Genomic DNA, 64,797 nt, shown 5'->3' on the forward strand with positions numbered 1-64,797 from the left:
GTTAGGGTGGGGTGGGGGCGGTGGTCTCGTGCGGATAAAGTAAATTAGACAAGAATTATGATAGTGGGAGGTTAAGTTGTGTTGTCACAATAAATGTGTAATGCTAACGGTTGCCTCTCGGGGTGGACTCCATGGGAATACTCTGATTTGTATTATTCTACAAGTTTACATGGTTGTGGTTTGTTTCAGGGGGGGGGGGGGGAGATAGGGGTATTGTTGAAGAAGTATTTTGGTTAATGATTTCATGGGGTTTGTTTATGTATCTTTTTGAAAAAACAGCTTTTTTCTTTTGATACATGGAAGCAACTAGGAACTAAATGGTTGGAAACCTACAAGGTATTAATAGAAGAGTCCTTGTACATCTTTATTGCTCTTGTGTCTGAATAGTTTCCCTGCCATAGGAAAGTGGTGCACATTAGTGTATGGAACTTGTAATACACCTATAATTTAAGGCCATGGCGCTTTCAGCTGTTCTGTATACAGCTCAGAATAGGAGAAGACTACATACCTGCCAGGGTTTTCATAGGTACCCTTTAAATGCTCATTACATAAGGATTCTTTTAAAAAAGGAGAACATATGATGCATAGCAAACAAATAGTATACAGATACAGTAAATACTACTAGATATTAAGCACAATATCATACTTAGTAAATTAGTCAACTGGTTCTGAAAGGATCTAGTGTAAGTTATGCTGTGAACTAAAAAATTAGGCAAGTAAATATGAGAAACCTTGTTTGTGTTATGTGTAGAGAGTATTTTTATGGTTACACATTGTTTAATCTTATGTGTGAAAAATATTTATTAGTGTTGAGCTGCTCAATGTTCATGCTTGCAGCTATCAGATTGTTCATAGCATAGTAGATTATAAACTATACAGTGTACAGTGACATCTTGTGGTTATTCTCAAGAATTACATCTCTTCTGAGAAACTTTTTGTTGATGTAAACATTTTAGATAAACCAGAACTCTGGACCAATTTTTTGTTAAAATCGCTTGTATATTAGTTCAAAGGATACAAAAACACATGATTTAAATCATGGGTCTCCAAACTGCGGCCCTCCAGCTGTTGTGAAATCACAACTCCCATCATGCCTGGACAGCTAAAGCTTTGGATTTGGCTGTCCAGGGATCATGGGAAATGTAGTTTTTCAACAGCTGGAGGGCCGCAGTTTAGAGACCCATGATTTAAATCAGCGAATATATTAGATACTTAAAATAGATTGGTTCCAACATATGCCTGTTGAAGGCGCAGGTGTAGGTAGTCCCTGGTGTCCTGTATAGTATGTAAGTGCAGAGGTCCAGAGTTCTTAAGCAGATGAACAAGTTAACTGGCAGGTTTTCTGAAAAGTACAGTAGAGTACGTTTAGAGTAACAAGTTCCCATATAGCGTACTGCATTTGCCAGCGGTACCCCTTAATACTGGTCATTAGAGATTAGCGAGTTTACATTACAAACAAACCAAATCGCTTTGTTTGCTCAGCAGTCGACTTATAGGCCATCTGCCATGGATTTTTGTACTGTTCCCTGCCGCTACACTCCGGGTGCCTGAAAAAGCTGGAAACAGTCCTGGGAAACTTTTCCCAGTTTCTCAGAACTGGATTCAGCTTTTCCAGGCACCTTGCTGTAGCGTCAGGGAACAGCATGGAGAATTTTTTGCTGATGTGACCCTGCTCACCATAGGTGAGCTAGCGTAGGGGCATAGCAAGGCACAGAAGGGACATGGCCTCATCTTGTGCCTGATTTACAATAGCAAAAAAGCTATACCAGCTCAGACCTGCTGTAGATTTCACGGAATACACTGAAAGATGTGTGCCGTGGGCGTGGCCCAAGTATCTAAAACTGATGTTGGGCCTGCTGGTGAGTTCTGGTGTTTTGGAGGCTACTTGTTACGGTGTCCAGGAGTGGTAACACCCACCCCTAGACACACGCAACCGGACCTTGGTTAGAGCTAAGGTAAGGTGCTAGGTGTAGGTGTAACCTGGTTAATAACGCTCAGCGATACACAGGGGCACCTCACACAGCAGGGAGTTAACCCCACACTACCCACTGGCCTATCCCTCCTCAGCTACACTCCACTGCAACCTGTGGGGGGCCGCCCGGGTAGCTGTTGCTGCTGTTACTATGGTGCGGTATTCATACTGGGCTGTGCTGTGACTCCCAGCCCCCGCACACAGGCCGCAGCCTCCTCACTTCTTGGCTCTTGTTGTTGCGGTACAATCTTCAAATAAATTGCCTGGAAGAGAGGTGCTTTTTTGTAGTTTGCCGCTGGCAGCAGAGTGGATACAGATACATCACTACAGATCCCAGCAAATTCCCTATTAAACTGCTGGGGTGTACGCAGGTGCCCACCACCATCTGCACTGCCCCATCACAAGACCTGTGAATCATGGAACCACCATGTATTGTCTGATGATTTTTCCTTATTATAGGTGTTTTTTTTCCTAATAGTATTAATCTGTACATGAGAATATTCTTAAGTAAAAAGCCTAAGGCCGTGTTCACATTTTTTAAAACAGCGGCCGCTGTCTGTGAAGTTCACCCCAGCCGGTACTGCAGTATAATGAACATCACTGCTGGATGAACATCACTTCTCCTTAATTGGAATGCGAGCACATTCAGGTGCTTTTTAGAGCATTCATTTTAGAGCAAAAACAAGACACAGGCAAGTGTTATACAGGTATATATTGAGTGTGCAGCATCCCAGCTTGTGGATGGTGCGGAAACATGCACATAGAGTAGGGGGGTGACAACATGACTTTTAATTACTGCTATTTAAAAATCTGAAGTCTTACAGTATTTATTTGCTGCTGTATGTCCTACAGGAAGTGGTGTATTCTTTCCAGTCTAAGACAGTGCTCTCTGCTGCCACCTCTGTCCATGTCAGGAATTGTCCAGAGCAGTAGCAAATCCCCATAGAAATCCTCTCATGCTTTGGACGGTTGCTGTCAAGATTTTTAAATAGTAGTAGTTCACAGAGACTACTACAGTCTCTTCAATCAGTGATGGCTTCCATGGAACATGGAAAGTTCTTCTCTTCAGTAGACACCAAAGATGCCTACTTACACATCCCGATCAACCCCTCTCATCAGCGCATCCTGCGCTTTACTATTCACTCCGCCCATTACTAGTTTGTGTCCCTGCCATTCGTCCTTTTCCCAGCACCCAGGGTCTTCGCCTAGATCCTTGCCACAGTGATGTACCTGCTACACTCCAGGGGGATTTTGGTTGTTCAGCACCTGGAGGACATCCTGGTAAAGGCAATCTCTAGGGAGAAGAATCTTTCCAGCCTTAACATTCTCCTAGACATCCTCTCCAGGTTCGGGTGGCTAATCAATTGACCCAAATCTTCACTTGTCTCTTCTCAAAGGATCTCCTTTCTAGGAATGATACTGGATACTTCTTCAGCAAGGGTCTTTCTCCTTCTATACAAGCAGTGATCCCTGCAATCAGGAGTCTGTCTTCCAGATGAGGTCCTCAGTGACTCTCCGCACCTACATGAAAGTGCTGGGCTCTTTGGTTGCCTCTTTCGTTCCCTATGCACAGTTCCATACTCATACTCATATTCAAGTAGCAAATCTTGCTTGCTAGGTTGATCCCCAGACTCATTGGAGGGGAGGATCACTCCAATTGGCGCTCACTGATGTAGTGGTCTAAAACTTTCAGATTGCTCCTTTCTGCCCCTACCTTGGCTACTCCTGACAATGTACGCTAGTCTCTGAGGCTGGGGGGCACCTTAGTCAACCAGACTCTGCCAGGACAGTCGTCTCCAGCCAAGTCTCTATTCCCTATCAATATTTTGGAGTTGACAGCAATCCTCACGTGCCTCCTGCATTAGACGCAATGGCTGTCAGGACATCCAGTAAAGGTCCAAACAGACAGTGCCACAGCTGTGGCTTATCTAAACCACCAGGGTGGAGAACGCAGCCGGGCAGTCATGGCAAAAGCAGCTCGGATCCTCAAATGGGCAGAATCTCATGTCCCAAACCTGTCTGCCGTCCACATCCTCAGAGTGGAAAACTGGATTGACGACTATTTCAGTTGAGAGCAGCATGAACTAGGGGGATGGTCTCTTTACCAGGAGGTGTTCAAGCAGATTTGTTCCTGGTGGGGGCACCTGAACATGGACCCATTGGCATTTAGATTCAACAGGAAGGTTCATTGCTTCATCTCCCAAGCTCACGATCCAGAAGCCTACGCAGTGGATGCCCTTGTAGCACCTTAAAACAGCTTTGGTCTCTTTTATGTGTTCCCTCCCCTGCCGCTCTTTCCCGGTCTTCTCAAGTGGATCAAGACGGAGAGGATTTCAACAATTCTGGTGGCCCCAGATTGGCTGTGTCAAGCGTGGTATGCTGACTAAATGCATCTGATGACCGACGCTCTGTGGCGCCTTTTAGTCAGAGAAGACATCCTCTTACAGGGTCCCGCCTGCCACCCAAATTTAAAACTGCTACTTTAACAGTGTGGCTGTTGAGGCCGCCATTCTGAGGAAATGCATTTTTTCAGAGTGCAAGGTCCAAACCATGTTGAAGGCGCAGAAACCATTCTCAGCACGCCTTTTTTACCGGATGTGGAAAACTTCCTTTACCTGGTTCAAGTCCAGGCATCTCCATCCTCTACAGTTTTCCTTTTCTAAGATCCTCACAATTCTTCAGAAGGGTCTGGATTTCTGGTTGAGCTTTAGTTCCCTGTTCCGCACTGTCGGTGCTTTTCCATCACACTTGGGCATCAAACAGGACATTGGTGCTTCCTTCAAGGAGTGGCCCACCACACCTTCGTACCAGCACCCGTGGCGCCATGGGACCTGAACCTTGTCCTTGAAGCCCTCCAATCATCCCCTTTTAAGCCACTTCATGACATACCCATGCGCAACCTAACCTGGAAGTTTGTCCTTCTTGTGGCAGTTACCTCCCTCCCTTCTGATTACGATTCTTTGCTATTCCCACCCAAAGGTGCCTGTGTCCGCCAATGAAACGAACGAGAAAAGTGGATTTTGTGAGTACCGTAAAATCCTTTTCTCGTCTAAGTTCATTGGGGGACACAGCACCCTCCCATAATTCTTTTTGGTGGTTCAGCTTGTTCTGTGTATCCACTAAGGATTCCGCTTGTTTTTTGGAGTTAGATTTATTTCTGTTTATTTTTTGCATTCTGCCGTGCAGGCTTCTCCTACTGCTTCAGTACAAACTGGTTTGACTCTCTGCCTGTAGGAAGGTATACCCACTGTGTCTGTGTCCCCCAATGAACATGGATGAGGAAAGGATTTTACAGTGAGTACTTACAAAATCCACTTTTTGCACCATGCTGATGAAAGAGTTAGAATTTAGGGCAAGCGGCACAAATTGAGAAAGCCTTCTCAGCAGATGTCAACAGCTGTTGAAGGAAATACAACATTGTGGGCAATGTTTTCTTGGCACACCGCGAGTCCTCTGATACCTGTGGATGAACCTTTGGGCAGTAGGGCTTATCTAAAGGCCCTATTCCACGGAACGATTATCGGCCGTATTCGGCCGATATCGCCCGTTACGGCCAATAATCGTCCCGTAGAATTGACAGCAACGATCAGCCGCCATCGTTCATATCGGCTGATTGTTGCAGTTGTTTGTTTTTCAACATATTGAAAAACAAACGACTGATACAGCAACGCTGCTGTATCCTATCGGCTGCCCGGACGATCAGCGATCCCCTGGGCAGCCCCCCCGCGGCCCTGCCCACACTCACCCGCTCGCTGCTGCCACGAGGAATAGCGGCAACAGCGAGCGGGGAACGAGAAGCAAACTAGCGCTAACAGCGCTCGTTTGCTCCCGCCAGTCGGCTCGTGGAATAGGGCCTTAAGTATTCGACTAAACAAGCTCATTCCTTCACGCCAGCTTCATTGCACTTTCACCAGGGCAATAAACTGTACCACAATGGTCGTCGTACAGTTATGGATTTGTGTGACATTTTACTAAGAAAAATTGGTGACTGGAGCCTCCACCGCAGATGTGAACACAGCCTTAAATTATTTTCTTTCTTCTTAGGATAATTACATCAATGTCCCAGAATAAATGCTAAATGAATCTGCTATACAAGTATAAATTTCCCACTGGCATAAAACCTTATATCGCCCCAATTAATTTCTTCTATTTTTATTATAATAAAACTGCTTATAATAATCTACTTACGCCACAAGATCCCTGAAAAATACCGCAGGGATATCTTGGCATACAACTAATTGCTCCTTCACCATTACATTGTGCTTACTCCCACAAAACTAGAACTTGAAGAGCATGAAATGACTTGAATAAATGTAAAAGCCTGGTCCTTGTTACGGCCGTGTAATAGGTAATGTTAAAAGACAACGATCAACGGACATGCGTGACGTCGGCTGGTCATTGTCTTTCTGCTGGCCATCATTCCGCATAATAGGAGTGGTGGCAGCAGACCACCGCTCTCATCAATTGGCCACCCGGACGATATAAAGATCGTCATGCAGCCCCCCATGCAACTTCTCGCGTGTAATAGCACAGACAGTCAGTGGTCTGCGCTTGGTTCCTTCTCATATCATACCGTGTAATATGACCCATACAGTGAAATTCCTTTCACTCAGATCTACCTCATGGAGTAGAATGTTAAACATAGAAGCATAGAAGATTGTCGGCAGAAAAAGACCACTGGGTCCATCTAGTCTGCCCTTTTAGTATTTTCTTTCTTATTATCTTAGGATAGATGTATGTTTATTCCACGCGTGTTTAAATTCTGTTAGGGTACAAACCCACTTGACGTATTTGCTGCGTGACTCAGTCTTAAAAATAAGCAGGCAAAATGCAGGTTGGCTTTATACAATTGTTCTGCGTTAAAATACGCAATTGCGTATTTTTGAAGCGTGAAGCTACATGCGTTTTTCGCACAGGTTGTTAACAACTGATGCTTTGCTAACAACAAGCTTCACGCTTCAAAAATACGCAATTGCGTATTTTAACGCAGAACAATTGTATAAAGCCTACCTGCGTTTTGCCTGCTTATTTTTAAGACTGATTCACGCAGCAAAAACGTCAAGTGGGTTTGCACCCTTAGGGTACAAACCCACACACCGTATACACAGCAGATACGCAACAAATACGCAGCAAATACGCAGCAGGTTTGTTGGTACAGATTTGATGCTGTGTTCAGTTATTTAGATATAATCTGCTGCGTTTTTGCTGCGTATTTGCTGCGTGTTTGCTGCGTATTTGCTGCGTATCGCAGCAGTAAATACGCTGCTTATACGGTGTGTGGGTTTATACCCTAACTGTAGATTTACCAACCACCTCTACTGGAAGTTTGTTCCAGGTATCTACTACTCTTTCAGTAAAATAATACTTTCTCACATTGCTTCTGATCTTTCCCCCAACTAACCTCTCACTGTGTCCTCTTGTTCTTGAGCTCAGTTTTTTACTAAAAACACTCCCCCCTTGAACCTTATTTATTCCTTTAACATAGTTAGGGTTTCAATCATGTCCCCCCTTTCCCTTCTTTCCTCCAGACTATACAGATTCAAATCCTTAAGTCTTCCCTGATATGGTTTATGCCTCACACCCTCCACTATTTTTGTAGCCCGTCTTTGGACCTGTTCTATTTTATCAATGTCCTTTTTTAGGTGAGGTCTCCAGAACTGGACACAGTATTCCAGATGGGGGTCTCACCAGGGCTCTATACAGCGGCATCACAATCTCCCTCTTCCTACTGGTTATACCTCTAGCTGTACACCCCAGCATACGATTTGCTTTCCCCACCGCCTGGTTGCACTGGTGACTCATTTTAAGGCTGTCAGAAATCACTACCCCTAAATCCTTCTCTTCTGAAGTCTTTTCCAACACAGTACTGCCAATGTGATACTCAGATAGAGGATTCCTCCTCCCCAAGTGCATTATTTTACATTTGGAAACGTTGAACTTAAATTTCCACTGTTTGGACCACTTATCTAGCAAAACGAAATCATTTTCCATATTACTGACACCTCCAGAAATATCAACCCTATTGCACACTTTTGTGTCGTTAGCAAACAGACAAACTTTACCTACCAAACCTTCTCCTATGTCACTTACAAGCATATTAAAAAGAATAGGACCCAGAACAGACCCTTGTGGCACACGACTTTTAACCAGTCTCTGCTCGGAATATACACCATTAACAACAACCCTCTTTGCTGAAGTCCAGATAGGCGACATCCACAGCACCACCTTCATCCAACACTTTTGTGACATAATCAAAGTAATCAATGCGATTAGTCTGACATGATCGGCCCTCAGTAAAGCCATGCTGGTTTGGATCCATCAAAATATTGGTTCTTAGGTGATCCATTATCTTCTTTTTTAGAAGAGTTTCCATCATTTTTACTACTACAGATGTTAAGCTCACTGGCCTGTAGTTACTGGGCTCTTCTCTACTCCCCTTCTTGTGGATGGGTATAACATTGGCCGTTCTCCAATCATTGGGGACATCTCCTGTTAGCAGGGATTGGTTATACAGATCTGTCAGGGGGGCAACAATCACAGATCTGCGTTCTTTAAGAACCCTGGGATGGACGCCATCTGGACCCATTGCCTTATTCAGCTTTAAACGGGCAAATTCCTCTGCAACTTCAGGCTCTGAAAATACTGGAGCTGAACCCATATAACTGGAGGCAATGTAAACAGTAACACTTCAGCTTGGGGTTTCTGAATTAAAAAGTAATTTCGTCGCCAAAGCGTGTCCAGTTTTTGTAAATTACATCTGTAACTTGCATTAAACGGCCGCATTTAAGTGCCAAACTGACGGCCGGCCAAAAAAGGGCCCAACATATGGGGAAGTTCTCCTCCCTATGGGATGAGGTCAGGTAGAAATTATAATAGACACCTGAACACTATATACGTTCCCCAAACTCTGCCCCTTTGTGTATTTTAATCTTGATTGTCAGACTGATTGTAAACATTATAGGGAGGGAGCCTTGTGCTGCTGACGAGACAAAGGGCCCTTTTACACTGGCCAATTATCTGCAACAAGCGTTGCAAGAACCACTCATTCGGACGATAATCAGCCTGGGAAAAAAGCCCACTAGTCGGCTAATCGCATCTTTAGTGCAGCCCTTTTATTTACATGGAGTAGTGACATGGCCCCACAAACGATACAGGGATCATTTGAGCTGCCTGCTTGCTCGAGTTTTGAGATAACATTCTACTATTTCTATTTAAAGTTTCAAATTTGAACGAATAAAAAGTTTTAAAATATATTTTTCTGGGAGGCAGGGCCGGGGGAGGAGCATGAGGCGGAACTAGAAAGCGCCTCCGCGTCCGGACCTCCGGATCACGTGCTAGTCGGTATGGCCTCGTAACCTGATGGCGTCTTGCCTATGGATGAACTCAGGGGAAACTGAAAATTAAGAGCCCGGCACAACTACCTGGGGAATCCTCTCCAACGCGGCAGGAGTCGGTGAGAGAGGCTCACCATCTTCAGCTGCAGGAAGTTTCGGAGGCTGGGCCGGTGAGAGCGGCCCTGCTCTCCAGGACTGTGGTGGAAATCGGGATCGGGCCGGTGAGAGAGGCCTGACATTGCAGCTGAGGAAAGCATCGGAGGCTGGGGCTGGTGAGAGCAACCCCTTGTTCCAGGAGTGAGAAGGAAGCGAAGTTCGGGTCGGTGAGAGCGGCGCGGCTTGCTGGAGGGCTGGAGTAGGTGAACCCAACAACTAATAGAGCTCCCGTCGTGCGGACCTTGGATCCCTGACCGTCCATTCCCTGTAAGGTCTCCAGGATGTGGGGGAGAGAGACACTGCAAGCGGAGTGAACGGTACCTGGGGGTCTAGGGGGAGACTGGGTTTTTTTTAACCCCTTGTTCTTTGGTGTCCTGGGGACCTGCTTTCCGTTGGTTGAAGACGTTTGTTTTTGCTTTGTTTTTTTTCCCCTCTTTTTCTCCCTGGCTACTAACATCACTAACTGATAACTAACTTTTTATTGGTATATGGACAGCTCGTCAGCTTGTACACTACCTAGTAAGTTCCCTACCTGGTTTTGGAGCTTGCTATCTACAACTAGAACTGTGTTTTGCTCCTAGTTTCTCATACAGGGTATGACTCAGAGAATTTTCGATTTTCATCTTGTCCCGTTGCCACCTCCCTGTTGGACTTAGGAAAGTAACACCTAGGAACTGTTGTTTCTTATTCGGAAGTGGAGGAAAAAGTCTCTGAGATATAACAAGGACTGTTTAACCAACTAATTCACACTGCCATATTATATATGTCATTTGTTAAACTTGTGGGACACCCTTGAACTAACTTGACTGCTAATCTTCTGGGTGTTCCTATACTCTTCTGGGGGGTATAACTGTGATCACCTCCTCCAGTTTGTGAATTATTTTTGGTTTCTTTTTTAGTTTGACCGTTATTTGTTGACACCTAATAATTGGTGCTGGTTGGGGGAAGGGCTGATCCCACGAGGAAAATACAGAGTTATAGCCCGAGGTCAGGGCCGGCTCCAGGTTTTCGCGGGCCCTTGGGCGAATTAGCCTTAGCGGGCCCCTTTGTGGAGCAAATCATGTGGCCACAGCACTGAAATCTTCTGGCATCTTATCAGCTCTTTCCTTTCTTGATTGGCAGAGCAGAAAGCCAATTACTTTTTGTCCTTTAAATCATAGCACTGAATTTAACTATATGTGTTCCTCAGGAGCACATACAGTAAAAGGCTGACACCGGCAAGGGGTCCACTACAGCCAATGCATATTTATTTTGCAGACAGCATTTACGAGTGCAGTGTTCAGTGGACAACCTGTATGTGTGGGCCTGGGAGTGACTGCCCCCTTGCTCCCCCCTAATTTTGGTACTACCATAGACAGAAAGTTTGTCAGGCTCCCATACTGATGGTTCCCTGCCTCCCCGCTCCGCAGTGTCACTCACCCCAGAGGCTGAAGGCAGATTTCTGGGAGTGGGACTGTCTGGGAGAAGCAGTGTCTACACCGCTCTCCCATTCCCTGTGCAGTTTTGCTCGCGTGGGTTGCCAGCACATAAACCTCACAATATGTCTACAACATACACTATATAATATCTACAACATACACTATATAATATCTACAACATACACTATATGTACATCCTACAATACATACAGCACACATTGCATGAAGTATATGTACACCCCACATTACACACACTATACATATAACATACACCCCACAATACATATACTGTATACACCCCACAATACATACACTATACATACAGTATACGCCCCACAATACATACACTATACAAACAGTATACACCCCACAATATATACATTATACATACAGTATACACCCCACAATATATACACTATACACCCCACAATATATACGCTATACATACAGTATACACCCCACAATACATACACTATATACACCCCACATTACATACACTATACATATAGTATACACCCACAATACACAGACAATGCATACATTACATGCATATGTATTACATGCATCTGTACATCTATACAGAAGAGCATACATTATACTATATACACTACAGTACATATAGCATACACTACACATTATACACACCACTATATGTTTTAGCCCTGGTGCTCCTCAGAGCTTGAATGGTTGAGGACCTGGATCATGTGACTGTGATGTCACAAAAAGTCCTGCACTTTCCTTGTACCCTGTAGTAAGGACCTATGCACACATGCAGTGGCTTTGCTGGATATTTCTACCACACTGACCTGCAGCTGGTGGATGTGAAGCACGCCCGCTCCCCTGCCCCTTCCTCTCTCACAGGTATTGTGATGCAGCCGTCCGGTGCTGCTTCTGTGTGAGCCTTCAGCCCGTGCAGTAGCAGGATCACATACAGGCTGTGGCCTCTGCTTCATGGCAGGATTGCAGGGAAACAGTGTATTAACACCTACAGTCACCATAGGAGAGTGTGACTAACCACACAGGTCCTCTTTAGTCCCTGCAGCCCAGCCAAATCTCCCTCCGGTCGTTCTATCTATATTAGCCAGCAGACTTGCAATACCCCTGCTGGGCCCCTAGAGGCGCTGTGGGCCCCGGCACTCGCCCTAGTCAGCCGGGTGCTGACGCCGGCCCTGCCCAAGGTGTTAAGTAAAATGTCCCAAAAGACGAGTAAAGGAAGTCCAGGTAAAAGCAGCAAAACCGGGAAAAACACTGCTAAAATTGATAAAATTTTCGGGTCTCCGACAGTTAAGGGTAAAGGTGGTGAAAAAGGTGGAGGAGATCTGGCCCAAGAGAGAAGGGAGTCTCTGGGAATTATGGAGGGGGGCAACACAGAGCAGCCAAGCTGGTTGGCAGAGATACTGGGCGCAATAAAAAAGTGTGACACATTTATAAACGGTCTCACTGCACAGGTGGGTGCACTGGGGTCGGAAATAACGACTATGAGATCAGACCTAGATAAAATCAGAGAAAGGTTTCAGGAAGCCGAACAGAGGATTAGTAACCTGGAGGACGAGTTCAAACCATTGAAGAATGGCTGGGAGATATTAGAGGAGGAGAACAAATCTTTAAAAAGGAAATTGGTAGAATTGGAGGACAGATCTAGACGGAACAACGTGAGGATGGTAGGAGTTAGGGCTAGAAGGAAAAGAGATGGTTACTTTTGTTCAAAAATGGCTCATTGAGGAATTTGACAGAGAGATGTTTTCTGAGCAATTTTCAGTGGAAAGAGCTCATAGAGTGCCTTTACGTCCTTTGCCCCAAGAGAGTCTCCCAAGGGCAATACTCCTCCATTTGCTGAGCTCTCAAGACAGAGAAAAGTTGCTGCAGGGAGCCAGAGAGAAAGGGGATATCAGAATTAACAATAGTAGGATTATGTTTTTCCCGGACTATGCTGCAGAAACACAGAAACAGAGAGTGGCCTTCCTCAGTGTTAAAAAAAGACTGCGTGAAAAACAGATAAAATATGCCCTTTTGTTCCCTGCGAAACTCAGGATTGTATATGAAGATAGGGCATGGTTCTTTTCGAGTCCTAAAGAGATAGCGGATTGGTTGGACTGAAAAGGTCTATAGGGTTTTTTTGTGACCATGATGTACTAATACGGGGTTTGGCCATTTAGTTTTTGTTTTTTATATTCCTTGTGCATGTGATCTGGTGGTCTGGAGCGTTAATGCTCCCAGTTAGTGATCTGGGTATTCTCTGCCCGGATTGTTTAGGGGGGGGTGGGGGGTTCCGGGAGGGATGGGGGTCTTGGGAGGGAGGGGGGGTCTTGGGAGGGGGGGTTCTAGGGGGTGAAGGTTTTTTTTTTTTTCTTTCCTTTTCTTCCCTTCTCCTCCCTCGCCCTTCTTTCTCTTCCTTCTCCTCCTGCTTGTCCTGTCTCCTCCTCCATGACACTGTCTTATTCCCGCTCAGGTCTGTGGTTTCTGGGCGCCAGATTCTACTTGTTGTTTTTTTTTTTCTCTTTTATTTTATAGTAAGGGATGGGAGTTAAAATCTTGACTTGGAATATCAGGGGTTTAGGGGATAAGAGGAAGAGGTTGGCAGTAATGAACTATATTAGGAACCACCTTCCATGTATAGTGTGCTTGCTGGAAACTCACCTGACTGAAAATCTGACCCCTAGAACTCAAAAACAATGGTGGGGAGATCAATTCCATTCCTGCTTTCCAGTTATGCCAGGGGGGTCTCTGTCTTGGTGCATAGAAACTTTAAGTGGGAATTACTTAGTTGTAAATCAGATCATGAAGGGAGATATGTGTTTTTACATTGTAGAATTGAGGAAATGGAATGTGTGCTGGCTGTCGTATATATCCCTGCTCCGTTTAAACCCTGGCCACTTATGTGGAGAAGCGTGAAAATTGCCCATTACTGGTAGTGGGCGATTTAAATGCGGTAATGTGTGATCAATTAGACAGATTAAGAATTCATAGCCCTTCGAAGAAACTCGATCAGTCCCCTCTCGCTACCATTGTTGGGGAGATGGGTCTGATCGATATATGGAGAAGGAGGAACCCAATGATTGTTTGAATAAGTCAAAAAACACAATGTCACGTATTGATATGGTGCTGGTAAATAAGAATATGGTAGATAAGGTTACAAATGTTAAATATATGTCTAGGTGTTTATCGGACCACAGCCCTTTGTTGGTGGAGATAGGGGTTCAGAAAGTTGGTAGCATTAGGACACTAAAAATAAATTTGCACTGGTTGAAACTGATAAGTAACTTAATAAGTTTATAAGTAACTTGATAAGTAAGTTGGAAGGGAATTGGCAGAGTTATTCACTATTAATTGGGATACTTCATCCCCTAACACTGTATGGGACACGGTAAAAGCCATTATTAGAGGGAAGTATTATGGGATTATTGGTAAGATGAAGAAGGGTTTTAGGGCTAAGGAGTTAGAATTGAGAAAGAATTTAGAGACACAGGAAAGGGAGTTTAAGGAATCACCTACACTAGAACTTAAAAATAAACTTATTGTCAGACAAGAGGAGTTAGATAGTTACTTGCTGAATAAGGCAAAAAACAAGTTAGCCTTTATTAGTAGGGCAAGATTTGAGGGTTCAGGACTACCGAACAAAGGGCTAATGAATTTAATCAAAAATCAAAGGAGTAGCAGGGAAATATTAGAAATAAAAAGGGCTAGCGGGAACATTGTTAACTCCCCGGAGGAAATAGTAAAACAATTTAAAGAATTTTATGAGGAGTTGTACACATCAGAATATAAACAAAACAATGTGGACCTTAAAGAATTGCTTAGGAAGGCAGCTATTCCAAAATTAAATCGGGAACAGAGGGAGGCACTATACGCCCCAATAACGCTAGAGGAGTTGGAAGGGGTTCTGGCTAAAACAGCAGATAATTCTACACCTGGGAGGGACTGTCTACCTTTTGCCTTATATAAACAGCAAAAGGATATCCTGTTACCCGTGTTAAAAAAGGTGATAGACTTTTCTATGGAGATCGGTTCTCTGCCTAAATCCATGGGGGAAGCGGAAATTATTTTGATCCCCAAACCGGGGAAAGATATCCTGGAGAGGGAATCCTTTAGACCCATATCCCTAATAAATACGGACATTAAAATCATAGCGGGGGTCCTTGCAAAAAGGTTGGGTAAGGTTATAGGGGGAATAATACACCCAGACCAAACGGGATTTATTGCAGGGCGTTTGTCTAAACATAATTTGAGGAGATTGTATAAAAACATGCAGATAGCAGGTGGCCGGGGGTCCCACTCCATCCTGTCACTGGACGCAGTTAAGGCCTTTGACAGGGTGGAGTGGGAGTACCTGTGGGAGGTGATGGAGGAGTGTGGGATTGGAGAACAATTTATTAAATTGGTCAAGTTGATGTATAGAGATGCCAGTGCTTTGGTTAATGTTAATGGTAGGTTCTCGGATCCCTTTCGGTTGGGTAGGGGCACAAGGCAGGGGTGCCCCCTCTCCCCCTTGCTCTTCGCCCTAAGCATAGAACCCCTTGCAAAGAAGTGATCCATCTATTCGGGGGTTTGGGGCGAGGGGTGAGGGGGACAGGGTGTCACTCTATGCAGATGATTTGCTTCTTTACTTACAGGACCCAGCCTTGGCAGTCCCAAGGGTAATTGATCTAATACAAGAGGTGGGGGCCTTTTCGGGGGTTAAGATTAATTGGAGCAAATCTACTCTAATGCCTCTAGATAAAGACTATCAGGGGTCTTTTCCCCGGATAAAAGTTCTGGAAGAGGGGGGTAGCTTTAAATATCTGGGAATTAACGTTTCTAGAGGAATAAATGAATTTAATAGGCTTATTATAACCCCAGTAGTGAGAGAGCTGGAGAAAAAAGTGGCAGTTTGGATTAAGCTTCCGCTAGCTAAAATAGATGGAATTGTATTAATAAGAACAGTTTGTCTTCCAAAACTCCTTTATCTGTTTGGGGCTGCCCCAATTTGGATAGAGAAAAAACTATGCAAAAGGATTATAATCCTGATGAATTCCCTGATTTGGGGATGCAAACGGGTCAGAATGAGATATGACCTGTTGACAGCCCCAAGAATAGAGGTGGATTAGGGCTTCCAGATTTTGAAAGATATTTCATTGCCTCTCAATTGGTATGGTTGTTGAATTGGAAAGACAATACATTTCTTTTACAGATGGGAGCATCAGGGAATGATCTGGGATATGATGTATTTCAAAAACTGGAAGCAGGGATTATAGATGCAGAGGTAGGGGTCGACAGCCCATTGGGAGAGTCTATGGTACAACTCTGGAGGTCACTTAAGAAAAAGGTGGGTGGAAACCTTCTGGAATTTACCCCCCTCTGGAAAAATAAATATTTAGCAGAGGTGGAAAAAATTGGGGTGTTGGGTTCGTTGGTTAACAAAGGTATAAAAACAATTGGCGATGTTATAAATCATGGGAGAGTGAAGAAATGGAGCGAAGTAAAAGAGGAATTTGGTTTGAGCAAAGAGTTATGGTTTGACTATCTTAGATTACAAGACGCCCTGAAGGTGATGGAGCGTTCTAATAACCTAACAGTGGCCGTGATGCCAATCGTGAATAGGATAAAAGAAGGGTTGTTCCGTAAGAAAAGCGTTTCTGGAATGTATAAATACTTAACATCGGATTCCACCCCTACATTCAGGAGCCAATTGGGTTGGGAGAAAGAAGTGGGGAGGATAGATAACTGGCCATGCATCTATCAGAATATTAAAAATGTCCCCCCCTCGGATGGCCACCAGCTTGTTCAATTCCATGTGGTTCATAGACTATATTATACTCCGAGTGTGTTGAGCAAGTTTAAGAAAAGAGGTGATGACAGTTGCCCTAGGTGTAGGGAGAAAGGTGGCAATTTTGAACATATGCTATGGTCATGCAAAAAAATTAGGGGTTACTGGGAGTGGATTCTCCAGAGCATTATAGAGAAATGGGATTTTCAGATTGATAAAGACCTGAGGTTGGTAATTTTGGGAGATACCACCGGATTAAAATGGCCGTGAAAAAGGATCAAACTTCTGCTTAGACTTCTCTTTTATGCCAAATTAGTTATTATTAGAAATTGGCTTGCTGTTAAACCTCCTAGGGCCCAGGAGTGGGAAAGATGTGTAAAGATGTGTAAAGATGTATGAGGAGGAGAGAGGTGAAGAGAGATCCGGCAGTACTGAAGTAGGGGTAGTTGATGAGGGAGAGGAGGGGGTCGAGGTGAGGAGGGTAGGAGAAAGTAGACTCTAGTTGTTGAACTTTTTTTTTTTCTTTTCTTTTCTCAACCACTTAGTTATACGGTTATTTATGTTATTTATTATTATTGTTGTGTTTTTTTTTGGGGGGGGGGAGTTGGGGGGAGGGGGGTTGGGGAGTAAGAGAAACTTGGCGGGGTTTAAGTTGAAAGGTGGGAAGGGAGGTAGGGATCAGGGAGTGAGGGAAACAGAGGAAAAGACCAAGACTCTTTAATTAGCAATGGACTTTGGTGGGCTTTGATGGATTGTGACCAGGGGGTACGCGTTGGGCACCGGATTATTTTATATTAAGATTGGGGATAGTTAAGGTGGGAAGCCGTTTGGGGGGGGGGGCGCCCGTGCCCGTCTGGGCGGGGGTGTGCCCTGGGTCTGGGCGGAGCCAGGCACCGGTGCTTTGATTTTTTTGTTTTGTGTGGTGAGTCTGGAAAAGGTGAGGCATTTGGAATTTTCTGTACTTCGGCCTCGGGTGGCCCCCGCCTAAATATAGTCTCTGTAGTGGCTGTGGGTTAGTTTCTGACCCCCCTCTTAGAATGATATTGTCGGACATAATACATGGTCGACTGGCCATCCGGGTGGGTCGGTGGAAGAGTGACACCGAGGCAGCGTCTTTGAAGAGGTTCTGCACTGGTGCGATTAAATGAGTGGTGATCCCTCCAAGTGCTGTTAGCGATCCAGGAAGGGTGGCTGCATGGTGCAGGGGGTCTGACCGTGAGTGTGCTGGTTTGGAGGGGACTGAGAAGGCTTGGACTGCCGAAGAGAGCCTTGGTACAGCTAGCTGGGTGGTGTTTTGAGGATGCGTTTTTGCTTGGTTTTTGTTTTTTTTTGTTTTCTTTCTTTGGCTTTGCTGTCCGGTTTTGTCTGGTCTGGGGCGCGGGCCTTGCGCGGATGGGCGGGGCGGCGTCCCTGCATGGATAGAGCAAGGTAAATTTCGTTTTGATAGTGATGGGAGGTACACGAAGAAAGAAGTTGGGAAGTAATTAGAAATTGAGTATTGTTATCCGGTGCCTTGCGGGTTTGACTCCAATGGAAAATAGGAGGTTGTAATGACTTATGGGTCTTACTGGGTTGATGTTCCCTGGGAGGGAGGGTAGGGGTTTTGTTGAAGAAATGTAATTGTTAACGATTTTAACTGAGTTGTTTGGAAAAAAATAATAAAGTATAAAGAATATAAAAAAATATATATATATATACAGTATATATATAAATTTTTCTGCTTCCTGCTGGACTATAATACAATTATAATAATTTGACGTCAGAGGTGATGTCAATGAGGTGATGAAATCACAGATGTTAAGATCAACACAACCTTTGATGATGTCATGGGGGGCTGTCAGGATCATGGGCTTGTGAGGCTTCTGTAATATAATGACATCACAAAGGTGACATTGCTTAACCCCTTTGTGCTGCAGCTAGTTTGGGCCCTTATGACCAGGCTAATTTTTCAAAATCTGATCTGTCTCACTTTATGCGCTCATAACTCAGTGATGCTTTAACGTATGCTAGCGATTCTGAGATAGTTTTTTCGTCACATATGGCACTTTATGTTAGTGGCAAAATTTGGTCACTACTTTGTGTGTTTTTTGTGAAAAACATCAAAATATCATGAAAAATTAAAAAAATTATCATTTTATGAACTTTGAAATTCTCATTACCAATATGTCTTCTTTGTTCTGGCATAACTTGGTAAACATATTTTACTTTTTTAGGGTGTTATGGGGCTTAGAAATTTATCAGCAAATTATCACATTTTCGTGAAAGTTTCGTGAAAGGGACCAGTTCTTTTTTTAAATGGATTTAGAAGTCTGGTATCCTGAAAACTCCCATAAGTGACCCCATTTTAGAAACTACACACCCTAAAGAATTCATCTAGGGGTATAATGAGCATTTTAACCCTACAGGGGCTGGAGGAAAGTATTCACAATTAGGCAGTAAAAAAATGGAAAATTAAAATTTTCCAATAATATATACGTTTAGATTAAAGTTTCTCATTTTCAAAAGGAACATGAGAGAAAAAGCACCCCAAAATTTGTAATGCAGGTTCTCTTGAGTACAACGGTACCCCATATTTGGCCGTAAACCACTGTATGGGCACACAGCCGGGCTCAGAAGGAAGGGAGCGCCAATTAGCTTTTCCAAAGCAGATTTTGCTGAAGAAGTTTCTGAGCGCCAGGTGCGTTTGCAGTGCCCCTGTAGTGTCAGCAGAGAGAAAAAACCCCATAAGTCACCCCATTTTGGAAAGTGCACCCCTCAAAGAATTCATCTTGGTGTGTGGTGACCATTTTGACCCCACAGGTATTACAGGAAAGTATCAAAAGAAGACAGTAAAAATGAAAAACCCGAATTCTTCCAATAATATGTTCGTTTAGTTTGAAATTTCTCAATTTCACGAGAAACAAGAGGAAAAAAGTACCCCAAAATTTGTAACGCAGGTTCTCCTGAGTACAATGGTACCCCATATGTGGGCGTAAACCACTGTATGGGCACACAGGAGGGCTCAGAAAGGAAGGAGCGCCAATTAGCTTTTTCAATGCAGATTTTGATGCAGAAGTTTCCGAGCGCCAGGTGCGTTTGCAGTGCCCCTGTAGTGCCAGCGGAGTAAAATCTCGCCATAAGTCACCCCATTTTGGAAAGTGCACCCCTCAAAGAATTCATCTTGGTGTGTGGTGACCATTTTGACCCCACAGGTATTAGAGGAAAGTATTCAAAATTAGACAGTAAAAATGAAAAACTCAAATTTTTCCAATATTATGTTCTTTTAGTTTCAAATTTCTCAATTTTATGAGGAACAAGAGAAAAAAAATACCCCAAAATTTGTAAAGCAGGTTCTCCTGAGTAGAACGGTACCGGATATGTGGGCATAAACCATTGTATGGGCACACAGGAGGGCTCAGAAGGAAAGGAGCGCCAATTAGCTTTTTCAATGCAGATTTTGCTGAAGAAGTTTCCGAGCACCAGGTGCGTTTGCAGCGCCCCTATAGTGTCCGCAGAGTAAAATCTCCCAATAAGTCACTCCATTTTGGAAAGTGCACCCCTCAAAGAATTCATTTTGGGGTGTGTTGAGCATTTTGACCCCACAGGTATTAGAGGAAAGTATTCAAAAGTAGACATTAAAAATGAAAAACTCGAATTTTTCCAATAATATGTTCCTTTAGTTTGAAATTTCTCAATTTCACGAGGAACAGGAGAGAAATGTCACCCCAATATATGTAACGCAGGTTCTCCTGAGTAGAACGGTACCCCATATGTGGGAATAAACCACTACATGGGCACACAGCAGGGCTCAGAAGGGAAGGAGCGCCAATTAGCATTTTCAGTGCAAATTTTTCTGAAGAAGTTTCTGAGTGCCAGGTGCGTTTGCAGAGCCCCTGTAGTGTCAGCAGAATAGATTCCCCCCAAAATTCACCCCATTTTGGAAAGTGCACCCCTCAAAGAATTCATCTTGGGGTGTGGTGACCATTTTTACCCCACAGGTATTAGAGGAAAGTATTCAGAATTGGCCAGTAAAAATGAAAAACTCGAATTTTTCCAATAATATGTTGGTTTAGTTTGAAATTTCTCAATTTGATGAGGAACAGGAGAGAAAACGTACCCCAAAATCTGTAACGCAGGTTCTCCTGAGTAAAACGGTACCTCATATGTGGGCATAAACCACTGTATGGGCACACAGCAGGGCTCAGAAGGGAAGGAGCGCCAATTTACTGGAGCAAAACCGCAGCTAGTAATGGTTATTAGAATAGCGCAGTTACTAAAATAAAATAAAAAATAAAATTACAGGTAATGTGGGGTGGTTATGGACAGTCTGGGGTGGTTATGGGCAACCTGAGGTAGTTACAGGTAATCTGGGGTGGTTACGGACAACATGGGGTGGTCACGGGCAACCTGCTGTGGTTACGGCAACCTGGGGTGGTTACAGGCAACGTGGGGTGGTTACGGGCAACGTGTGGTGGTTACGGGCAACCTGCAGTGCTTACAGACAATCTGGGGTGGTTACGGGCAACGTGGGGTGGTTACGGGCAATGTGGGGTGGTTACGGATAAACTGAAGTGCATATAGGTAATCTCGGGTGGGTACCTGTAATCTGGCATGGTTACCGCAATCTGGAGGGGGTCATTGGCAATTTGGGGTGGTCAGAGGCAACGTGCGGTGGTCAGAGGCAACCTGCGGTGGTCAGAGGCGATGTGGCGTGGTCAGAGGCGACGTGCGGTGGTCACGGGCAACCTGCTGTGGTTATGGCAACGTGGGGTGGTTACAGGCAACGTGGGGTGGTTACAGGCAACAAGGGGTGGTTACAGGCAACGTGGGGTGGTTACGGGCAATGTGGGCTGGTTACGGGCAACCTGCTGTGCTTACAGACAATCTGGGGTGGTTACGGGCAACGTGGGGATCAGGTAACGTATATGGGGAAGGGGGGGTGACTGGGGGTCGGGGGTGACAGGGGGGGTGGGGGCGACTTGGGGGGTGGGGGGACATCACTTTTTATCCCAAGTGCACTTTTATCCAAAAGTGCCAGGATGCACGTGGCACAAGCGATCAGCGGTATATAGTATATACCGCTGATCGCTTGTACCGGGACCCCACACGGGGGTCCCCGATCACTGCCCCATGCTCTCCGCTACCTCCGGTGGCGGAGAGCATGGGGTTTTCATTCATTTTAACTTTTCCATCACTGTGAACAGACATTAGTCTGTTCACAGCGATGGCGGCGGTCATCTTGGAAATGATGGCCGCCGGGGGAGGGGGGTTAGTTATCGGGGCACTAGGGGGGTCTGATCTGGGGTCTGATATACACTTATTTCATCTCCCCCCACCGTAGATTCACGGCAGGGGGAGATGAAAGGGGGCGGCGGCACCGGTAATCCCCTTTACCGACGGCCGCCGCTATAACGTTAATAGCGGCGATCGTCGGTAAGGGGGGGGGGGGGGGTGGGACGGAGTCAGGAACTGTCCTGAGCAGGAGAGGTTTTCTATGGGGATTTGCTACTGCTCTGGACAGTTCCTGACTCGGCCAGAGATGTCAGCAGAGAGCATTGTTTCTGAATGTAAATAAAATAACACTTCCTGCAGGACATACAGCAGTTTATAAGTATTGGAAGACTTGAGATTTTTAAATAGAAGTAATTTACAAATCTATATAACTTTCTGACACCAGTTAATTTGAAAGAATTTTTTTTTTTCCGCTGGACAACCCCTTTAACATTCTTCCTTCAGAACTCCAAAATGTTGATAATGTTAGATATAAGATAGTCAGAAGTTTGTAAGCAGATATTTGCTAAGAGAACACACACTGAATATCCTATACCTGACTGTATACACTGTAGTGGGGGATGGAGTAGATTTGCTATATCGTTATAAAGTGCAATTTATGCCACAGGTGTGTCTTTCTGTCAGTGGACGTCCTACTAACTAGAATGTTGCTTTTTGGGATTTATTTTTCTTTTATCTTATTTCATGTATTTATTGTTTTAAATCAAATGTTTGTTTAAAGATATTTCTATGCCATCCTGGCAGAATATGAAGATGGCAGAGCCTAAGGTACTAATCCAGGGCACAGCATGACATGAAATCATTGTGCCTTGCAGAAATCAAAGCAACACTCAGAATTACAATGTATTTACACACAGCAGATTTGTTAGAGAAGTTTGGGAACTGACCCATTTGTTTAAGTGAGGTATTCAAAAATCCAGGTACTACTGCACATGCTGCAGCAATAGGCTATGTTCACACCACGTATTTTTTATGACAAGAACAGCCGTTGTTTGCAAATTGTTTGGTTCTTATCATAGAAAAATGTGATGCATTGAAGTCAATGCAAATTTTATTGTAACAATGGCCGTTGTTCGACAGTCACTACAACGGCTGTTGTTTTTGAGTGCTGAACAACGGACGTTGTTAGTACAATGTGTACACATAGCCATAGAGTGGATTTTGACAGTATTTTCGTGACAGTATTTTAGTCTGCGTTTTGTATCAGTTTTTGTAAATCAAAATCAGAAGTGTAAGAAAACATAGAAAAAAGTACAAAGTATAAAGCAAAGTCTTGTACCACTCCTGAGGAGGTGCTGATTTAATGGGCAGTTTTAAAAGAGCATTCCTAACTCGCACAGTTAAAACTGCCCATTTAAATCAACATAAGCTGACTGGTGGGGATCAGACTGCTGGGACCTCCACTAATCACTAAACAAAGGAAATCTGATCTTCCATTCATTCTCTATGGGGCTTCTGTATATATAATTTTGGGAAAAAAGTCAATAGAGTCAATTTTCCAATTCAACCTCTGCTTATCCTGGGCTCAGTCCTGCGCAGTGATTGACAGCTGTCATTAGGTCAGCAGATGTGTAGCTAGGAGCTCAAAACAAAGGGGACAAATAAATCCCTAAGACACTGACCTGAGTAAGGCATTCTATACAGTTCAACACAGTCTCTGCAGACCACCAGAGTGATTAAAGTACATTTCTATCCAGTCACCAGGCGGACGGGGGGTGGATGCAGGATCCATGCTGCAATCCGCTATAGGGTATGTCCTATTTTTTCACAATCCGAATCGCGGTGGGGGTCGCAATGAACAATTCCTAAGGTCTTTGATGCAAAGTCTAAAGAAGACATCCACCGATGCTCCCTCCTCTATAAGCTTAAACAGGCATAGTGGAGGACACCGAGGGAGGAGCAAGGTCCCATGCTGGGATATTTTATGGATGTAATTAGTCTTCACAAGTGCTGGAAAAGAAAAGGGTAACAAAACGGGAAGGGGGGTGGGAATCTTATATCTCGCTGTATGTAGGAGCACAAAAAATGGTATTAAAATACACCTAAGTGTCTTATTAGACAGTGCCCAAGCCCTTTAAATCCTTGAGCTGAGGTCCTCATGGATTAGAATTTTTTTTTTTTTTTTTTTTTAACACATACCACAAATGCGTAGCTTGACATCTAAGGAATTAGGAGTCAATGAACAACTTGACCTCTTTGTCACGTTCCTCAAGGAATTGCTGGACAATTTTTGCAACGTGAAAGAAAGAAATTAAAAAAAAAAAACTTTCCAGAAAGGCATTTTAAAATAATGCACAGTTCCTATTTTGTTTATTTGTCATTGGTGAGCTTACATAAATAGGACAATACAGCGAGTCATCTATGGTTATGTTATGCTTTAACAGTGCAAATAAATACATTCTTTGGGTCACACGTTCAAAAACCGCAGCTTAAAACATAAAATCTTCTGTGTAGCAAAATATAATATACAAGTATAGGTTTTTACAACGGCTTCAAAATATTCTTTTTAGTACTAAATATTATAATCTAGAACCAACTAATAACAAAATCCACACATGTAGAAAAACATATATTTTCATTTAAGAAAAAAAAAAAAAAAAAACTATGGCCAATAATTGTTGACAAGTGTGTAGTAGCACTTGACATTACAGCAGTAAGTCCTCATATTAAAGCTCTTGACAAGACTGTTTACTACTATTTCTAGAGCTGGAGTGGTGACAATGGAGTCTCTGTAAGCTCAGGGCGGTGATTTCATTTCTTTCTTATCATCGCTTTCCAAAGGTATTGACACGTCTACTTGTGGTTAATGGAACCAGATTCCCAGCGGTGCTGTTAGTGCTGTTACTGGATGAGCCATTTACTACAATAAAGTCAATTTTATTCTCTAGTTTTCCTAAGCGCAGCAGGATGTCATCCAGGAGAACCGCAATCGTCCTCTTCAGATCAGCTGTTGGCAAATAAAATAAGACACCAGTTAAAAATATCAGGCATGTAAATAGCAAATGTCTACATAGATAGAAAATTAAAGGGGTAGTCCTGCAAAAGTTTTTTTTTCTTTCAAATCAACTGGTGTCAGAAAGTTATACAGATCTATTATTAACTACTATTTAAAGATATAAAACCTTCCAGTACTTATCAGCTGCTTTATGTCCTGCAGGAGGTTTTCTATGTGTCAGACTGGAAAGAACCCGCCCCCCCCCCTTCCTGCAGGACAAATAGCAGCTGATAAGTACTGGAAGACTTGAGATTTTTGAATAGAAGTAAATTGCATATCTATATAATTTTCTGACACCAGCTGATGTGAAATATTTTTTTTGCTAGAGTACTCCTTTAAAGCACCTTTTGACATGATCAGTGGGGATTTTAGGACCCCGAACTGCACCGTGCTGCACTTTCCTACTGTCAATCATGAGACTTAAAATGGAGCTGCCTAGATTGAAAGCGCAGACAGTCAGGAAGTAATGCAGTACCATGCTCTTTTCCTGGCAGTGAAGTGCATTGAGATGAGTTGTAAAACCACATACAATCTGAGGACAGGTGTGGTGCTGTTTTTTTTTTTTTTGTTTTTTTTGCATAAAACTGCTATGTGTTTCCAATCCTGGATAACCCCTTTAAAGGAGTGCTGGGGAGAAGAATGAAAGTAGGAACATGCTCTCACCTCCCCTGCTCCGGTCCTAGCTGCTGCTGTGTCTGAGTAGGGACCTGGGACGTGACGTGTTAGGCTCGCTCAGCCAGTCACCAGCCATAGCAGGGTCCCACCTCGGCCGACTGGCTGTGCGGGCCTAACACGCCTCGTCCCAGGTCCCCACTCAGACACAGAAGCGGCCGGGAGCAGAGCTGTGGGATACTAGGAAAAGAGCCGGGGAGCTAAGAAAACAGCTGGCTGGGGTCCAGGATGCAGTTCTGCGTGGGCACTGGGACAGGAGAATATAACTTCGTTTTTATGTTCCCATACCCCCAGCCCAGAATATTTTTTGGCCTGGTACCGGCCTTCCCCTTTAAAGGCCAGTTCACACAAAGCAAAAACGGCGGAATTCCGCCATGCTCAGTGTCCTGCAGTGGGAGGGCTTGCACGCCTCTGCTTTCTCCCCTCTCCGCGCATGCTTCCTCCCATTCAGACACTGCAGTATACTGAGCATGACGGAATTCCCCAGTTTTTGCTCAGTGTGAACTGGCCCTTACCCCTACCTGGCACTGTAGTTACACTATGTGAAACCATCTGATAGATTCCCCAAAACCAACGAACGATGCTGTACATTTGGTGCATCATAGAAAGTCTTAAGGCCAGAAAATGAAAGCTCTTTGTTTGTTTGTTTTTGCTCAATAACTTCATAAATTTGTTGAACGCTTTGCCGAACCATCCCACCAAACCCTGCTAATCTATAAATATGTGGCATACAGTCAGCTATCTGCCAGGATAAGTCAGGGTATCCACAGATGACTGTCTTTTATTAACTTGGAATTGTATTACATAAAACTAAAACAGAAGAACAAGGCTTGTAAATAATATATTGAGTTGAGCTTCCGTCTATTACGTCTATTAAACGGAGAAAGGAATCATTGCATATTAAACTTGACTAATGGCTTACTCAGCATATCACTACAGAGCGCCGCATTCTAATATAATAATAGATGATGTTTAGCCATGTGGGCATTGCGCTGGTTTGTTTCTTTAAAGCACTATGGAAAATGGGAAATATAAAGGACTTTGGGTCCAGACATACATCCACAATCGCACCAGAGGGGAGTGGACGGAGAAGAAGCAGAAAGGGGGGGGGGGGGGCGCCTTTTGCGTCTGCGAAATTCCAGAAGCCTATTCCAGCTGTGAGCTGGTGTAGGTGTCAGTACGTGCACACAAGGGTGCGCAAGGGATTTATGTAGAGGCACTGCACCTTTACACAAATCTGGGGAGCATTGGCGCTGCAGGGACATTTTTAAGCATAGCGCAAAAAATGGAAGACTTAATAAATGTTCCCCCTAGTGTCCAGGAGATGGTACTTTATGTGCAGTGCCCACAGCTTGTTGCACTGGAGACTTCCTCAGTCCTTCCTCTAGATGGGCAGGGAAGAGCTCTGGGCACTGCACATGAAGAATCCACCTCCTGGACACTAGGATTTTTCATTCATGCACTCTTAGGCTATGATCACACACTGTGAGAGACCGGACGTTCCGTGTCCTGGCCGGGTCACGGAACTGCGGGTCTCTGAAAAAAAACTTTAGTGCCGCAGAGTTCTGATGCGTGCGCGCCCGCTTTAGAACTTCCCACTGCACACTATGGAGCGAGCAGCCAGAGCCACTGGCTCCATAGTGTGCACTGGCAGGGTTTTCTGTGCCCGCTATTCACTGACATGTCAGTTTTCTATGGCGCCGCAAGAGATCCCGGCCAGAGGGTATACTATGTGTATACACTCCGGACGGGATTCCATAAAGGCCAGGTAATGTATATTTTTATATTAAAGGGGTAGTGCGGCGGTAAACAATTATTCACAGAATAACACACATTAAAAAGTTATACAACTTTGTAATGTATGTTATGTCTGTGAATGGTCCCCTTCCCCGTGTCCCACCACCCCCACCCGTGTACCCAGAAGTGTGGTGCGCTATACATACCTGTCACATGCAGACTCATCTCCGATCTTCAGTCAGCGATGTCGTCTTCGGCCAAATCCCTCCGTCCGTCCTGGGTGCCGGCTGCCCCCTGCCGCGTCATCAGCTGCTCAGCCGCGATTGGCTGAGCCAAACTGTGCTCAGCCAATCGCGGCTGAGCATCTGATGACGCTGAAGAGGGCGGCCGGCACTCAGGACGGACGGAGGGATTCGACCCCGCCGTCCGAAGACGACATCGCAGACTGAAGATCGGAGACGAGTCGGCACGTGACAGGTATGTATAGCGCACCACACTTCCGGGTACACGGGTGGGGGTGGTGGGACACGGGGAAGGGGGCCATTCACAGACATAACATACATTACAAAGTTGTATAACTTTGTAATGTGTGTTATTCTGTGAATAATTGTTTACCGCCGCACTACCCCTTTAATCACGGCCGTTGTTGCTGCCATACTTTTACGAGAATATACGTTGTGTGAACATGGTCTTTATGACCATCAACCAAGGTATCCTTACACATACAACCTGCATGACTATTACCCCGGGTATGATCACACTGCTCTCCCTATATGGCACAGTCACAAGTTTTGAGGACTTAAAAGACCATTGACGTAGAAAATGCAGTCCAATGTGCAGGTTCCATGTTTGAGAGCTAAATGAGCAGAAAATATTGATATATATTTTTGTGGGGGGAAAAAATTCAGTAGAACTGGTAAATTATTATTATTATTATGTTAAACCTAATCGTTCCAGGTTTAGGAGCCCAATGGGGGGTCCTACTCAGTGCTTAACAGCCTTCCCATAAGTGCATACCCAGAGATAAGTGTCAGTCACAGAATAGGGCCACCCACTGGACTCCTAAGCCCAGAATGATCTGAGATTTAAATAATTAAAAAATGACTAATCAATTTTTCATTAAAAAAATATTAGGGATGAGTAAAACTAAAGTAAGTTCAGTTTTGTGAAACCCTGAACACTTTGCATTTGACTCCCAGTGGCTGAAGATGTCTGTATCCAATGGAGATGACTGAATCCAGTCCCTAGGGCTGCATTCATCTTCTTCAGCCACCGGGATTAAAAGGCATACTTTTCAGGATTTTGCAAAACTGAATTTTTTGTAGTTTCTCTCATCTCTAGTTGCAGTTCTAATTACAAATGGGGGAAAAACAGCTTTAAATAACAGCGTAATAAGTAAGGGGCGTAATAATGACTGCCTACATAAATGTGAACATTAACCTGAACCGTCTGACACTTCTGCACTTGAAGCATATTCCTAACCCAACACACAGAAAGAGCAGCAGTGTGCTTTACATCACTCAAGCTGAAAATTGGCCTTACACAAGGTGATCTCAGGCCTTTGTGTGGCTGCTTTGCTGTGGAAACCGAATCCATGAAGCTTCCCACAAACTATTCTTGTGCTAATGTTGCTGGCACGGGTAGTATGGAGCAGGATGATGAGCGGCCGCCTTGGACTTTTTCCACTTCAAAGACTAGGCCAGCTCTTCCGGGCACACAGTTGAAAAGTTGACATCCCGTGACAATGCCGTACTAAAAACCAATGAGCATTTGAATAATGTCTCATCTTACGGCTAATGACTGTCTATGGAAACCGAATGCCTCTATATGCTCGGATTGCTGCATCTTTTAGCAATGGGTGTAGGGTGGAACTGGAATTGATGAATTTACTAATTAAAATGTGGACCCAGATTTTATCAATTCCAGTTCAACCCAACACCCATAATTTTGGCCTTGTGACACAAAGTGCTACTACAAAAACCTGCAGTGATCCAGCTATCACTGGTCTGTATAATGCTTCAGTTTCAGTATCCCCCCCCCCCAACCCCAGACATATTTGTATGAAACAATACACGGAAACTCTATGTTGTGCTGGTTCTCTGTTGTTTCTCCTGGAAATTGACGCTTAAAGTGACACTGATGCTTAAAGTGATCTTTTATCATCTGCAGATTTATCTAAGTGGGCGGGGCTTCACAAAAACTGTGCCACTTAGCCCCACCCACAGCGTCAGCTTAGGCCCCGTCCCTCCACAACGTCATTGGCACATAGGCCCATCCCCCTCGCCGACCATTGGAACAGGCTGGCCTAAAGGTCTAGGCCTCCCCCCTCTAGGTTGGTCCATAACTGTGTACAGGAGTCAGAATGCAAAAAGGGAGTGACAGTGTCACTTTAATAGCACATCTGGGCGCACAATCAGATACTGACAAACAATGCTGATGGTTTTGGACTTCTAGAAACAAAGGTATTTATAGAGGGGATTTTTCACATCTAGCTGCAATGTATAAAAAAAATGAAAAACCTTAAAAAATACAGGTAAACACTATGTCAAACTGGCCTTGCACAATATCTTCCTATTCTGGCTTATAAAGGGGTTCATGAGGGAAATTCTCATGTATGGTATCTATATGACCCCTAAGACCACAGAAATATTAAAGGGTACCTGATGCAAAAAGGTTTATCAAGAAATTAACAGGGGTTGTGATCACGAGCAGTTATGCAATACACTCACGTAACGGAATCGCAGCGGATTTCACGCTGAGAGTTTGCAGTGAAATTTGCTGCGATTCCCCTGCTGTTAGTTTCAATAGGATTACATATTGTCATCCCGCTGCAAGTATGTAAGCGGCAGCCCCCTTAAGCCTCCCGCGGCCCGGTACATACATTACTGGTCCGCACTCGAGCTTGCTTTGGGGGTTCCAGGCGTCTGAGCGTCACGCTCAGCCAATCAGTGGCTGCGGCAGGACAGTGCAATGATTGGCTAAGCAAGATGTCTAGATGCCGGGAGCCACAGACTGCAGGCTGCGGGGGCGTTAAGGGGGCTGCCGCTTAGATACTTGCAGCGGGATGACAATTCCACTGCAAATATGTAATCCTATTGAAAGTGACAGGAGGGGAATTGCATCGGATTTTGCGGCAAACTTGCAGCGTTACGTGTGAAGCTACCCTAAATCAGAATTATACATATGGCCAAACGGTGGTCCTTGCTCTCTGTGCCGATATTTGGTCTTTTCTCTATTTAGAAAAAAAAAAAAAAAGACCAAACACAGGAAGTTCCAGTCCTTTGCATGCTCACGCAAGGAAAGACACCTGGTTCATCATGCAGGTTGTATATCAACTAAGGGCAATTAACTTACACTTATTTTATTAATAACTTTCGCTAGATGATAATATTATCAACTGTGCAGCTTGCCTGGAGACAATCAGTCAGTATAAAGTCACTGTGTGTTTACAGAGGTTTTGGTGCTGTGTGACAGGAGAGCTGACCATACAATGTGAGCACCCCCCAAGATTCTCTGCTACTGAATGTGGATGTGCAGCAGCTGTATACCTAATGGTCTTTCCAGACCGAGGAGTAAAAGACTAACTACACGGGAAAGGCGCAGAGGATGATGGTAAGAGCCATACCTTCCTGTGCAATAGGGAGCTATAAACAGGTTAGATTAGTCTAAGCTTCTGATAGTTCTTCTTTAAGCGTTAAAAGGGGTTATCGAGCCTTAGGGTAGGTTCACACTAAGGAATCCGCGCGGATAAGTTTCGGCGGATTCCGTGGCTCGTACCTGTTCGCGAGGGTGCGCATATCCATCCCTGCCATAGACACCATTCTATGGCCGGGTGGATTCTGCGTTCCGCCGAAAGAACTGACATGTCTATTCTTTCAGCGGACAGCAGAATGGGCCCAGTCTAAGAAAGGTGTCTATGGCACGGGCGGATAAGCACGCGGCCGTGAGCAGGTACTAGTGATGGAATCCGCTGGAATTTATCCGCGCGGATTCCGTAGTGTGAACCCTTATAAATCTGATAACCTATCCTCACTACAGGCCATCAATGATCAGCAGTTGCAGGAGCACTTGTGTGAGAGCTGCTGTCTCTTCAGTGTTTACCAGCACTGTACCATTGCTAGTGTCAGTGAAAGATAGTAAAACAGTTCTTTCCCATTTAAGTGAATGGGGCAACGCTGCAATATGTGTAGTTTAAAACTTGCCAAATGAAGTTCACATTTGCGATTGAAGCTCCATCCTGAACCAATGCTGCAAAATCCGTCAGATCTGATGTTAACCACAACAGACCCAAATATAAGCCAAGGAGTCTCTCGTGCTCCAGTGCTCTGTGTCCTATGAAGAATCCAGCAGACTGTTTACAAGTGTTAGTGTGTAATAGTCGTGATCATTTTATCACTGTGTCCTTCTGCTGGATCTACTCCTTCACAAACAGACATTTATGGCTGCTGCTGAAACAGTGTGTGACAATGGGCCATAAGTGTTTACTTATCATTGAGCAGAAGAGGCATTGCAGATACAGCAGTCATTCATCTGTATTGCTGCCCTGCCTCCTCCTACCTCCAGCACACAGCTCCCCCATGTCTCATTCAGTCTTCTCTGCTGGCAGCCTTCATGTCAATATGCTGTTTTTCTATATCTTTAAAGCTATTATTATAGATTACTATGAGAATTATATTCTGGGTTTATATGACTGCTCACAGCAGATCTTCTGAATTCTGTATTCAGCTTCTGTGATACCCCCCAGTGTCAGCTTATCCTTGCCTTGCTGTCCACAAGGATAAGCTAATAGCGATACCCCAGAACTAGTAATAGATACTGGATTCTCTAATGGGGATACCTGTTGCCTATTGCTTTCGTCCTGGAGGGTGTCCCATTACTGGTTCCTCCGCAGGGGACACAAAGCCGCACCACAAATCTCTGTACTGTGCTGTGAATATGAATCCAGATCTGATCATATCAGAGCCAGAAAAACAACACTGTCGGACCACTTGTTTAGAATTCCTCAGAGCAGGGAGTGTCCCTGACTCTCGTCCTTCCGGTCTAGTGGGCACAGCAGGCTCGCTTCCCTCCTTTCTCAACAGTCTCTAATTCACCTATAGTGACCCCACTACTACTAACCACATCCCTAGTAATTGCGCTAGGTTTTCCATTATACTAATTATTCCCCTCCTATTCCCCCTCACAGTCACAGCAAAACATTCCCAAGCCACAGCAGGACTAAAATTAGGGTATGTGCACACTTTGGAAATGTGACGGAAAATCCGTTGCGGAATCCACCGCTCGTGCCCACTTGCAGGCTGTGGCTGCTAGGGAGGATGATGGCAGGGGGACACTGAGCATCCCCCTGCCATCATCCTCTCCAGCAGCCACAGCCCGCAAAGCTCTGGGAGTCGGGTCGTGACATCACCATTTTATCCAGGAAGTGAAGGCAGTAGTAAGTGCAGGGAAAAAAGCACTTTATAAGCATTTCCCATAATAAGTGTATATTGGTGTTTTGTATAACTTTTGGGGGGCAATACAATACTTTATTAAAAGTTTTCGCCGGACTTCTTTAAGTGGCCAAGCCTTGTAAAGGGAATCTATGGGAAATGTAACCTCCTCATAGTGTGAATGACAGCACCTTTATTATGTGAGGTGCAGCACTCTTTTTCTTCCCTGAACAGCACCTTTATTATGCTGTTCTATTGCAATGACCTAATAAAGCTGACATCACAATTTTATACAGGAAGTGAAGCCTTGATGCAGTAGTAAGTGCAGGGAAAAAAGCACTTTATAAGCATTTCCCGTAATATGTGTATATTGGAAATTTGAATACATTTTGGGGGGCAATACAATACTTAAATAAAATGTTTCGCCAGACTTCTCCTGTAAAGGGAAACTATCAGTAGGTTCATGCATACAAGCCTGCTGATATGTGTCTGTAGCCCCTACCTCCTCTTTCCATCGCTGCTCTTGTTATCTTTGTATGACCTGATGTTTTCAAGAAATTCCATCCGAAAGAAATATGTAAATTAGTTTGTTTGGTCCACTGAAGATGTTCCTCGGCCCCCAGTGCACCGTTCAGCCCGTCCGCCCGCCCCTTCCTACTTTCACACCTACTTATGCGTAAGTAGGCCAGTCTTTTATGCCCAAATGCAGTAATGAGGGGGGGGGGGGGGGGAAATCACCTGCTTATGTACACTTGAATATGCATAAGTAGACGTGAACGGCTGGAGGGCTGAATGGTGCACTGGGGAGGGGGGCAAGGAATGCCCTCAGTGCACTGAAGGGGCCTATTTACATATTTTCCTAATCGGGCACAATTTCTTTTAAGCCCCCATGCACATTAGAAAATAAAAGGGTCAGGCATGTTTGATTTTAAATCGCAGGGTTTTTTTCTCAGATAAATGAGCTGTTCACAAAGGATCCTGGCAGCTGCATACCCCTCCTCTCCCCATTTAAAATACATGGTTGTTTGACCGACCATTCATGCGTATGGAGGGATAGTGAGGACACCTATGGTAGTGCATAAATATCCCATAAATAAACATTTATGGACAATTGAAAAGGTGCTAAATATGGCGTTAAAACAAGACAAACAGGTGTCGTGTGACATACGTGGCAAGCACTGAAGCCTACACTTCATGGTATGATGTTCCAGCAAATATTTTACATAAAACTTGCACTGGTCATTTTGTAACTTGTCTTGGTGAAGAAAAAATCCAGCCTCAAGGGCTTTCACTTCTCTTAATATTCTCAAGCTGCTGAACAAACAAAGATAAGAGCAAGTTTCTCCTCATACCCTCCGGACACAATTGTACTGCGCTCGCCGAGAATATCTCTATGAAAATGAATAGTCAATCTTTTTTTTCAAGGCAATGGATAAAACCGAAATATAAACGGCTCATGGCTAGCATATTAAAATAACACCGCTCCCCGAGATCCTCCAGCGCAGTAAACAGCATCCTGCCAGGCTTTGTGTACTGACTCTGGATCTGGAAAATGTATTTCAGTAATTCACTTACATGCTGTGTGTGCAATTGCAATCATGTTTATTGTTCCACTGCATCTATAATAAAAATAAGGAGCAGTCATGGTAAGAAAACCTAGCTATATATATTTTGTCTACAGCTCGTATGTAGAGCTAGGCGTTACCATGGTTACAGACTACACACTAACGCTGTGTAGTCTGTTCCTGCAGTCATGAGTTTCATCAGTCCTCTCTACTAAAACCAAGGGGGCAGATGGACAATGAAAGGTCACTTTTTACTACACAGCTACAATCATAAGGTTTACTTCCCATCTCTATGATAGTCGCCTTAAAATCAAGGCACCAACAAGGTGCGGCACAGGTTTACGGGATTACAAGTCAGCACCCACATTATTTTGACAGCCCAAGGCAGCTGTGTGCACTGACTGCCTACAATACACAACATATTTTAGTTCTTAAAGAGACTAACTTATAGTTAAAATGTATCTTCCTTTTATCCACAGAATAATACAGTGGGATAGCCGATTGTAAGAGAGCATTCCAACCTCAATGTGTAACCTAGATTTTTTTTCTTTACTAGGAGCTAGATACTGAAGCCTGAGCAACTTTTCCGCTCTGTTAACTGCATTTGGAGAAATGTTTTACAACAGTCTGGAGCTGACCCATTGACTTCGGATACTTTTCTTGGAATGCTAGGTGACCTGTGCAGAGGTCATTTTGTGCAGGGAGGGTAAGGAAGTAGCTGTTACCATCACATATTGTAAATGGCGTGAACCTCTATACACAGGTGTCACCACCTTATTGTATTTTCCCCGCATTTGATGACAATGAAGAAACTAATGATAAGTTTTCTCTACATGAAAAGTCAGCTTATGATTAGGCTTAGTGGCCAGACTGAAAACTGAAGATTTTAGCATTGTTTTAAAATATAGATAGTAATATGGAAAATTACAAATTAAAAAAAACTCCTAAAACTAAACATAAAACCCAGATATAAACAACGCACAATTTTGACAAAATTGTGAATTTTTGTCATATGATATATGAGGATCCCTTAGCCCAATTGTGCAGCATAGTCATGATTATTGTTCTTGTTTCTGTGACATATTATGTATTTTAACCTCTTATCATATCCTGGAATTCATGGCTCTCTAAATTACATAATAATGTACTCACATAGTTACACAGATCTGACCAGATGTTTCGCACTTAGCTCCCGCCTAACGTAAGCACCAAATGCATTGTGAAATGGCCTTACAAGGATTTTAGATGTTAATGCTGCAATTGTTTGTCGGGTTTCACAATTCTGTGCAAGATTTGTTTTTAAAGGGGTAGTGCACCAAAAAATTTTTTCTTTTAAATCAACTGCTGCCATGAAGTGCCAGAGATTTGTAATTTACTTCTATTAAAAAAATCTCAAGCCTTCCAGTACTTATCAGCTGCTGTGTGTCCAGCAGGAAGTGGTGTTTTCTTTCCTGTCTGACACAGTGCTCTCTGTTGCTTCCTCTGTCCATGTCAGGAACTGTCCAGAGAAGGAGCAAATCCCCATAGAAAACCTCTCCTGCTCTCCAGACTGGAAATAATACCACTTCCTGCTGGGCATACAGCAGCTGATAAGTACTGGAAGGCTTGAGATTTTTTTATAGAAGTAAATTACAAATCTCTGGCACTTCATGGCAGCAGTTGATTTGAAAGAAAAAAAAATTTGGTGCACTACCCCTTTAAGATTTATATGCGCAGACAGAGATGCCAAAGTCAATCTGCCTCGACTAGAGTGTTTTTAATGGGATGACTGACTCTAGCTTGTCAGATAGACCATGGGCTATAGACTGTGCATGAAGAAGAATGAGGAGTGTCCTGTAAAAACTGTCTGCGGCAGGAGAGAGGTTCTGATGAAAGTGAGGATTCAGCATAATTGATTTCCACTGCTATATGATGGCTGTTGATTATTGTACTATTTACTACATACTGTACATGTCATGAGTTTGTGATAACTTTAAACACTGCCTGCAAGGTATTACCCTGTTCAGTCCACCGTTCACATTTTTGTTATTTTCTGTGACTAAGGAGGGGATCAGGGCGAGGTGTGTGTGCTTAAGATTACTGACGCGCAAAAGAGAGAACCTACAGAGCCAAACGTCAGTCCTGCACCTTCATTAAGGAATGCAAGAGATCAGCTATGTAAAGTTAGCTTGATTTTACTTGTAAAGCCTGTCCACTAGAACTGGTTCACGGTCTTTGCTGTCATCTGGAGAATCAGACACACTATAGGGGCTTCTGAAGGTAGCTGGAAATTGTACTCACCATCATCTATAGCAGGGGTGTCAAAGTCAAATAAATAATGGGCCAACATTAAAAGATTGGACAAAGTTGCGGGCCAACCTTGATATCTATCGAAGCGTGCGTGCGGCATTTTTGACAATGATCACGGAAGCATCTTTGTGCAGCACGGACCAGGCTGTCCACATACCTTGCACTCATATCACATCTATAGTTCATCTTAGGCGCTGCACTTTTATAAACCATCTACCCACTTATACACAAGCTCCCCATTCATAGTCCCCAACATTTAAAAAATGCCCCTTTCTGTAACCCATGCGGTATTAGCGACTTTAATAGTACCACCTAATACTATCCCCTAAAGTAGTTGCCGTTACAAAGTAGTTACCCTATTATTTCCCCCATACAGTAGGTAATGCCATAATAACGCCCCATATAGTAGTCAACCCCCTTCAATAATGCCCCATATAGTAGCAGCCCCATCAATAGTGCCCCATATAGTAGCAGCCCCCCCTCAATAGTGCCCACATAGTAATCATTGGTCACATCATCACAGATGTTGCCTGCACCGGGTGCGTCTTGCAGAAGACAATAATATGGGCGGCCCAGACCATCCATATTATAATTAGCTGTGCTGTTGGGCCAGCTGTAGGAAATCAACAGATTTCCCTTTGCGGGACAAAAATATTGGCACTGTGAGTCAGAGTTTGACATGCCTGATCTATAGTATATGCATTGTGAGCGTGCATCCCTCTGGCCGAATAAAGTTAAAGTTTGTCAGCACCTGGGCTGGCCCCTTGGTGCTAGCAGTGTAGTGTTGTTGTGTATCCCCTGTTGGGTCTGTAACCTTTGTTTTCGCCATCGGTGCTGTAGATGTGTCACAATCTAGCGCAACACAAGTGTCAAAGAGAAGTAGTGGCGAGGCGTTTGTGCCACACTTCGGCACGGCTTACCACTACTTCCTCTGCCCTGTTTTCGTGCATATTTATTTCTGGCCAGCCCCCACGCGCCATTGCTGCCAAGAGCCGAGCGCCTACTTCACAGTTCGTGCCTGCACCCTGGATCAGTCGGGTCCGCATGCTTTTGTGTCTGGATTTTAGACACAGGGCACAGGAGCAAACTGTGGAGTCGGTGCACGGTCCTTGGCAGCAACGGCGCATGCGAGCTTGAAGATAACTTCAGAAGGAAGCAGGGGGCCAGCCAAAAATAAATATGCACGAAAACAGGGAGGAGAAAGTAGTGGTGAGACGTGCTGAAGTACGGCGCAAACGCCTCACCACTACTCATCTTTGGGCAAGATTGTGGCACATCTACTACACCAATGGTGAAAACAAGGGTAACAGACACAACAGGAAACAAACATGACATATTTTCTTTAAGGCTATGTTCCCACTATGGGAATGACGCCTACAAATAATGATCATTGTTTGCGTCCATCATTATCAATAGACGGCCACCTTTTACAATGACAACACAATCCTCTAGTGCACAGGTGTCAAACTCAGGCCCTCCAGCTGTTACAAAACTACAATTCCCATCATACCTGGACAGCCAAAGCTTGTAGGCTTGTAGCAGCTGGAGGGCCTGAGTTTGACACCCCTGCTGTAGTGGGCACATAGCCTCAGAGTGTAAGCAACCAAAGAAAAAGAACCTTTTCCACTTGCCACACAGCTTACCGTATCCTGCCATGGAGCTTCCACTGCCTCCATTTACAATGTCTTTATTCTCGTCAGCCAAGGCTTTCACATATCTTCTGCTCAGGTCTAAGATCTGCTCTCTGAGCTCTGTGCTGCTCTGGTGTCTGGGATACTGAATGGTGTATCGTAGCAACATGAGGCCCCAAATGAATCCAAAGGCAAGTAGTAAAAGGCTCAGTTTCTGAGATACTGACTTTCTGGAGAATGTTAAATACATGTTATTTCACCCTGTGCTCCGCTTCCACTAGAAATGTACTTCTCCTCAAGGTGTCACAGACAGAGAACAGAACCGCAGGGAACGTGGTCACTTGTACAGCTCATTTTAGGAAACATCTCTTCCTCAAAAATCCTCAAGTTGCATCTGAAAAACAGGAGAGAAACGTCGGCCTTAAAATCAGAATGGAGTAAACCCATCCAGTAGACATGAGCAAACTTACAGTAAGGTTGGGTATGTGCATACCTGATCGCTCTGCATTTGATGCCCACAGCCTGGAAAAGATGGATGCAGCCCTAGGGCTGCCTGAAAAAACAATTCAGCCTATGGCCATAGGTTTTCCATTCAGCCCTTGGGCTGCATCAATCTCCACCCAGTAGTCATTAAATAGCAATAGGTCTCTGAATTATGTATAACCACCAGCAATAAACTTTTATGAGGAAGGTGTAATGATACAGCGCTATGTCTCTATGATCCCAGCCATTTAAACTTACATCACACGGGTGGGTTATGGCTGGTGACATATCAGCAAATTTGTCTTGAAAGGGTGCGTTCACACGTACAGGATCCGCAGCAGATTTGATGCTGTGTTCAGTTATTTAGAATAAAATCTGCTGCAATACTGTGTGTGAAGCTAGCCTTAGGGTCCTATTACACAGGCCGATGGGGGCCCAATAATAACTGTAAACAAGCGGCGATCTGCTAGATCGGCACTCGTTTACTAGGCCTATTTCATGGCCCGATAATCCTTTAACAAGGGCTGCATGGACATCGTTGCGCTCTGCTTCTCCGGGGTCTTGCTTTAGAGCAGCCTGTCTAAGCTGACAGGACGCTCAGCCAATCACTGGCCGCAGCGGTCCCGCTGTCTTTCAGCTTAGACAGGCCGCTCTGAAGCTGGAGCGTGCAGGACCCGGGGAGAAGCAAAGCACAAGAGGAGCCCTGCAGCATGGATAGGTAATGTATACAGTTTGTAAATAGTCAGCCGCACACCGCTATTAAACGTAGCAATGCGCGGTTGGTGCCCGACAATTATAGGTCCAAACCTATATCATCGATCAGCCGATGGTTGTTGTCATCGGCAGATCGTTGTGTTTATTAGACGGAGCAATAATCGTCCAGATAGGGCCGATTATCGTTCTGTGTAATAGGGCCCTTAGTCTGTGCTTGAGGCCTTGTGACTGTCGCCCACCGTACCAAACGTTTGCTTAACACTCCCCCATATACACATGCATGCTCTGGTAATTGTGCGTGTGTCCTAAACGGGGAGAGGGAACAAAGCCGCTGCCAGACTCCTTTGATGCCTCAGCTTCTCTCCCTTCAGAAGGATCAGGCATGCTGCATCTCAACTGGCTGATCTTCTTTCCTCCAGACATTTGACACTGGGTAGAATGGGGAGTGGGGAGACGCTAATATACATTAGATTATCAGCTACTCTTGCTGGCAGGTTCAGCCAACATTGATCTAAAGTATCAATTGGGTTCAAGTGCTAAGACTTCTACTAAATCACTAAAACAAATGGGCAAAAGCATTAAGCTGAGCACTAATTCCAATAATTTTCCCCCATCTCTCCTCACAGCACAGAATACAGCTTCATAGATACTCTCCAACAACAGCCTATCGGCAACAAACTGAGCTGCAAAGCTCACACCCAAACTGAAGAAAAGAGAGGGGCTGTTTCTGGAAGAAAGCGGCGATGTGGTATACTTTCCTTCCCCGCTGTCTGATCCTCCGATTTCCACAGTCCTGTTCTCCCTTCTTCAAATGACCATTCACTCCTGCGAGTGCTGCCTGGTCAGCCCAGTAATTGGCTGAGCAAGTTCAAGACATCATCCAAGCAAGACCGCAGTGGGGACCAGAAGTGGGGGCACACCAGGGGAGCAGTGAGGCAAGTATGCAGCTTTTAATAATTTTACTGCAGAAATGAAAATCCCAGATTTGCCCCATCAAAAAACCTTTAAACAATCTCTGACAACTGACGGCTCCGTAGCCCTTGTAGTCCTTGTGCAAAAAACAAATCAGCTGCACAAAGCTCTGTCCACCACGATACATCAGTGTAGGTAAAATATGTCAGCCCGAAGCCATTGTAGCTGTGAGAAGTAGGTAAGGACCGTCTGCTGCCTCTGAATGTAAATGAGAATTTTCCCGCTAGGATCTTGAGGTTAGGAAGTTAAACACAAAGTATGCTGGAAAGTTGCAGAACTTTTCACAATACAGCAACGTTCATAAGACCTGAAGAAGGCTCAGATGTTTTGGATTTTTTACAAGTAAAACCCACAGTGTATTCTAGTTATGTGGAGCTACCGTTAATATTGTTGCTTTAGGACACTCGTAACTAAGTGATATATGGTACTAAGTACTGAGTAAATATCCTTGTAACGGCTTACGGCTTCGGCAAACACCGGTCACGGCCGTACAGCTGAAAACAAACATTTTTTTTTTCTGTGTGCCATGAATAGAATTACAGCATAATCTTGGCAAAATAATCTTTTCTATTATTTCACCTACTGTTGCGTTCTTACGTTTGGCTCCATTCATCGGAACAGCTGGATCTGTGTTGAAAGCAGCAAAGCTTGTTTAATGACTTAAATGCTCGCCGTCTCCGATAATCTCTCTGCGGTGAAACCTTTATTCCTCTCCATTGGCTTCTAAGTCATTTCGTCCTTACACACTTGCGTGTATTGTACAATAACACAACCCTTACCTACCGCGGCTGGATTTTCACCATTTCTGGGAGGAAGCCAACTAGATGCTTCTACATGGTATACTGAGAAACCTTCTGCTTCATGAATGAAGAAATTCACTAAAGCTTACGTCTTTACGAAAGGGACATCTTTATCCACAAAGGCCTCCAAAAGCCGGGGCCACTTATCCACTGGAGAACTGAAATCATACATGCACGTTTTTATGCCGACATTGGAAGTAGTAAATATAAAATATGGACTTATACTTCTTCCCTTATATGTGTGCGTGTGTGTTTCTAAGGAAAGCAAACACTGACGGTTCTCAATTAGTAACAGGAAGCTGAGATGTTGAAAACTATGAGGGACATACACAAAAAGTTTTTAAAAAATGTCCTCATACAATGAATATCATCTATTTGTGAAACCGAAATAATACATAAAAAGGTAGCTTCTATGCAGGCCTGTGTGTCTCCATGGAAACAGACTACAAATAATTGTTATGTAGTCTGATCCTTTATTATTAAAATTTTTTGTTTAATTTTTCATAGGATGCCATACATACCTAATAGTCCATTACTGCTCTGCCTTATTCCAGCCACTCCCAAGGATTCCACTGGGAAGGGCTATGTTCAAGTGCGGCTACCTCTTTATTCAGCTGCAGATACAATAGCTGGTAGCACCCGGGACACTATACTATAATATGGATATGTCATGAGTCCATAAGATCTAAATACTCCTTGTATATTCAGTTTGGTAACTTTAAAAAAAAAAAAACATTTTATCCAAGTCCAAAAAGAAAGAAAAGATTTTCCAAACAAATCAAAGTGTACAATGTACAACGATGAAGAAGAAGTTCTGTATCCTCCACTGAACTCTACAGGCTTGTACAACACAGAACATTCCAAGAAAACAAGTATGAATGAGAGGAGAAGGAAAATACGTCAATGATCTCAGCACTTCTCAGCGGCCATGCATTCATCAAAGAGGCTGATTCTAAATCCCCAAATCACAAAAAAATGTAACCGGTATATGAAGCCAAATCTTCAAGCTCTCTACTAACCTTCTAATATGTAATAAGCACATAGTTATGAACCATCCTGTTTGGTTGCTGTGCCAGTCTGGGGTTGTCTACATAAGTCCTATCACAGCATTGTGACCTATTACAGAGCCTCCAGGAGTCCCTCTAAAGATGCATTTCCGATAAGGTGCAAACAATGATAACTGTTTTCTATCAATACTGTTATTGGCACATGGATCTGACATGTCCTGTATATTATAAGGCCGGGCACTACATGTCCTGTATATTATAAGGCTCAGCACTACATGTCCTGTATATTATAAGGCTCAGCACTACATGTCCTGTATATTATAAGGCTCAGCACTACATGTCCTGTATATTATAAGGCCGGGCACTACATGTCCTGTATATTATATGGCCGGGCACTACATGTCCTGTATATTATAAGGCCGGGCACTACATGTCCTGTATATTATAAGGCTCAGCACTACATGTCCTGTATATTATAAGGCTCAGCACTACATGTCCTGTATATTATAAGGCCGGGCACTACATGTCCTGTATATTATAAGGCTGGGCACTACATGTCCTGAATATTATAAGGCTCACCACTACATGTCCTGTATATTATAAGGCTGAGCACTACATGTCCTGTATATTATAAGGCTCAGCACTACATGTCCTGTATATTATAAGGCTGGGCACTACATGTCCTGTATATTATAAGGCCGGGCACTACATGTCCTGTATATTATAAGGCTGGGCACTACATGTCCTGGATATTATAAGGCTGGGCACTACATGTCCTGTATATTATAAGGCCGGGCACTACATGTCCTGTATATTATAAGGCCGGGCACTACATGTACTCTGTAGCCCTCTATATAGTCACTCCCCATAGACTTCACCTACACTATCACACACAGAGGCTCTGGGGCGGTAGAAGAGACAGCAGATGCGAACAGCTGTAAAGCAAGGGCATAGGATGCCGGCAGCGGCTGCTGTGCGGGCACCAGCCCTATCCCCGATACTAGGCTCTTACCCGGATGAGTGTGTAGAGCGGCGCCTCCCGTCTGTGCCCCCGGGTGTAGCCGTCACACTGGCCCTGGCTGCCCGGGCTGCTCCATCTCTGTCTCCGTGCTCCGATCCAGCCGCTTCAACTACTCGCTAAACAATGACAAGTGCACATCCAGCGAGAGAACAGACTCTTCCTGGGCGCCTGTGAGAGCCGGGCAGCGATTGGCTGATCCGCACGGCCCCTAATCTCTCGCAGCCTGTGATTGGCCAGTGTGCTCGCCCCCTCCCCGTGCCTCCAGTCTTCCTGTCAGTAATTGCTGGGGGGGCTGTCTATGTTGGGATGTATAGGGGGCGGTGGGGCTGTGCATGGCAGGGCTCCTATTGACACTATGGATTTCTTGCTAAGTGCCTGTGGTTTGTAATGTATATAGCTCAGGACCCCTCCTCAGTGACCTCTCATGTTATCTATTATTTACATGCTGGGTCTGAATGCATTTCCTCAGAATAAGTAATAATGTGTTGTGTACTATACACAATGTATCAGCACTTTTACCATTCAGTCATGGTGCAGATCAGCCCCAACTTTACCCATTTGTCTGAGGGGGTAATGTCTCTCCTAGTGAAAAATATGCAAATCACTGCCCCCCTATAAGGAGAGCTACTCTGCATACCATAATGGCAATGATAGAGCCGGAGCGCCCCCATAACAGTGCCAGTGACTACCCCACCTGCAGAACAGGCTGTCAGCTTTGCCGGTCACTAGGGTCTGTTCTGCAGGATGGGGTAGACAGCTTTGCAGGTAGGTTAGCAGGTATTGTATTTCCACAACTCTCTAATATACAATACTATAGTATATGGACGGCATAGTCCCCCCCCCTCCCCCCCCCCCCCCCCCCCCCCCCCGCACTGAGTGCGCCTATTAGAGGCTGATGCTGGGAAACATTTGGCTTGCTGTGGCTTCTGCCTGCACAAACAGCTGTTTTCTTCAGGTCTCAGGGTCCAGGCTTAAGACTATATAAGACCACCCATGTAACATGGAGTTAAAGCCTAATAACAGATCTAATTTTAGCACCAATTGGGGGGGACCTCCTCCCCCATGAGGACCATATGCCCTGTGTCTAGATTCACACAGTGTGTTTCTTTCCACGGTTTTATAGCATTTTGAAGGTCAAGGGAAAAATGCCACCATCCACTGCGTCTTGTTGCCTAGGTGGCAGTGATAATATATTGGTCACTGTATCAGAAAACAATCTTACAAGGGGTAAAATAAAGCAAATAAATCTGCTCTATCATGCCTTAAAGTGTACCTGTTATTATGATCAGTCCAGGTCTGAGTGTTGAGACCTGTACTGATTGGTAGAATGTGCAGGGAGAGGACCGGTAAATTAAGGATTGGCATGGGTAATCGGGTTAGGGTGGAGGGGCTTCTTCTTGGTGCCTTTATCTTGACGTGGTGAGGGTGCTTGGGTGCCTTGGTGATCCAGTAAGCTAAGCTGATAGGAGTAAGGGTCCTATTCCACAGGCCGAGGAGGGCCCGATCAACGATGTAAACGAGCGTCGATCTGCTAGATCGCCGCTTGTTTACTGGGCCTATTCCACGGCCCGATGATCGTTGAGCGAGGGCTGCAAGGACATAGTTACCGATGTCCTTGCAGCATCATACATTACCTGTCAGGTCTTCTTCTCTGCGCTGTCTTCCTCCCCGGGTCCCGCGCGCTCTATCTTCAGAATGGCCGGTCAGCTGACCGGCCAAACTCAGCCAATCACAGGCCGCGGCGGTCCCGGCCTGTGATTGGCTGAGCGCTCCATCAGCTGACCGGCCATTCTAAAGATAGAGCGTGCAGGACCCAGGGATGAAGACAGCGCGGAGAAGACCTGACAGGTAATGTATGATGCTGCAGCCTGTCAAATCGTCGGTCGCCCGCCGCGCACCGCTATGGGTGGCGGGCGGAACGATGCGCGGTGGGGGAACGATGATTTTAGGTCTGGCCCTAAATGAACGATCAGCCGATGAAACGATCATCGGCTCATCGTTCTCTCTATTTCACCAAACGATAATCGGCCGAATCGGGTCCAAATGGGGCCGATCATCGTTACTGTGGAATAGGGCCCTAAAACTCCTGGCTGAGTCACCCGTGTTGGACAGGTCTATGGGGAGAGGCTAGACTAAGGGCCCTATTACACCAGCAGATATCTGTCCAATTTATCTGACAGATTTTTTTCAGCCAAAGCCAGGAATGGATTTGAAAAGAAGAGAAATCTGTCTTTTCTCTATGACATGTTCTCTGTTTATAGTCCATTCCTGGCTTTGGCTCAAAAAAATCTGTCAGACAATCTGTTGGTGTAATATGGCCCTAAGGGCCCTATCTGACAGATTTTAAGCCAAAACCAGGAACAGACTATAAACAGAGAACATGTCATAGAGAAAAGACTGAGATTTTAAAAGACTGAGAATTCATTCCTGGCTTGGTCAGAAATCTGTTAGTGTAATAGGGCCCTAAGCAAGGCACCCGTAAGATAGGGCTGGCATCCTACTTCTGTATCCTGTCACAAAATCTCTCTTGATATAGACCAGTGTAGTTCTGGAACATCAGCCGCTGTCGTCAGAAGACAATCAATGTGTTAGTGAACTGCTTCCGGCTGATTGAATTAATGCCGACATACATCAAGCTATGGAAGCTGCTTTGCAGTAAAGAAGCTGTGGAGGATACACAGATGGTTGGAAAGTTTGGCCTGGATTATAGAATCAAGACGGGACAGCGCCTCAATGATCTTTATAGGACCAATAACTTCATCTGCAACTATATCCTATATACCTGGACTCCATCAAATGCACTGATCAAGAATAAAATTGCCTAAATCTCTGGCTGTTCTAGTTAGAAAAGCACAATAATTGAAGCAAACATAAATCTTGAAGCTGTTGGTGACAAAGGTAACCAACTACCGGAGAGCAGGACAGTAAAGTGATGAAAGACCAAGCCAGCTAAAAAAACATAAGACGACCCCTGACTTTAAGAAGATTTTCAGGGGTTTGCCTTATACGCCGGAAAATAGAAACATAGAAGGTTGTCGGCAGAAAAAATCTAGTCTGCCCTTTTAGTATTTTCTTTCTTATTATCTTAGGATAGATGTATGTTTATGCCAGGCGTGTTTAAATTCTGTTATTGTAGATTTACCAACCACCTCTGCTGGAAAATGTTAACCCCTGCCTGACTGCAGCAGGGTTAACTAGCTGGAGCCCTGCTGTGGTTAGGCAGAGGATAACTGAAGTTAAAAAAAAAATAAAAAATCAACTTACCTGGGATCTGGCAGCCGCACATCACCCGTCATGTTCCCGACGCAGGCAGCATTCTCCTAAAGCTCTCCCGGCAGCCGAGCGTCTCCAAGCTTTTCCGATGAGACACTCGACTGTCGGGAGAGCTTCGAGACCTCCAGCGCCGGCAGTTTGCATCATGCCGCCAGCGCCGAGAATGTGACGGGGGATGCACGGCTGCCAGGAACAGTTCACAGGTGAGTTGAATCGTTTTTTGTTTTTTTACAGGGGTTGCTGTATACGGTGGGGATGTGCCAGTTTTAAGCTCCCCCACCATATACGGCGACCATACCAGGAGTATAAGACAAGGGTAAAAAGTCGTCTTATATGCCAGAAAATACGGTAAGTATGATATCAACTAGGTCTGGACTAAGGACACAGTGAACTAAGACAATTGTTTCTGGCCCAATTCACTGTGTAGTGTGGGCGCCGAACAGCTGATCAGCAGCAGTGCCAGGTATCTGCACCCTACTGATCAAAAATGCATGTAGCACTAACATACTCATGCGTCCCCCGTCCCCCCCAGGTTAATCAATAAGAATTAAACACCTAAAATATACTATGCCTAAAACACTCTGCAATTTAGAAAAAGATATTGTACAAATGTATTACAAAAAGTAATAGCATATCACTTAGAAATATATATGTCTTTATATCACACTAGGGCTGGGCGATATGGCCAAAAAATAAAATCTCGATTTTTAAAAAATTTTGGACGATTCTCGATTTAAATCTCGATTTTTTTGTTTTTGCTAAATAAATAGGACATTTTTCTCCCTGCAGCATCAGATACGATTTTATTGACGTTTGAGACAACTATATTGTTTCCCAGTGTAACAGTGCTCCTCCTGTGCCCCCATGTAGTAGACAAACACATTGTGTGCCCCATATAAGTAGTTTTCCCAAATATGTGCCCTATGTACTCTGTGCCCCCATATAGTATAGGAGATCTTCTTTGTGCCTTCATCTAGGTAGGGAGTAGTAGTGAGGGTATAGTGGATAAGGGGTGTAATAGTACAGGTAAAGATGAGGAGTGTGGTAGTAGTACAGGTATAGATGATGGGTGTAGTAGTACTACTGAGGGGGTATGGGGTGGACTGGGGGTCACTGAGTGGGTATGGGGCAGGCTGGGGGTCACTGAGGGGTATGAGGCAGGCTGGGGGTCACTGAGGGGTATGAGGCAGGCTGGGGGTCACTGAGGGGTATGAGGCAGGCTGGGGGTCACTGAGGGGTATGGGGCAGGCTGGGGGTCACTGAGGGGTATGGGTCAGGCTAAGGGTCACTGAGGGGTATGGGGCAGGCTGGGGGTCACTGAGGGGTATGAGGCAGGCTGGGGGTCACTGAGGGGTATGGGGCAGGCTGGGGGTCACTGAGGGGTATGGGGCAGCTGAGGGGACACTGAGGGGTATGGGGCAGGCTGGGGGTCACTGAGGGGTATGGGGCAGCTGAGGGGACACTGAGGGGTATGAGGCAGGCTGGGGGTCACTGAGGGGTATGGGGCAGGCTGGGGGTCACTGAGGGGTATGGGGCAGGCTGGGGGTCACTGAGGGATATGAAGCCGGCTGGGGGTCACTGAGGGGTATGGGGCAGCTGAGGGGACACTGAGGGGGTATGGGGCAGCTGAGGGGGTATGGGGCAGCTGAGGGGACACTGAGGGGGTATGGGGCAGCTGAGGGGACACTGAGGGGGTATGGGGCAGCTGAGGGGGACTAGGCAGGCGTGGTAAAGTGTCAGGACTGCGCGGTGAGGTGCAGGGCCGGCAGTCAGGAGAGATGTGGTACCGGCGGCTCCAGCCTCTTCACAGAGCCGCGGCTGACCTCTCCCGCCCCTTACACGTTAGTGCCGCGCTGAGCTGCGTCCCGCTCTCTTCCTGTCACACGTGCAGGTCCCGTTCTGTGGAGGAGGCGGCAGGGATCGCAGCAGAAGGAGAGAACGTCGCTGCGGGTCCTGGAGCTGTACAGCGGGCAGCGACGTTCTCTCCTTCTGCTGCGATCCCTGCCGCCTCCTCCACAGAACGGGACCTGCACGTGTGACAGGAAGAGAGCGGGACGCAGCTCAGCGCGGCACTAACGTGTAAGGGGCGGGAGAGGTCAGCCGCGGCTCTGTGAAGAGGCTGGAGCCGCCGATACCACATCTCTCCTGACCGCCGGCCCTGCACCTCACCGCGCCGTCCTGCAACTCTCTCCGGACCCGACACTTTACCGCGCCGCCCGCAATGATTTTTTGTGAAAATCGAATTTACGATTTTCACAAAAAATCAAATCGATTCTAACTGTCTGGGCGATTAATCGAATTAATTCGATTAATCGCCCAGCCCTATATCACACACTAGATATGTAATGCATATGACATACAGGCTAATCACAGTACCACAACTCACACTGCAAACATACTCCACAAGATGTTCAATGGGGACAAGGGCTTTGCGCAGCCATTCACGATCTCCCACGCCAAGCTCACCCAACCTTGCTTTGTGCATTGGGGCACAATGATAGTGGAACAAAAAAGGCCAAACCTTGTTTCCATGAAGTTGGGAGAATAAATATAGTTGTCCAAAATTTCTTGGTATGCTGAAGCCTTAACCCCTTACAAACCAGGACAATTTTCGGTTTTGCACTTTAGTTTAGTTTTTTTCCTCCTTGTGTTTTAAAGGGGTTATCCAGTGCTACAAATGATGGCCACTTTCTTTCAGAGACAAAACGACTCTTGTCTTCAGTTCAGGTGCAGTTTGCAAGTAAATTCAATTCACTTCAATGAAACTGAGCAGCAAAACCCCACCCATGGAGACAAGAGTGGGGCTGTCTCTGAAAGAAAGTGGCCATGTTTTTGTAGTGCTGGATAACCCCTTTAAAGACTGTTGTTATTTTCCCCTACAGACCCACATGAGCCTTTATTTTTTGCGTCACCAATTTAACTTTACGATGACAGAAATAATTTTGCCATAAAATATGCTGCAAAACAAAAAAAAATATTTCCAGAGTAAAATTGAAAAAAAAAAAAAGCTATTATTTTACATCTTGGGGGCTTCATGTTTATTCGCCCTGTGGAAAAACTGACAAGTTATCTATGTCATCAGGTCAGTACTATTACAACAATTTATATACAGCAAGACTCGAAGTATTACAGATCAGGTCATCACAATCGCATCATGAGAACCAGATGATGTGAACTTCCAGCAATAGTTTTGACAGCGGCATTTAAATGGTTATTTAGCGACGGTCCCTGGCTGCCGATAACTGCTGGGAGTGGCACAGTACAGAGCCAAGCCCTCTCCGTAACACCTTAGGGACCCATTGGCTTACAAATACATCATGGGTACTTAAAGTTAAAGGAGAAAAAATATTCATTACGTGCAGGTGGTTGGAGAACAGTGTCAGAAACAGAAAAGAATCTATACTTACCGGTGCCCTTGTAGTACCGCGTCCAGCTCCTAGACTCCCCCCCTTGTACGTCAGAGCTTGGCCAATAGATGCTCTGCTCAGCCAGTCAGTGACTGGGGTGGGACACCTCCCCTTTCCTGTTGAGTTGTTGTGTACCAAGAAAGAGTGAATGACATCTGGCAGGGTCCAGAAGTCTGGTGATGTTGTGCCGCGGGGGCATGGTAACTGGTAAGTATAGGTTTTTTATTATGTTTCCCCCTTTTCCTTAAAGATTTCTCTTCATTGAAACTAAGGAGACCGGGCCAACATTTATCCCTTCTCCACCAAACATTACAGAATGTTTACATGAAAGAATAGTCAGGGAAGTAACATTTTCCTGGCTTTCACCAAAGTGGCCACATGCACAGAACACATCTTCCCTGCTCCATAGTCCTGTGGCAGTCCTGTGGTACTTTAACTAGAGTCCTGATCATACTTTTTTCATAAATATTTGTAAAGGCAGACTGCAGTGGTAGGTTCTAAATTATATACACCTGTAGCAATGGGACTGAATGAAAATCCTACATTTAAAGGACAACTTTTTTTTTCTTAACACACATTAAAAACGTTGTAATGTGTGTTAATTAGCTATCTGGCACTGTTAACCGACGCCTTTCCTACCCCGGAAGTGAAAGAATGCATAGATACCTAAGTACTGCGTCCTCTTCTCCCAGCGCCATTTTGTGTCAGTGTCATCATAACGGGGGGCGTGCCTGATCTTCCTTCTCTTCAGTGTCTTCCTGTAGAACTGAATAGGAGAGAAAAGCTACTGGTGCACTAGCGCATCGGCAGCCTTTTCATTGGCTGGAGCGCATCACATGGCTTGGCCCTGATTGGCTGAGCAAACTAGAAGCCATATGATGTGATCCAGCCGATGAAAAAAAATGAATGTGCACCAGAAGCCTTTTCTATCCTATTCATTAGACTGGAACTGGAAAGTTATGGAGAACTGAAGACGCCAACAGGGGCAGACGGGGACCGCAACCGGCGGGAAATTCAAACACAATCATCTCCGGAGGGATGGTGAGTATGAAATGTTTGGTTTTTTTTTAATGCAGGAGTTGTCCTTTAATGTCACAGAGGTGTGTCCCACAGTAGTTGTGTGCATGCAGATTTGCCTGACTCCACTCCAGAATCCAATTTCTTGCCACTAGGGGGAGCTCCCAGCTTTCACATTTGTTTTTAGCTCCCACTACGCATGACTAGCTGATCAGCCACAGTCTTTTTCTTTAGGAAATAAATTATTACAAAAGAGTTCTTTCGAATAGCGATGTCCTCTTTAGACATCTGTATAAATTCATGAGATCAAAAGACACGCTGTGATTTACCATCCAGCATTATATTGAGGCATCGTATTTCCTCTAACCTCAACAAGTGAAATAACTTTAGGTGACCTTCTTCTTTTAACCAAAGGCCTGGCCCTTGTTTCCTATAGGAAATAAAGACAATCTTGCTATAAGACAGCTTGATACATTTCCCATAAGAATTTTTACCCTCATTTCCATCCTCTTATGCAGATCTTCTCAATACTGAGAGTCAAAGCAGGCTGATAGGCCTTCAGCAGTTTAGGAACTTGGGAAAGCCTCTTTGACACTCTTACACTTAAAGGGACTATCCAGTCTTAGAAAAACATGGCCACTTTCTTCCAAAGATAACACGACTCTTGTGTCCAGCTCAGGTGTGGTTTGCATTTAGGCTCCATTTACTTTAATGGAACTGAGTTGCAAACCCCACCCCAAACTGGAGACAAGAGTTATGTTATCTCTGAAAATGGCCATGTTTTTCTAATGCTGGATAACCCCTTTAGGGATAAAAGCATTTTTTCTACTTTCTGGAAGCACAGAAAGATATATGAAAGGAACCATGTGTCTCCTTGACCTAACAGTGTCAGCTGTTTCAACCCTGAAATGCAGCTGACAGATTTCTGTCCTTACAAAAAATGTTTGACTTGTCATAAAGACTTGTCCTGGTCCCAGTGTTCAGACCTGAACCGATCGGGAGAAGAAGCAGGGAGAAGACGTGCTGCAGCTATGAGCTTGATTGATCACGTGGGAGAGAACTGTGCTCGTTCCCCCAATCAGTACAGGTGTGATCACTCAGATCCGGACCGATTAAAACTTTTGACACATCTCTATGACAAGTCAAAACTCTACATGTCTCTATGACAGGTCAAAAGTTTTTTGTAACGACAGGTACACTTTAAAAGGGTTGGCCACTTTGTAGTTTAATTGTTCAGTGTACAGTATTAGGCTACGTTCACACGTAGTATGAGACCGGCAGTTCCGTGACCCAACCGGGTCTCAGAAAAGATAATCCTGGCCGAAAAGATCATCCTGCTACTGCAGTACCGACTGGATGATGTCTAGGGACACTGAGTTCTGATGCAGGTGCATCCACGCACTGCAGCATCAGAACTCCCCACTGCACACAATGGAGCATGCGGACGGAACCGCACGCTCCATAGAGTGCACTGACAGGGTTTTTTGCGGCCGCTATTCAATGAATAACAGCCATGTCAGTTTTCTACAGCGCCGCTGGGGATTCCCTCGGCCCGTTGCAACAGTGGCCGTGATTAGTATGGAACTTACGTTATATGAACATGGCCTTAGTATACACTGAGTATAGAGTATACAAATTGCACTTACAGACAATAGCTCCCTGTGTGCCCTGTAGAACTAATAGCAGAAGCCCCTTCTTCCAGGCTGGTCCTGTTGAAAAGGCGGCTGGGCATTGAGGAGCACATGACCAAGCCCCTTCCTATGAGCCCTCCATGAGGTACGTGCTCGGTCTTATGGACAGGAAGACTGGTCAGCATGCACAGCAGGACAGGAAAGCCTGGAGGAGGGGTGTCTGATGTTAGTGCTATGGAGCTGCTGTCAGTAGGGGCAGTGAGTACACTAAATATTCTTACTACTAAGTGGCCAAGCCTTGTAAAGGGAATCTATGGGAAATGTAACCTCCTCATAGTGTGAATGACAGCACCTTTATTATGCTGTTCTATTGCAATGACCTAATAAAGCTGAGCCTGACTGAACCTGAAAAAGGTCAAGCTATGGCTATGTTCACACACTGTATTTTCAGTCATCTCTTGTACCAAAAATGGCCACTATCCTGTCGTTTTACACTACAACAGACTGCTAAAAATGGCTACAGTGGAGTACATGGCTGATAACTGACCCACTGTATTATATAGCGGCCATTATATTACACAACACCTGACTGTTCAGCAAAACACGGGAACAAAAACACAGTCTGCAACTAAACACTAACCAAAACGGGGCAAATGCTCAAGGGAAAGTCAGGCCTCGAGTCTCTCCAGCCACTACACTACTGTCACGGGGCCCAGGGGCGTCACTATAATCGCGCGCTGTTTGCATATCAATACGCCACGTGATCGTGTCACATGCTTAGCAACCGAGCAGCTAATGGCTTTGGCACAGCGTAGCGTCATGGTAACCAATAGCAGTGCAGTTTATTCGTGAGTTCAAGGCGCTCAGGACACCGGAAGGTTACGCTGAGCAGGAACAAGCACATGAGATGTGGGCCCCAAGACTGAGCCGGCTGTGTGCCCGCTGGTCTGCTCGTAGTGTCCGGTCCTGGCGGCACCATGCGGAGTGGGGGCCGTGCCCGGGGGCTCCACAGCTGCCGGCAATGCGGACATGTTTACTGCAGAGCTGTAGACCATACAGCGCTCATATCCCGGATACAGAGAGCACGTACAGCACGGGTCCTGGCGGAGGCGGCACAGAGGACGCTCCAGAGAGGAGGGGGGCTGGTACAACATGTGCTATTTATATGTGGGGGGGGAACTACAAGTCCCATCATTGCCTGACAGCCTTCTGGAGAGTCATGGGATGGAGACTATTGCTGGCTATCTGTCTTCCCCAACCTGCTGCTGTCCAATTGTTACAAGACTGTCTCTCACATCATGCTGGGGGTTGTAGTAGTGCAGCAGGTTGGGGGATACTGCCCTTCTATATACCTGCATGCTGTACTTACCTTATATACAGAGATCCACGAGTGCTCTCATATATACTGCCTGTGCATGATATATATATATATATATATATATATATATATATATATATATATATGCTTATAGTCCTGATCAGAGCCGCCTCCGGAGCATCTATCATCCAGGTCCTGTTTAATGCCCTGTTCACACTGGAGCTATAGCTCAATGCACTACTTCCTTACATGCTTCATGCTTTAAGATGTAGCTTCTCCTCACCTTTAGTGCATCACAGGGATGGACCATTGAAAACAGCACGTCCGTCCCTATGTCACGCAGCCCTTCGTTTGTACAGCACTCGGCTTATTAGGGGCCTATTCCATGGAGCGATAATCGCCGAATCGGCCCGATTTGTCCGATTATCGCTCTGTGGAATAGAGAGAACGATCAGCCGATGATCGTGTCATCGGCTGATTGTTCATTTAGGTTCAGACCTAAAATCATCAGTCGCCAGCCAACCGTCGATTTCAGCAGCACCATACATTACCTGTCCAGGCGCTGGTCTTCTTCTTCCTCCCAGTCCTGCGTGGCAGCATCAGCTTCAGCCTTTCTGAACTGACGGACCGCTCAGCCAATCACTGGCCAGGACCGCCGCGGCCAGTGATTGGCTGAGCGGTCTGTCAGTTCCAACAGGCCACTCTGAAGCTGCTGCGGCGCACGTGACCGGAGGAAGAAGGAGAAGACCTGCGCCTGGACAGGAAATGTATGAAACAAGGGCAGCAAGGACATCAGTAACAATGTCCCTGCAGCCCTTGCTAAACAATAATCGGGACGTGGAATAGGCCCAGTAAACGAGCACCAATCTAGCAAATCGGCACTCGTTTACATCGTTGATCGGGCCCTGCTGCCTTTGATCTCCGTGCCGCTCCAACTTCCCAGGCACCCTAGGTGGAGCAGCATGGAGATCAAAAGCAGCCGGCATAAGGCCCTATTCATACATCCAGAGCCCTCCCTGTAGCTTTGGACCGGCAACTTTGGACAGGACTATTGATGTGCATTCGTAACTGCCTGCATTTGCAAGGACCGATTTATTAAAGGGGTTGTACGAGATAAATGCTTAAAGTGAATGTATCATCAGGCCCGGGCTAAAGCACTGGAGGCGGGCCGACCTACCGCCAGTGGGAGGAAACCCCTGCCCCTCTATGACGTGACTCTATTAGTATCTATGGAGCCGTATCATAGAGGGGCAGGGGTTTCCTCTCACTGAGGGTGGGTCGGCCTGCCTTCAGTACATTCACTTTAAAGGGGTTATCCGGGTTGAGAAAACTTTATATCCAGGGCTGGTCTTATAGATGTGTGACTGCTGCAGTCGCACATGGCGTTGGACGCCAGACTATTGGGGGAGATTAAGTAAGCAATTAGTCTACTTTCCCATCCCTGCCTCCCCCTGCTGCTGCACCTGGAACTATAACTATGATCGCTCATAGTAAGCAGCAATACTGACAGAGCGGGAGCCATTGCCTTCCTTCCTTTTTAGTCACTTTTGGGGCCACAGGCAGTGTTTTGTCTGGAGTCACAAGAGGCCACGCTCTCCCTGTTGTCCTGGCGCTCAAGTGACGTCACTTGGAGGCCGCTTGCAGAGAACATATGTGCAGACATTAGGGGAGTGTTAATGTTTTGTTTTTGTTATAGAGGATAACTCGGGGATATGGGAAGGCGGCTAACACACAAGGGGTATATACGCCTGGGGACAATATATAAAACAATAAAGAAGCTATACTGTACCTCTCCGTGCTGGGGCTGTGGGAGACATAGCAGCAATGTATATTTACCTGTCCAGCTCCCATGCAGCTACTGCGCCACTGTCAGAATTTTGACAACATCCGCCTACATGCCGTTCCCATAGGAAATGCTGCTGCGGAGCAGGACAGGTGGACGTCAAAATGCTGACAGTGGCACGGAGTGGACAGCCCAGGAACCGGCAGCTTCAGCGGAGCAGGACAGTATACATTACTGTCATGTCCCCCTGCAGCGTGGATAATTAGACCTTTATCCCATACAACCAGGATCTGTTTGGAAAGTTGTTTCACAGAATCTAACAGGACCCTAAGAGACAAAAAATGCTGCCAACAATATTTCTTTATTTGCTCAGATTGTGCACCAGATCACCTGGCTCTGATGTTGTGAAGTGAACAGACACTGTTCAGTGGCCCCGTCAATGGCCTTAAGGTCCCCATACACCTTAAACTTTTGTCGGCAGTACCCATCGCTCACATTGCATGGGGCCCTCCCTATGGTCCACCACAGATGATGTCAGTGGAGATAGGGGCTGGGCATGATAGAATATTTCTGCCTGATCCCTTTGTAAGCAGCAACAAGTTCCGTCTGGCTGTGGCCTAACCCTTCCCATAGAGGACAGAGGAATGCTCAGCTATGCCAAACATTCCTGTACATGGGGACCTGGATGGCAGACATAACCGACATCTAAACGATTGTTTGGCCGCCAGTTATTGAACTTCAGTGTATCCTAATGTTGTAGATTTTAACCTTTCTGATGCTCTTTATTGCAGGTGAAGCACTTCCAGATTTTAACATCAATGTACTTGTAAATTTGCTGCGGCAGGAAAATGGCAAAGATTTGTGTGTTATCAGAGTCCCCCCGGAGATGAAATATGTGGAATATTTTGTAATTGTCGGAGGAACGTCAACACGGCATATCCAAGCGATGGCACAATACACGCTGAAAGTGGTAAAGTCTATATGTATTATAAAGGTGGCTTTACAGCTGCCAATATTATTCATTAAGGCGTATGTAAAAATACCTAAGAATCTTAAATAGAACAGTGGTCAAGAGTGCAAAAACTTCACAACTTTCCACTCTAGACAAAACAGTGTTGCCCCCTTGTCCCACCATTAGTTACAGCAATGTTGTCCCCCCGTCTTACCAGTGCTTTCTTATTATTCCCTCTCACAGTCAAGGCAGACTTGTTCCTTCATCTTGCATCTTGTAGTTAGAGCAGTGTCGTACCCCTTTGCCCTAATAATAATTACTTGTTTCCCCCAAATAGTCAGTTCAGGGTTTTTCCCACCCTGTGCCCTGCAGTAGTGACATCAGTGATGCCCTCACTCCACAGCCTGTAGTAGTCACAGAGTGTCACCCCCTCCTTACTGCCAGTGGTCTCAGTAGTGTATTTCTGCCCTTCATTATTTAAAGCAGTGTTACACTCTCACAGTTGTTTTGCCCCCTTCTTCCCTTTAGTATTCACAGCAGAATTTATAGTATATTGATGGCACTAGTCCAGTGCAGTACAATTTATTTAAAGGGGGTTTCTAAGAATAACAGACTGATGGCACTAGTCCACAGGATAAGTCATCAATTACTGATTGACTGATTGGTCGGATGCCTGGCATCCCGCTGACCGACTACACAGGGAACCAAACCGGAAACAGTAGGTTCCTTCACTGTGTAGTGGCCGGGTCTAGTTATGCTATGTGGGTACAATGTTATCTGCCTTTTTATTGACTCTTGGCTAACACCTGGCTGTTGCATTTTTGGGCTAAAAACTTTTTTTGTAAAAGCACTGTGTGAATCCAGCCTAAACTCACTAATACTGGCTTATCTAATTGTACAGTGTAGTAGTGTAACTACTACTCTATATAACTTGTGGGGATAGGTCATACTATTGTATTGTATTTGTTTCAGACAACTGTATGCATAATTGAGAATGGTAAATGTCATCTATGTTGTTTTACAGTATAAGTTTCTAAAGGGTAAAAGTGACCCTCATGTTTGCCTGGAAGGAAAGGACACAGATGACTGGATGTGTATAGATTTTGGTAAGCAGTCGATATATACATTTGTTGTGTAGCAGAAATCACTTTGGGCCCGTGGTATGTAACAAGTTCATGTACTTACCTTCAAGAATGGTTATGTCAAGAACTGTATGAAGTAACCCTCATTCGCTTAATCTCATCTAACCTGCTGATATGTCCCTATAACGCACGGGGTGCTGAGGATGAAGGTAGGTTTCTTACAGCGTGTTTTGGGGATATTAGTAGTTCATTTCAAAAGCTAATGAGGTGCATTCACATACTCTCCCCCGCCCAAGCAGCATCTGTGATAAGATGCTGGGAGCGGGGGAACTGTACAGATATGTGCCGTGCTGTAATGAATCAGCCGTGCGGTTCTGTCATTACAGCGCGGCACATATCTGTACAGTTCCCCTGCTCTCAGCATCTAATTACAGATGCTGCCTGGGCGGGGGAGAGTCCGTTACATGCATTCCATGTCCGTGTTCCGTGAGGAATATGCAACGTGTGAATGCAACCTTAGTCCCACCCCAGTATACCAAAACACCTAATTAGCATATGGAATGAACTACTAATATCCCAAAATCATGCTGTAAGAAACCTACCCTCATCCTTAAAGCCATATGCGCTCTAGGGACATATCAACAGGTTACATGCACCTAACCTGCTTATAGTTTCCCATTAAGGATGCCTTCACATGTATTGGATCCACAGCGGATTTCACAGTGCGAGTTTCCACTGCGGTTATGTGACCCGGCCCCTTTAACCCCCGCAGCCCCCGGCCCGGAGCATACATTACCTGCTCGGTGCCGTGGATGTGTGTGAGGCTCCTGGCTTTCCTCGCTCCCCATCAACCAATCAGTGCTGCGGATTTTGCTGCAAATTCGCAGAGTGAAATCCGCTGCGGATCCGGTGCGTGTGAAGCTACCCTAAAGGAGTATTCTAATCACGGCTTGTTATCCCCTATGTATAGTATAGGGGATAACACAATGTTTGCTGGAGGTCTGACCACGGAAACCTCCACCAATACCAAAAACAAAGGTCCCCACAGTAAAAGGGGTGCTCACTGCGCCTGCGCTCCACCAAAGGTTTTTTAAGTGTTGAAGCTGAGATGGGAATACCCCTCTAAAGGTATGTTGTTGGATGGTCTCACCTAATGTAACTGATCACAGAACTAGATAGGGGATAAAAGCTTCTTCACAGGCATCATATTAGCAATGTGGGGTTTCTTTATATGAGCAGCAAGTGCCCATAAGGTGGGGCTGATGCCCCTAGTACCCTGCATTTCTCATCCACATGACACATTTACATTCATGAAAAAAATGCAAATTGCTTGGTTGATAAACCAAACTTATCAAATCTAAGAGCGTGTTTACACATTCAGGTTTTTGTCATTACTGAATATAAAGCCAGGATATGGATATGATAAGAGGAGAAGTCATACTATTACCTTTATGCATGTCCTTCATTCATGGCTTTGTATTTGTATTTTAAAAATTGCAATTGAAAACCTGAATGTGTGAACACACCCTAATGGTTTACCGGTGCGTAAGGTGCATTTAACCCCTCCCTGGTACCCGGTGTAGCTATCTGACACATGCCTCTGGGCCCAGATTAGCTGATGTATCTAGATAAACAAGAAAGGGACGGGAGTCCACTGACCCATGTTTGTGAGTCCCATAGACTTCAAAGGAGAGAGCTACACACACCACCTCTCTTATATAGACATCGCTGGTGGCTGCTTTACTACTGCAAATGGGGGCCCTTTTCATAAAGTTCTATTTTTGAACATAAAGGTCACTTACCCATTGGTCCCCATTGTTTACAAGCACTTTTTTATTTATAATATTTTAATTATAAACATTTTTTTTTAACCAGGCAATATTGTTGTACATTTCATGCTGCCAGAGACCAGAGAGACCTATGAACTGGAGAAGTTGTGGACGTTACGATCATATGATGACCAGTTGTCTGAAGTGGCAGAGGAGGTTTTACCATTGGATTTTACATTTGGACTGCAGCAGCATAAAGAATGATTCTTTTTTTTTTTATTTTTTTTTACACTGATCATCTGTTACTTCAGTATTGTGAGCTTATATGCCACAATGGCAGAATAATTAATAAGAAATAAACTTATCATAAGGGAAAAGGAGCAAATCCCATGTTTTTCTTTCATGAAGAAATTCTCTGTAAGGGTGCATTCACACCTACAGGATCCGCAGCAGATCTGCAGCAGATTTGATGGTGCAGATTTGATACTGTGTTCAGTTATTTAAATGAAATCTGCTGCGGATCCGGTAAGTGTGAACGTACCTTAAAGGTGGTTGCCTTAATATTTTCATTTTGATTCTTACACAAGAAACATTTAAAATACATAAAAGTGTACCACCACTGTAGCGTTAAGTTTTTAGGTCCAGAATTTTTCTGGATTTCTTTTAGAATTCTGTTACAGGGCTCCAAATCTCTGTCCCATTTCTCACCGGTTCACATCTCCCCTGTTCCCGTCTCTCCCCGCTCCTATATAACTTTCTGAAACCAGTTAATGTGAAAGAAAAAGATTTTTGCCGGAGTACCTCTTTAATGGGTCTGGCACCTGATATATATCACTGTGATGTTTTGCTGCTTTTTCCACAACTATTAGATGTGAACCTACTCTTTATTTTACAATTTAGGGTAACTCATTGCTTACACTGAAATGTCATTGATCATGGCCTTGAATGGAATAGGGGTAGAAAGGTAATATGACTCAAAGAACTCTGTAAAATTACAGACTCTTAACTACGCTTATTAATGGTGCGTTCACACCTACAGGATCTGCAGCTGATTTTCTGCAGCTGATTTTCTGCAGCAGATTTCAGTTAAATAACTGAACACAGCATCAGATTTGATGCTGTGTTCAGTTATTTAACTGAAATCTGCTGCAGAAAATCAGCTGCAGATCCTGTAGGTGTGAACGCACCCTAACGAGAATAAAGAGACAAAAGTATAATGTACCCAGATAGAAATGTCAGATTGCTGCAAAACTTATAAGACAGGCAGACATGTAAATGATTACAGTTGATGCTATGTCTGCGCACTTAAAGTAGGGGGCGCAAGTTGAAGCGATTATCATGAATACAGGAATATCAACTGCACACCAGTTGCCATCAATTTTTATGTTTTTATGTTATGCGTTTGAAAGATTTTTTTACAGTTTTCAACACAGGTAGCGAGGATTTAACATAAGTTTTGGTGTACCATATCATTGGACGTTTTGGTCATTTACGACATTTGTCAACATGGTAACTGTAGATGATAACAACATTGAATAAGTATTAGACAATTAGTCACACAATTAGTAAATGCTCACCGTGTGTGGGAACTGCATAGGAGTAAGTGATGGCGGCCGGAGAGACTGTGGGGTCGTTTTCCTGGGCTTACCGTATTTTCCTGCCTATAAGACAACTTTTTAACCCCGAAAAATCTTCTTAGAAGTCGGGGGGCGTCTTATACGCTCGGTATGGTCGCCCCATACGTTGGGGGGGGCTCAAAATGGCCCCATCCCCACAGTATGTGGCGACAATTACAAAAAAAAAACAACTGTTTAACTCACCTGCTGGGAGAGCTTCGGGAGAATGACAGAGGCTACGGAAGTACCCAAAGCCTCTGTCATTCTCCCGAAGCTCTCCCGGCAGCCGAGCATCTCCGATGAGACACTCGGCTGCTTGGGAGTGCTTCGGAGTTCCTTGGCGCAGCCAGTGTACGTCACACTACCTGCGCCTGGAACAGGCCCCAGGTGAGTTAACTGTTTTTTTTTTTTTATTTTGCTGCAGTTAGCCCTGCTGCGGTCAGACAAGGGTTAACATTTCCTTGCGTATAAGACGTACCCCTGACAATCTTCTTAAAAGTCAGGGGTTGTCTTATACGCCAGAAAATACGGCATATGGGTGTCATGACATCATCACGTAGTGATGGAATTGATGTGACTTTCTGATCATTTATTGCAATTTTATCATTTAATTTTATCTTTTTTACAGAACTTTTCTTCTGAGTACTGACTATGTCCCTGGAGTGGTATGGCGGCACTCTCTTCCCCCCCTCTTTCTTTTCTTTCTCTTCCTCCTTTCTTTACCCCTTCTCCTACCCCCCCCCCCCCCTTTTTCCCATCTTTCTGCTCTTTTAGGCTGGGTTCACACTACGTATATTTCAGTCAGTATTGTGGTCCTCATATTGCAACCAAAACCAGGAGTGGATTAAAAACACAGAAAGGATCTGTTCACACAATGTTGAAATTGAGTGGATGGCCGCCATTTAATGGCAAATATTTGCTTTTATTTTAAAACAACGGCTGTTGTATTGAAATAATGGCAGTTGTTTACTGTTATATGACGGCCATCCACTCAATTTCAACATTGTGTGAACAGATCCTTTCTGTGTTTTTAATCCACTCCTGCTTTTGGTTGCAATATGAGGACCACAATACTGACTGAAATATACGTAGTGTGAACCCAGCTTTAGGGCGGGTTCAGACTATGGAATTCCCGCGGATAAATTCCACAGAATTCCATCACTGGAATGTGCTCACGGCTGCGCGCCTCTCCGCCCATTCCATAGACACCATTCTATGCACAGGCGGAATCCGCCCAAAGAATTAACATGTCAATTCTTTCGGCGGATAGCGCAATCAGCCGGCCCATAGAATGGTGTCTATGGAGCAGGTGAAAAGGCGCGCGTTCTAGCGACGGAATTCGGCGGAATTTATCCATGAGAATTCCATAGTCTGAACCCGCCCTTACTGTTCTCATCATATATAGTACCATGCTACATCATCACATCTTTTCGCCATCTATTCATTACAGGGGCAGACACAAACTGCAAAGGGCCCCTGTGCAAAAAATGTGTTTGGGCCCCCATAACCCATTTGTTTCTATACCTTTCTGCCTTGAAGGCGCACTTATATGTACACCCTGGTATCCGGTACGCGTGTCCTGGTTTCTCGGGAGGGCCCTATAGCACAGATGCCAGGGCCCACTAAAGGGCTGTACTGCAGTCTAAGCAGGCCCTAGTGTGGGACTGGGGTACCTGTGGCCAACCAATAGAACTGATCATGGGGGCACCTAAATAAAGAACCCATCAGAAGCGACATGCAGACCCGGTCCCATCTTGGACTGATGTATCTTAACCACAACTTCCAGAATAACAATAACTACAACTCTCAGAATGCCTTACACTTATAAAGCTCTCAGAGAATGCTGGAAGTTGTAGTTTCCAAGAGGACAACCACTTGAATTGTCTACTTACTTGTACTTCAAATCCTAGCACATTCTGAGGGCTGCAGACTGCAGTAAATGCTGGAAGTTGTAGTGTTTGCAGCAGTTGTACTTGGAGAGTCCTGCGTGCTGTGTGGGGGATGAGAGTATATAGCTCAGAGTGTTGAAGTAACCGCAGAACAGCACTAATAGGGGATAGATCCAATGGGCCCTTAATCACTCTTGGGGCGCAGGTGGGATACACGTACTGTATATGGTTGCACAGGTGGGATACATGTACTGTATGTGGCTGCTTAGGGGGAAATGAAAGATAAAAACATCCATGCTGCAGGGGGGAGGGCGGCACAGATATTGGCTAAAAGGCATAAACTTAAAATAAAACTTACAGCACCAGAGAGGGGGGTGGGGGCTCTGCTTTCTCTTACACAGTCCACCCTCTATCTTACAACTTCCAGCAGCCTGACAGACACACTGACAATAATCGCTGACTGTCAGAGCTGCTGCTGTTGCACCTCTTCACAGTCCTGTGTCTGGCAGCCATAACCCTGCAGGATCCCTCCAGCCCCTGTCATCACATGCTCTCTCTCCTCTTCTCCTCACACAAGGTATGCTGGACAGTGGAGTACAGGAGGGGGATGGGGCTTTCATCACATGCTCTCTCTCTCCTCTCCGCCTCACACAAGGTATGCTGGACAGTGGAGTACAGGAAGGGGTGTCAGCAGCAGCGTGCAGGAGGAGAGGATAACCTACCATGACCGGGCACAGCATCCAGTCACTAAAGGGGCCCTAAAGGAGCATATGGGCCCACACTTTCTGGGTGCTGATACCACCTGGGGGGCCCACTACAGACATGTGCCATGCTGAGCTGACACTTTAGAGCAGGGTTTCTCAACTTGCGGTACGCGTACCCCAGGGGGTACACGCCGCAGGTTGAGGGGGTACGCTGCCAGAGGGGGGAAAACTTTTGCTTTTGGTGCCGGGACACTGCTATCACTCAGCAATGTCCCGGCACCAATTACCGCCGCAGTTCTCTCCTTCCTTTCCCCAGCAGCGATGTGTATAGGACAGGACTTAAAGATGCTGCTGGGGAAAGGAAGGAGACTGCACAGCTGGCAGGGAGCGCCGGTACCAACGCCCCCCGGACCCCACACAGCTCAGTATAGCACCCCCGCCGCCGGCTCCTCTGCTTGCTTGCCGGGATGCGGGGGGGGTGCTATACAGCACTCAGTAATCGATCCCCCTCCAATGCCAAATACATCACCCCTCTCTCCCCCTTGAACTCCTGTGTACCCCTCATCAGATCTGCAGCGCCGGCTCTCATCTTCCCCTCAGCAGCAGCAGCTCACAATGTCCCGTCCCATACAGACCGCTGTGAGCTGCTGCTGCCGAGGGAAGCTGAGAGCCGGCGCTGCAGATCTGATGAGGGGTACACAGGGGTTAAAGGGGGAGAGGGGGGTAATGTATTTTGCGTCGGAGGGGGGGGATCAATTACTGAGCCTGAGCGCCACCTAGCACCCCCCGCAACCAAGCAGAGCAGCCGGCGGTGGGAGGGTGCTATACCAAGCTGTGTGGGGTCCAGGGGGTGATAGTACAAGTGCTCCCTGCCAGCTGTGCAGTTTGTGCCGTGTCTCACCCCCTCCTTACCCCCCAACCCTTCACCTCCTGTCTCCACCTTCCTCCATCTCCCCCCTTCACCTCCTCTGTCTCCCCCCTTCACCTCCTCTGTCTCCCCCCTTCACCTCCTCTCTCTCTCCCCCCTTCATCTCCTCTCTCCCCCTTCACCACCTCTCTCCCTCCCTCCTCCATCTCCCCTTCACCTCCTCTCTCCCCCTTCCTCCATCTCCCCCTTCACCACCTCTTTCTCTCTCCCTCCCTCCTC

The 64,797-nt window shown here is 45.2% G+C and overlaps 2 protein-coding genes across 3 annotated transcripts; one reads left to right on the forward strand and one right to left on the reverse strand.

Moving 5' to 3' along the window:
• Positions 1-24,174: 24,174 nt before the first annotated feature.
• Positions 24,175-53,263, reverse strand: CCDC126 (coiled-coil domain containing 126). 2 transcript variants are annotated; one of them, XM_069958788.1, is made up of 3 exons: positions 53,178-53,263; positions 38,225-38,606; positions 24,175-24,841 (listed from the first exon to the last, which is right to left on the reverse strand). In XM_069958788.1, exons 2-3 carry the CDS (start codon positions 38,460-38,462, stop codon positions 24,660-24,662), a joined length of 420 nt encoding a protein of 139 aa, XP_069814889.1. In that variant the 5' UTR covers positions 38,463-38,606; positions 53,178-53,263; the 3' UTR covers positions 24,175-24,659. The 2 variants fall into 2 exon arrangements, with proteins under 2 accessions (XP_069814889.1, XP_069814888.1); XM_069958787.1 differs by lacking the exon at positions 53,178-53,263 and adding an exon at positions 43,201-43,383.
• A 128-nt stretch (positions 53,264-53,391) lies between these two features.
• On the forward strand, positions 53,392-59,818 carry MALSU1 (mitochondrial assembly of ribosomal large subunit 1). The gene is made up of 4 exons (XM_069958786.1): positions 53,392-53,682; positions 56,430-56,608; positions 57,615-57,696; positions 59,548-59,818. The coding sequence occupies exons 1-4, from the start codon at positions 53,445-53,447 to the stop codon at positions 59,703-59,705; spliced, it is 657 nt and encodes a 218-aa protein (XP_069814887.1). The 5' UTR covers positions 53,392-53,444; the 3' UTR covers positions 59,706-59,818.
• The last annotated feature ends 4,979 nt before the right edge of the window (positions 59,819-64,797 follow it).

Source organism: Dendropsophus ebraccatus, chromosome 2 (genome assembly GCF_027789765.1).
Source record: "Dendropsophus ebraccatus isolate aDenEbr1 chromosome 2, aDenEbr1.pat, whole genome shotgun sequence".
Classification (NCBI taxonomy): Eukaryota; Metazoa; Chordata; class Amphibia; order Anura; family Hylidae; genus Dendropsophus; species Dendropsophus ebraccatus.

Bases quoted from the DNA above. Each gene is read 5' to 3' on its own strand.
- CCDC126 (XM_069958788.1), bottom strand. From the start codon at position 38,462: ATGTATTTAACATTCTCCAGAAAGTCAGTATCTCAGAAACTGAGCCTT. The intron at 24,842-38,224 runs GTAAGCTGTGTG...ATTTGCCAACAG, and splicing joins AAGCTCCATGGCAGGATACG to CTGATCTGAAGAGGACGATT.
- MALSU1 (XM_069958786.1), top strand. From the start codon at position 53,445: ATGTGGGCCCCAAGACTGAGCCGGCTGTGTGCCCGCTGGTCTGCTCGT. The intron at 56,609-57,614 runs GTAAAGTCTATA...GTTGTTTTACAG, and splicing joins CACAATACACGCTGAAAGTG to TATAAGTTTCTAAAGGGTAA. The intron at 57,697-59,547 runs GTAAGCAGTCGA...TTTTTTAACCAG, and splicing joins CTGGATGTGTATAGATTTTG to GCAATATTGTTGTACATTTC.